Raw genomic sequence first — 72,089 nt, forward strand, 5'->3', positions numbered from 1 at the left:
GGCATCCTCGGGCGCTCTGCGGGCCGTTGGCGTCCATCTTGGAATCCGTCGGGGTGTTATGAAGGCGCCAAAGCTCGGGGTCTTCCAGTGACGTTTGCAGGGGAGTCCCTGCTAGCGGCGCACAGACCGGCTGGCGGGGGCTCCCTGCCCGGCGGTCTGACGCGGCGAGAGGCGCCTCTCACCGCATCAGACCGCCGGGCAGGGAGCCCCCGCCAGCCGGCCTGCGCGCCGCTAGCAGGGACTCCCTCGGGCGGCGGCTTGACGGGCGGCATCTTGAAGGGCAGGGAGCTCCCGGCAGCCGCGCTCCGCGCGACTGCCGGGAGCTCCCTCGTGGGGCGGCCTGACGCAGCAAGAGGCGCTTTGCGCCTCTCGCCGCGTCAGGCCATCGGGCAGGGAGCCCCCGGCAGCCGTGCTCTGCGCACTGCGCGACTGCGCGACTGCCAGGGGTTCCCTCAGGCGGCAGCCTGACGCGGCGAGAGGCGCGAAGCGCCTCTCGCCAAGTCAGGCCGGGAGCAACTGCGAGCCGCGCTGCGCGCGGCTCACAGTTGCTGCACCTGGGAATCGGAGGGACCCATCGGCAGGCGCTTTGCGCCTGCCGATAGGTCCCTCCGATTGTCATGAGGAAGGGTCCAATCCGGACCCTTCCTCATCCCGGACACAGCCCGCCCCAGGAGGGCTTACTGTTTTATTTAGTCCGTGGCGCCCATGGCGCCACGGGCGGTGTACAGATATATATATATATACATACATACATACATACATACATACATACATACATACATACATACATACATACATACATACATACATACATACATACATACATACATACATACATACATACATATATATATATATATATATATATATATATATATATATATTGTTCTCTGTTTTAACTGCTCAGCCTTCTAGGTTCCTGTTTTCAGAATAGGATTTTTCCATTTTGCTGTTTCCCGGTCATTATGTCAGACTGCCTGCTGGTGGCCTGATCCTGGATGACAATCAGATGTGTTGCTAAGATATGTCACCACATACCTCTGCAGCTGACAGAAATTCACAATCAAGCAACCTTTCCTTGGCCAGAGTTCTTTGCATGAATGAGATGGAATGCAAGTGTGAAACTCCCTCTTTCTCTCTGACCTTGAAGCTCCCAGGCCAACAATCTCACTTGTACCTTTGTGTGACTCCATCGCCTCCTTATCTCTCTCACTGAAATAGCAAGGCATCCTTACATTGACTTCTCAGAGAGAGGACTTCACCAACTTAACTAGGCCCCAAATCATGAATTAAAGATTTTGAAAGGCCAAGGAATTACTAGAAAATGCCAGTTTCTTGACTGGGCTCTGTCTCTGAATTTGTCGAAACCTGCTGGCTCTTCCTTTTGATAAGGAAAAATATCCATTCCCAGTAGGGTTGCCAGGGTGACACTCTGGTATTTGGGCAAAAACTCTATGGTAAGACCAGCTGGTCATGTCGATGCATCCATCTCTATCCCAAAATGGCCAATGATGGGCCTGGAGGAGGTGGGAAGTAGAGAGTCCCCAGGTGGGGACAGCTCTGCTTCCCAACCATGTTCTGCACGATCATGCCACTTCTGGGGTTTCTCGAAGCCTGAAGAAAGTTTCGGGGGTTCCTCAATGATAAAAAAGTTGAAAAAGGCTGCCTTAGGGAAACACTGAGTTAGGGACTTTTGAGGGGATTGAGCTCACCCTCTTTTGAACACACTCAGATTCTTGGGTTTAAGGGAAAGTTCTGATTGAAGTAATTCTCTCTCTCTCTCTCTCTCTCTCTCTCTCTCTCTCTCTCTCTCTCTCTCTCTCTCTCTCTCTCTCTCTCTCTCTCTCTCTCTCTGTGTGTGTGTGTGTGTGTGTGTGTAAGAACCAAAACTATGAGGGTGTGAAATGTTAACTGTTTTAAAGCAGAGTTTTACTATCCCTTGCTATAAATGATAAATAACTTGCTAAATTCCTTGCCTTATCCAACAAACCATAAACTGCTGAGTCCTTCTAAAGAGGAGACAATAAACTCTTGTGTGTTTTGGAAAAAGGAGTTGGTGGGAATCACTCCAGGGGAAGGGGAAACTAACAGAATTACCTGAAATTCCAACTTTATCTTCCCAGGCTTCCTCTGTAAGAGCAGCACATAACCCAGCAGTTACATATTAACATTGTATTACTGACCACTCACAACCCACCCCATAAATAAAATCAGCTTGGTCGCTGTTACTGGAAGGTGTGATGGGGTGGGCGGGGAACTGGGAAAGCCCCTGGCACACCAAATGGCACACACATATTCTAAATAATGTATTTGTAGATAATTTCTTGTCAAGCCATTAGCCATACAACAGACTTCTGGAGATTGCTGTCCTGCATGAAGGAGAAATGGGGCTTTCCCACATGCAAGGCCATCACTCTATCCAAAGCCTAGTTTCTTTAGCACTTTCTAGGAATGTTTTCTACTACGGTTTGTGTTCTTTTCCCTTCCCCTTTTCTAATGCCTGCTAATATCCACTGCTACAGCAGAGCAGAAAGGTTAATTTGCAGGACTGTTGGGGTAAGTAGTCAGCCTCACACCCCAATGCAGACACTAATATAGTGCTGGAACACAAAGGGGCAGGGGAGGGATCCTGTCTTCAACAGGCCTTTAAACAGATTTTATCAGTACTCACAGACTTCTTTCTGAGAAATTGCTATAAAATAAGGCCTAAATGAACTATTTGGAAAGTAATCATGATATACCATCATTATTCCGGCTGCATAAATATTGGCACAAAAATTGTGTACTTAATAACCTTTCCATGACAGCTCATATATATGCTTGCTAGAATACCGTTCAAGTACATTAGCCACAGAACTATATTTAGCACACCATGAAATCTGTTCACACTCCATAAAAGGGGAGGGGGAAACAGAATTCTGACACTTTAACATCCGTGCTTTGAAGCTCAGCTATGTGCCCTTCAGAAATATATACTGTCGTTGCTAATCTTTTTATGTGTATCATACTTATATCAAGTAATAAAAAGAAAAGCACTGGGAAATGTAAATGGAAAGGGTTCAAGTACTACTTTTAAATTGGATACAATTGAACAACTCCCAAGAAAGGTTTTTTTTTTTTTTGGGGGGGGGTGATCAAAGCTAAATGTTGCCTGTGTTTCAGTGCCAGTGATAACTTGGACTTTTGAACTGCTGTGCTTTCTTTTCTTTTTTATGAATAAATGGAGCTGTTAATGTAGAATATGTACGTGTCTGTTCTTCTCTTTTGGCTATCTGAGAATGATAGCAGTGGCAAAGTCAAACTAAGTGTCAAACTGGACTGTCATAAGCAGATAGCAATGAATCACTAGGAAACACTTGAGGGTTGTTTGGTATCTGTTCAGACGTGCTCAAAGCTTCTAAATGGCCAATTATTGGGACTGGCAGAACTTCCTGACAACATCAATGGTCTCCAAATTATGGCATAGAATTCTGTAGGCCCCTAGGAACAGTAACACTAGTTGCCCTTACGTGTGTACTTTCTGCAGCAGGCACCCATAGAAACTTTTAAGCAGCAGCTTCGGATTTCTTATATTTTAAAAATGTATTTAAAGCATTTATTAGCTGCATGTCTCCCTTGTGGAACAAGGCCACTTACAGTGTGAATAAATCATTATTAAAATGCATTGGCTCTCAACGTTTCACATCTTACATCCCACTAATCACTCTGTCCAAGAACCTGAGTCCCAACACAATGGAAATAGAAAGTCCTCTTTTCCCAGAAAGGTCACTTATATGTTTTCAGGCATTCTGATATTTACTAGCATGCCAAAAGGACCCGGATGGATTATGTCAGGCAGGAGAGAACATGACACACTTGCAGGTGGACATGGGGATTCAGGGAGAATGAATTGTTGTAAAAAAAAAAACCCTCTCTGCCTTGGGCACCCAATAAACTAGGTATGCCACTGCTGGCTTATGTGTACTAAAGAAATTTCAGTTCATCAGGGCACTAGCAATGAGATATCATATTGAATCAAGCTAGGAAGCTCTCTACACAAAGGAAGGTGGAACAAAGTGTAGGCATGGGCACAGTGACAAGCTTTGCTTGCTATCAGTCAGGGTTTAAGTGGAGTTTATGTCATGATGTCTGACCACAAGCACAGATTCATATGAATGTAAGAGAAGCCATGCTGGATCAAGCCAATTGCCCATCCAGTCCAGCACCTCTGTCACACAGTGGGCCAAACCCAGCTGCCATCAGGAGGTCCACCAGCAGAGCCATAATTCCAAAAGCCCTCCCACTATTGCCCCCCCCCCGAGCACCAAGAATATAGAACATCACTGTCCTAGACATAGTGTTTCCTCTAGAATCACAGAATCATAGAATCATAGAATAATAGAGTTGGAAGGTACCTCATGGGTCATCTAGTCCAACCCCCTGCACCATGCAGGACACTCACATCCCAATTGCTCATCTACTGTAACCTGCCACCCCTTTGCCTTCACAGAATCAGCCTCTCCGTCAGATGGCTATCGAGCCTCTGTTTAAAAATTTCCAAAGATGGAGAACCCACCACCGTCTGAGGAAGCCTATTCCACTGAGAAACCGCTCTGTCAGGAACTTCTTCCGGATGTTTAGATGGAATTTCTATAACAACTGATGGACTTCTGCTCTATGTGTTCATCCAATCTCTCTTGAAATTGTCTGTGCTTGGAGCCACCACCATTTATTGTAGCAAGAGATTCCACATGCAAGGGATTCCACGTGTTGGATGAAGAAGTACTTCCCTTTCACTGGGTGGCTTAGGGAATATCACTAATTTTTTAGCCATGCTTCCCTAACTTTAACATGAGGAAAGGGATAATCTTATGTTTCAGATTATCTGCTGCTAGAAGCTCTTTTTCTTAATATATTTTATTTATTTAGAAAGATTCAGAAAAAAATATTACTTATAATATACAACTATTATTTAGAAGAAAACCAAAATATTCATACAGCTTACATTTAACAATACATATCCTCTTCTCCTACAGATCATATATTGTGTTAACCCCATAGTTAACATCTGCAATCTGAAGGTCACTTTTTTTCTTTTCTGTTTCACTTCTACTGTTCAATATATCCTAATATTCACTTCCATTGTCCCGCATTACATCAATTTATTTAACCCATCTGTAATAAAACCTTTAAGCATACCTTTAATCCAAAAACCACAGAATAGGCACCAAAGAGCAATGAATCTAATTCATTAAGATCTTTCTGCCATTGTTTCTGAAAGGCATCATGGTCCTTTACTGTCTCCTACTAAATACACCTGATGCTTTCTTAAAAGTGCTCGAGTCAACAAAGAAACAGAGAAGATGGAGGAAAGGGAAATCTTAATTAAATCAAAGCTGAGTGCCTAATCAGTTTAGCAGTTTTAATGAAATATGCAAATTTGTCCTTCAACTAATTTACTACAATAGGTTTTAGGAAACGTTTTAACTCCAAAGCATTGCATGACCAGATTAGTCTGCTCTTATGACCTCATCTTGATCTGCTTTCCACTCACTTTCACCAAGGAAAGAATGTTTCAAAGCAGGCCAGCATGGATTTCCCAGTTGTGTTTTGTCATGAAATGCTTTTGAGAGCACATTTGCTCGTATCAGAAATAGAATCTCATTGGCTGGATAAATAGGTTGTGCTTTGCTTGTGCTGTGTGGTAAATTTAGCATTTAAACTCTGATAACTTTATGGAAGTAGAAAGCATCAGAAAATATTTGCTGTACTGAAAATGGTTGTCACACTATGGCAGGTCCATGAGCAAAGGAAATGAATTAATAGAAGAAGCCAAAATTAGTTGTTGCTTTGAAATGTTATCATTTTTCAAGGGTAAGCATCCTCCTGTTGTGCACTGACCCTGAGTCTTGGTGGTCACATTTGTTGCCAAGCTTGGTGTAGTGGTTTGGAGCATGGATTTCTAATCTGGTGAGCTGAGTTTGATTCCTTTCTCCTCCTCCACATGCAGCCAGCTGGGTGACCTTGTGCTCACCACAGCTCTGATAAAGCAGTTCTGATTTAGCAGTAATATGAGGGCTCACCAACCTCCACAACAGACACCTCACAGGGTGTCTGTTGTGGAGAAAGGAAAGCCACAGACTTCTCCTGGTAGAACTCTTCTTCTTGCACTGGCATGCAGGCTGTTGCAAGCACACATTTTTTAAAAAATAGCATGTGCAAAAATAAATATGGCAATATCTAAGTGCAGCACTGCCATCTCCAAAATGGCATCTGGCATCTAACATGTTGCAACTATACATCTATAAAGCTATCACATGACAAACGAATGGTGAGATGGCAAAATGAAGACAGGAGAACAAGAAGCCTGAACATTTGATAAACCTTTGTTTATTGATTCAAACCATGCACAGGCCACCTTTCCTGGCTGCTTGAAGTGTTTCACATGAAACAATCACAGTGGGTATCCAGCAAGCTGGAATGAAAGGAAACAGTTAACAGCAACCCTCAAGACAAGGAAGTGGGTGTACATACGAAAGCTTATAACTTGAATAGAAATGTGTTGGCCTTAAAGGGCCTACCAGACTCTAAATTTGTTCCTCAAGACAAGCATCATTGCAGGCCAAATATTTATGAAAGAGAATGTCTAGAGTAGTGATCCCCAACCTGTGGGCCGCTGGCCACATGTGGTCCTTCGACTAATTGGAGGTGGGCCCCGAAGGACGCCTTCTCCCCCCCCCTGGCCCTTTACTTCATCCCCCCCAGCCCTTTACAACACACTTCATTGTTGTGGCGTGTCTGTATCTTATTTTGAAGGGATGTTTAAACATTACCATAGCGATCAGAGAGCGTTAGGGCAGTGGTTGAGAGTAGAGGAGTAAACTACCCCCCCCACCAGGCCTCAGTAAAAGGCGTTGAGTGGTCCCCGGTGTTGAGTGGTCCCCAGTGATAAAAAGGTTGGGGACCATAGGTCTAGAGTTTTGACATTGGATGCCATCAATATGCAGATGACACACAGCTCGACAACTCATTCTTGAAGCCTCCATCATGGTTCTAAACAGGCATTTGTATGCTGTGTTCAGGTGGCTAAGGCAGGACAAGCTGAACCTAAATCCAAATAAGACAGAGGTCACATTGGCTGAGAAGGCTGATAACCTTGCGGGACTGAATTCTTTTTCCTAGATGGTATGAGGTTGGTTTTTCCTAGAGCTGGTTAAAGAGCTTGGGCGTGATCATGGCCCCTGCATTACTGCTTAAAAAGTGGTAGATTGGCATGGAGGCCAGGAGTGCCTTCTATCAGCTGCGCCTGACTCACCAACTCTGTTGCCTAGACTTATTCAATCTGGCCATGATGATTTATGCTTCGGTATACTAATGATTGAAGAGCCTCTTGTGGTGCAGAGTGATAAGGCAGCAGACATGCAGTCTGGAGCTCTGCCCATGAGGTTGGGAGTTCAATCCCAGCAGTCGGCTCAAGGTTGACTCAGCCTTCCATCCATCTGAGGTCGGTAAAATGAGTACCCAGCTTGCTGGGGGGTAAATGGTAGTGACTGGGGAAGGCACTGGCAAACCACCCCGTATTGAGTCTGCCATGAAAACGCTGGAGGGCGTTACCCCAAGGGTAAGACATGACCCGGTGCTTGCACAGGGGATACCTTTACCTTTACCTTATACTAATGATTGGATAACTGCACCATTCAACATCCTTATGTGGGGCTTCCCCTAAGACAACCTGGATATTACAACTGGTCCAGAAGCAGCACTCAGCTAGATGCTGAGAACATATACTGTCGAATTTGAACCAGCTATACCAGTTGCCAGTAAGTTTCTATTAGTATCTAATAAGACCTTAAAGCTATCTAAATTAAACCTTTCCCACTTATCAAGTGAACGTAATTGAAATATTTACATCTAGATCTCTGGCTGTAGAAGCTAATGGTAAAATACCTGGTGAAAGCTTCTTCTATATTTGTCCCCAGTTTGTAACAGGTTACTAATAATGACAAAAACCTCTAGTTAAGTCTCGCCACTATTAAAAGCTCAGTAGGTGGTCTTAGGTGAATCCCTATTTCTCAGGCCCCGACTGTAACGTGAAGGTAATAACATACTGGTTTGCTTTACAGAGCAGCTGTAAGGTTTACAATAAAATTAAACACTTGGATCACTATGAACACTGAAAAAGCTTTGTAATTACTAAGAATCTTTACTAGGAAAGCATTTGTTTATCGGTCAAGGCATAAAAAATTAACAGACTTACCAGACATACTTTTGTGTATAAAAACATAGCGCCAAAGTACAATAATGATTACAGCAAAGGCAGATGTATTGCAGGATCCAACTGAAGGTAACAGCAAGTGACACTACAATATTCAAGGTAAATGGAAGCAGTAGATCTGCAACAATTTGATTAGCAATTTCCTAACTGCTTGACTAATAAGGCACCCAGTGTTTTGTTCCAGACTAACAACATATTACAGTACAAACACTTTTGTTCAAAAAGCCTCTGAGAATATTCAGTGTTCAGCTAATTTGGCCATCGATGTTTCTTTCCAAGACTGAACGTGTCTATCCTGTTCCTGTCTGTATAGCAACAGAATGAGACCCCTCCCCCTTGATGGCTCAACAAGCGCATTGGCATGTTCATTGCCCTTCAGAAGGCATGGAATGTTGTTTGAGAGTCAAGGGTCTGCATCAGCACTTATAGCCTTGCCAGTGTCAGGCCCAGGCCCATGGGCAGCAGCCCATACAAGCTGGGAATGAGAAACCCAAGCTGAACAACAGTAAGTGTGCTATAGTGAAGAACCATCCTGGGTGAAAGTAAGCCTGTAGGAACCAGTATGTAAAATAGTGGCCAGAGTGGTGTCTTCCATCTCCTGCTTTGAGCCTCCAGAGAGTGACTGTGTTGTTTTGAAATTTAAATTACTTCTATCCCAAAAAACAAGACAGCACAGGACTCAGTTGCACACAAAAGCTCTATCCTACCTTTTTGTTTCTTTTTTGCCATTTTGTGGCGTCTGAAGCGCCACAAGCTAAGTTTACCTATTGTATGACCTTATACTCTGTCAAGAGATTTCTTAATAAGTTGAAGTTAGTCCTTAAATATAAAAACCGTCCCTTGAAAAAGCTGTAGGCAAAACGCGTCGGGACTTGTGGGAAATAAGAATAAAAGAATTACTGAAACTGAAGAGAGATGACTCTATATAAGTCCAATTTGGATATTTTTATTGCCACATTGGTTTCCCAGTGCGTCTGTACTATTCTATATTTGTCTCTTCACTGGGACCCACCCCCTCCCAGTTCATTATTTTTGTTTTTGTTTCCCTGCCAAGCTGTCACTCAAGAAAACTGATCTTCTGCAGGGCCAAGCAAGCACAGCACTGGGCATTCTCATCTCCCTGTCCTGCCACTCATCTCTGGCTATGTGTAAAGAGAGGCAGGAATTATACTTGCAGTAGGTCCATCCAGAAAGCAATGGGGGGGGGGCTGCTCTATGGGGCTTGTGAGCCAACAGGCAGGGCTCCATGACCCACTTGAAGACCCTAACCCCTAAGATGTTTAAAGGATGTAAAGTGTACCTCTGGACAGGAGGTAAAAATTCTTCCTCCTCATAAAGCACTACTCAGATTCTGGGATAGATTAGCATCATCTGGTTTTCTGACATCAAATCTCTGCAGTTTGAGTGTGTGACAGAATTTTAGACTCCTGGAATTCAGGGTCAGATAAACAGTTATTTTCATCCAGCCTTACATTGTGGTATTTAGAGAAGCAGAAATTTGGATCCAGCTACCTTTCCCCCCATCTCATTCTCACACCCAGCTTCCCTCCTTATTACATCTTCTGTCCCACATAGGTTTTGACATGCAGTCTCATCATGATCTTGTTGAGTGGGCAGCCTTCTTCCCCCATTTAACAGCAGAAAAGTTTGATCCAATCAGGTGTTTCTCCAATCTAACCTAATTTTGAGAGTGGAAAACACTTTATAAACACGCATCCTTAGCACAGTTGAAATCTGGCACCTTTCAAACAGCCAAATTTGGGTAACAGAAATTTCATTGTACATTTTCGTTTGCTGTGATGGCCTCTATGTTGGATTTTTTCTTTCTTTCTCTTTATATCATTTTGAAGTTTTGTTATTTTTACATGAAGCATTACCAACTGGCTTAAAAATGCCGCTGAAGCAACAGAGTTCCATCACAGTTTTGCTCATTGCTTATTTTAGCTTCAGTAGTGTGACTTTTGGGACAAATAATACATAATATCACTTGATTAATGAACTCCGAAAGAAAAGAAACAACTTTACAATATATGTTATTGTGGTCTAGGCTCCAAAATCTCACAACTCTGGCTGCTGCTCATTTCATCACTTTAACTAAGTTTGCGTCCATGAAAGCTTATACCTTGAAGAAAACTTTGGTGGTCTTAAAGGGACACCTGGAGTCTGTTCTGCTACTTCAGACCAAGACCACCCACTTGAATCACTTTAATTACTTATGGTTTATCAACAAGGAACTGTGACTATTTAGGCTATTTTTAAATAGTATTCTGCTGCAGGTTTCTATCATCATCACAAGCTAAGGAAACAAGGAAGTGCTTTTTACAAGAAAATATTTACATAAAGAAATGTTGCTAGTTTGGTGTTGCTGGTGTCACTGTTTCAATCAAACATGCAATCTTTTAAATTTAACTTAGGGCCATGACACAGATCTGTGACTGGATCTCCCAAATACTTTTATTTTTATTTAAAACAACCACTATGGGCTCTAAATTTGGTCACTGCAGCTGCTGGGAGGTTTACCCTTTTACCTTGGGTAATTTTCAAAATTACATTATTTTTCCCCCTTGGAAAGTTTGTTGTGGAAGGTTAGATTGGGATGATAACAGTAGACGAGATAAACACCAATACTTCTCTAATCAAATTTAGTGTTCTTGTGACTAGTTGAAACTAAAAATGAAAATATCTGGAAATCTTGACTGATTCTGCACTTAGTTTTTTCCCCCATTGTCAATTCTTCTGAATTCAGTTTGATTTGAATCTGGGTCTTTTCCCTTCCTACTCCCATGAATTGAAACAGAAAGGCTTCTGCACTTGATTGGGGAAGCTCAGAGAAGGGAGGTCATGAAACTGAACTATCTTTCCTGAACTAGTGGGGGGGGGGGTTGGGTGAAGTCCAGACACTATTAGTGTTTTATTGCAGTGGTCCCTAACCTTTTTATCACCGGGGACCACTCAACGCTGGGGACCACTCACCAGGGACCACTCAACGCCTTTTACTGAGGCCCTGTGGGGGGGGGGGTAGTTTACTCTTCTACTCTCAACCACTGCCCTAAAGCTCTCTGATCACTATTGTAATGTTTAAACATCCCTTCAAAATAAGATACAGACATGCCTCAACAATGAACAGAAGGAACATTTTATTTTCATGGAAATTTTAACTCATGACAATGACAAATCAATGGGAACCCTGAGCTTGTTTCTCTGCAACGAGATAGTCCCATCTGGGAGTGATGGGAGACAATGACACCCGAAGTGTGTTGTAAAGGGCCGGGGGGATAAAGTAATGGGCCAGGGGGGGGGGAGATAAGGCGTCCTTCAGGGACCACCTCCAATTAGTTGAAGGACCACATGTGGTCCGTGGCCCACAGGTTGGGGATCGCTACTTTATTGCTTCTCTTTTGACTTCCAAGCCAGCAACAGCCTCTCAGAGAATGAGGCAAATCTTTGCTGAGAGAAATATGGGCTTGTGTAGCAGTCACTTTAAAACAGGGAGGGAAGCCCTGCCACCGGGAACCAGGAAGTCTTCGAACTGATGCCCTGGCCAATCAGGGAAGACTGCTTTGGAGCAGGAAGTTAACTCACAAAAAGCAAAAATCTACACACTTACTGATGGTGGTTTTTCAAATATTGCAGCTTATATCCAGTCCTAGATATCACAGGGGAAAGGTATGGTCACTGCGGATCAATTATGCATGTTGTAGAGGGAAAATTTAAAGTGCCCAAAATTAAAATGGAAATTGAATTCAGTGTAGACAGGAGGGATTTATTTGGGCTGGGAGTGGATAAAAAGCCCTGTGAAGACTTGATCCTTGACTCCAACTTGCAACATATAGTTTGGTCTTTAATTAAGTGAATTTGCAGTTCTACAAATACTTTTCTTGGGATTAAGCCTCACTTCTGAGTAGACCTGCTCTCTTAAAGAGCAACCCTACATGGGTTTACTCAGAATTCTACTTCAGTGTACTTGCGCAAAATGTTCTTAGGACAATGCATATCTAAGCAGAGATACACCCACCTAAATCTATTCATTTCAATGGCTCTGGAAAGGTGTAACTCTACTTAGATTTCTCTCGAAGCACAGAATGAACAATGATTTGATGCTATATTACATATTTTGAATTTCTCAGCTAAATAATTACAAAACTAATCAATAGTATTTCAGCCTACAGGGTTAAGCCTGTTTAGACATAAGTACATCCTGCTGTGTTCAATGGGTTTTACTCCCTAGTAGGTGTACATAAAACTGCAACTTTAATAAGCCATAGGAAAGCAACCTGTTCTTGATGTGATAATTTCATTCTAATTTGCAGCACAGCAAGTCAAAAATGTATGTTTCAAAACCTAACACAAGAGCCAGGAGAAAGTAATCTATCACTTTACAGCAGAATCTTCTGCTGCCATCATCTGGGAATTATTAATATTGCTACCTTGGTTTTTAAAACTGGCCTTGTTACTAAAGGGAAGAGTGCTCATAAAATGGGGAGGAGGACTGCTGCCACCAACTATTCTTGTTTCAAAATTTTGTTTGTAAGTAGAAAATATATTCTGAGCAAAGACTGTTCATATTTCTTGTGATGATCAAATAACTTTGGAAAAAGCAACTCTAGTCAGTTTGGCCAGCAGTTGATAAAAAGTATGTCTTTATATGAAAAGATAGAAGAAAGTCTAGAAATAGCAAAGAATATCCAGTAAGCACGCTGTTTGAAAAGAATAATAAACTAGTAAAGATTGATTGATTATATGTATATACTGCCCTCCCCAGAGGCTCAGATGAATTATTTTGTGGAAATACAATGCATGGTATAGATGTTTTGCCATCCTTTCTATGAAAACAGAAATACTAAAGTAAACACAAGGCACTTGTGGCTTGTTTTGCAGCTCTATTTTTAATAACGAAAATAAAACAATGTTAGTTGACAGCACCATTAAACAGTGTAATTTATATGTTAAACAATAGCACAGTAGCACAGTACTATATCTTCTAACCAAATTATAAATTGGCATGGCTAATGGCTAGTACAATTATCCATCTATCACAATTATACGAAGTTCTAAAACAGCCTTGATACGTTTCTGTATTTTGCCAACTTGCAAAGTGGATGGCACAGCAGTTAATCGTTTTCTGGGTTAAAAATCAACAATGTTATGAGCAGAGAGCAAGGAAGGTGCTTATCCTGTGCTTGAGCTTCTTTGACATGCATTTAGCCAAGGCAGTTGTGAACATCTAGAAATCAAAAAGCTAGGTTTCTTTAAGTAAATTAGGGGAATAGGTTATCTCCTATTGCAAGTGGTTACAGATGATACAATGTTTCCATTTGCTTTTATCTACATAAGAGGCACCCTCCCCTGAGCATCCTTGTGGGGCAGCATGGTTTAAATACCCAAACATAAAGCTTTGAAAGAGTCTGGCTCTTATTACCATAAAGATTAACAGATTTATTGCAACTCAAGCCAATAATAGGATATCCATGTCCCGTGCAAACCTTTGCATACCTACTTAGATCAAGTTCCCTCTGATCTGGGTGTCGCTTTGCTGCTTAGATTAAACTAACCCAAGACCTTTCCCCACTCCTCCTAGTATAGCTAACAGAACACCAACCAAGTTTCATTCAAGGCATGCACTTTACTGCACGTACACACTTCTTCAGACACGAGAGCATGGCATGATAGTAATCAGCTCATACTTAGGGGCAAAATATAAGCCGTAAATTAACATCCAGCATCATGAAAAGGTTTCACAAATCCCAGAACCAAACAGAAACCACCATTTCCAGGGGGTTGAATTCCAGCGGAAGCATAACGGGAATCAACAAAGTCGTCCAAAAAGGGAGAGTGATGAGCTATGCTCAGCTGCGGACAGCAGTTAGCTGAACCCCGGCCCTGACGCTGCAGCGATGGATTTTGCCAGCCATTCTGACTTTGCTGGCTGTTCATTGACCCGGGCTTGGTTCTGCCGCTTCACACCGACACGCTCCCCACCTGACTCTTCCGCGGGCCCTGGCCTGTTTATCGCAGCTAGGCTCCCACCCAATGCAACCACAAGCCTCCCGCGGGCACCCATTGGCTGGCTCTTTCCCCGTTAGGCCGCCCCCCCGCCCGCGGACACGGACAAGCAAGCGGCGGCGAGGGACGAGTCTTATTCCGTCCCCCCTCGGCTCCGCCCCTCTGCCCCCTTGACGCGACAATGAAGTCGCTGCCGGCCGGGAGGCGGGGCTTGGCTCCCCAGCAACACGCCGCCGGTCTATGCTGTCAGGTGTAGCGTGGCCGGGGTTGCTAGGTAACGCGCCCGGCGGAGAAGCCTACCTGGCCGGAGGCCGCGGGCGGCGCTCAATAGACCTGAGGCCGGGGCAGGGCATACAGCAGGGTGGTGTCTGCTCGACGATCTGGGCGCGTTGCCTCTCGCCGGCCCGAGACGAGATCCTTCGAGCGAGGCGAGGTAGGCGGGCAGAGCTCCGGGGTGGGCGAGGCCGAATCAGCTGGGCCTTTGAACCTTGGAGGCAGCCCACCTGAGGCGGGTGGTCCTGGGGGCTAAACAGGTGGCCCAGAAGTCTTGGAAAGCGCCCGTGCACGCCAGTGATTGAAGGCGGAACCAGAGAAAGTTTACCCTTCACACCCGAGGAACGGGGAAGGTCTTAATGGGGCCGCTGGATTTAGTTTGTTATGCACAGAAAAAAGTAGGACAAGATGCATTTGACAGATGGGATTCTAATATGTATATTTTTGATAGTACTTAATATTCACCTCTCCAAACTCGCACTTTTCTCTGCCTGCTCAAATCACTTCTTTCGTTTTGCTATATAGATCATTCTCCTTCCTTTCGCACTTTTTTTACTTATGTGTGTTGGGAGATAAAGGCAGTTTCTTCAGAATCTTCACAGGAATTACACTTGATTGGATTATAACAAAAACACATAACTTTTTCTTAAGAGCCCATAGCTAGCCAGTGAACATTTGGACCAACGTATATGTCTCCTTTTCTCTTTAAAAATGTAGCTCGTATGAAGTTACTTTTCTGTTTATTGTCACATAAGTAATCAGTAAAGTTATTGATTAAAAAACCCTAAGGTAAAACATATACAATTGACCTTTGGCACGTGATGCCATGTGATAATTAAAAAGCAGGTGCTTGGTAATAAGAAACTATTGGCACATAGCAGTGTGGAATATAAAGGTATCTCTGCCATTAATCTTGTAATTCAAGATCCAAGTGTGTTTAGAAACTAGGCTTGGAGGACAAAGAATGTCCTTTCTTCAAGGCAATGTTGGTGCTGTTTTCAGTGTCAAATTCTCTTTTTGTCTCTTACCTACATTCTGCTTGAAGTTTTGCCTTCACTGGATAACGTTGAGCATCTAAGATTTTGTCACGTCAAAACCATGTCTGCTGAAGATATTGTCACCACTTTAGCCTACAGCAAGAGCCCAAAGTTCTCCAAAAGAACCACTTTTCAGGTAAAATACTTTGGCCTACAGATTTTAAACATATGGTTGTTTATTTATAGGGCTGTGTGTTATGACTGTTGGACAAATTAAAGGACTGTAGGTTCTTGTTTGGCCCCAAACAGATCTGATGCATAGGTAATAGCCCTACCGGCCCCATAGCCTTGATCCTGCTGGTTTATTCTCTTTTTAAGAAAATGTAGTTTAATTTAAAACACCGTTCAGTACTGCTTGGCTTCTCTGGAAAAGAATGTGAAAATTAAAACATTCTACTCCCATGCTTAAAGTGTCCTGATGATTCCAACGTATTGTAAGATTTTTTACAATGTATAACAGTCTTGTTAATTTCATTACATTTTACTTTGATACCCAGGACATTTCATTCCCACAACAATGTCCAGTATTCCAAAACATCCCAAATTCATCACACTTAATATACTGCAGAGCCAATCACAGTTGGGGTTGTCTGGAGGGAAGGGGACTTTTGTTGTAACAATCCATTGGATCAGCTGCCTCTCTGGACATACATTTCTTGTTGATACTAAAAGGCATTTTTCTACTTGTGGTTAGAAGTTCCCAATCACAGAATCATAGAGTTGGAATACAGACCATCTAGTCCAACCCCCTGTTCAATGCAGGATCAGCCCAAAGCATCCTAAAGCATCCAAGAAAAGTGTGTATCCAACCTTTGCTTGAAGACTGCCAGTGAGGGGGAGCTCACCACCTCCATAGGCAGCCTATTTCATGGAATGCAAAACAATGGCCTGATGCTGTCTCATAAAAGTAGCGGTTTTGGTGTCAAATTACATAGTTATGGTCTGAAATCCATTGTGTTCAAAGAGAGAGGCGTTAACTTGTCCAGACCAGGACTAAAAATGATGTCATATCAGGGTCACCTATAAGGTTTCTATATTTAAATGTGTATAATGTATTTGATAATATATCACATTATTTTTTTCTACTTGGACTTAACTGAAGTATATCATAACGTAGTCAATGAAAAATCCAGACTGTGAAGATTATATAAAGTCAACCCCACCACTTATGTATACTATTGCTCCAAACCTAAACGACTGTTGATAAGACACATTTAAGTAAATACCAACACTCTTTTACTCCTGTTGTAAGTGATGTTTGAATTGTCTTTTAAATCTTTAACAGAGCCAGCCTGTGCAGATTTACACCCTTCTTTGTTAGCGTGCTTTACAAGTGTAACCTTTTCATAGGATGGCACTGCAAAAAAAAAAAAAGCAAGAATGAAATCTGTTTAATATATTTTATTAAGACCAACCAGGTTGACACAAAACACTGTGCAAGTTAAGCTCACCAAACCTCTTAATCAGAATTTTAAAAGAGAGAAAGGTAGAAAAGCAGATTGTTTTTTCAAGCTATAATGTTAGAATCTGATCTTGCTTTCATCCTTGAGAGCCAGTTTGGTATAGTGGTTACGAGTGCGGACTTCTAATCTGGCATGCCAGGTTCGATTCTGCACTCCCCCACATGCAACCAGCTGGGTGACCTTCGGCTCATCACGGCACTGATAAAACTGTTCTGACCGGGCTGTGATATCAGCGCTCTCTCAGCCTCATCCACCCCACAGGGTGTCTGTTGTGGGGAGAGGAATGGGAAGGCGACTGTAAGCCGCTTTGAGCCTCCTTTGGGTAGGGAAAAGCAGCATATAAGAACCAACTCTTCTTCTTCTTCTTGTGAAATGGAAGCTGGCAATTAGCTTCACTTTACTGCTTAGGACCTTTCTCAACTTTTTACCATTGAGAAACTCCTGAAACATTCTTTGAGACACCCCAGAAGTGGCAGAATATGTTTGGGAAGCATAGTTGTATACATGACTACCCAGGGCCCCTCCCCTTCCCACCCCTTATAGACCCATCATCGGTCATTTGGGAAGGTGGGCCAGGTCAACATGACCATATATGGACATAAAAAAAAATAAAAATGAATCAACTCACATCCACTCAGGAAACCCTTCTAGGGTCATCAAGAAACCCCAGGGTTTTATGAAACCCTGGTTGAGAAAACTTGGCTTAAGTGTTAAGTACAGCAAATTTTCTGGGAAGCCATACTCAGCCAATGTTCTCAATTTTGTTTCACTCAATGTTCTTTCATTGAAATTCAGAAACTGCCAAAATCCATCCAAAATCATCTCAAATTCCAAACAAGAATATGGTTTCCTTGCAGGCCAAGCCCACAAGAAGCTCCTTATAGTCTCTGTACGAACAGTGCTTAAAAAGATAGCTACCGACAAATATTCTCACCCCTAATGTGGAATATCTACACAAGGGGCGATATATCTCTCTCCTCTCCCCCACCCCCTCTCCTTACCTGCTGGCTGGGCTGGGATGTCCTGTCCCTGCCCCTACCTGTCTACTGAGGATGTCTCCACTATCCAGAGGGCGGGGGTGCTCTCAGAGGCACAGCGGAGGCAAGGCCAGCCCAGCAATGCACAGCATTGATGGTCTGGCCCCGCCCCTGCCAGTCTCCCGAAGCTGCATTCGCTCTCCGGAGGGTGGGGGCTGACTCAAAAGACTGGTGGCAGCAACACCAGAGCATTGAGTGTGCCTCAGTGCTCTGGAGCCACTGGGACGGTCCCTGGGGGCAGGCTCTACGGACGTCACGTCCGTATACTTCTTCTGTTTGGGGGACTGCACCGGTAGATGTTCAATAAATGTAAGGTGTTATACAAAGTAATAGAAATTTAAATATTTGAACACTAATACCTACTTTTGTTTTAAATATTTTAGGAAGAGCTACAAGAAGCACTTTTTGCTCGTGCAGCAAGACAGAACAGTACCGAATATCCGGATGACTTTGAGAGTGATGAAGAGGGTATGTTGTACAACAAATCATGTTTGAATGCTATTTATTTGTGTCTTCACTCCCTTTCTGCTCCATAAATAACAGAGCTACTGCTACATGCAGCATGTTCCTAGATATATTTACTAAGATGTAAGCTTCAATGGCACATCTTCTTAGGGTGCATTAATGTTTCCAAAGCACAAACCCTCCCTGACACAGGAAGCTTCTTCCAGCAAAAGACCCTTGTACATCAGCAGAAGGCTCCTTATCCCAAAGGAAAGCACTAGCATTAAGGATCCAGTCAGAGTATTCAGAAAGAGGTGAATGAATCCTCTTGTTTTATCCATGTTTAGAAGCTAATACAATTTTATCCCATTTAGTTTAGTATCAAGACTTAATGGAGTTGCTGACTCATAGGAATTTGACTCTTAAGGAAAATATACCTCTTGTATATCTTATATTTATTCATTCAAAACAACCAAAGTACGCTTTGAATTCCTGTGTACCATGTTTTTAGATTGATTTCACATGTTGGTACATGTGACTCAGGAAATGAGGCCAAGGATTAGAGGGATAGTATACTGTTTCCAGACTGACATAATGAAGCTTCAACTGTCAGGCTTAAAACTATGCTAAAGGATAGAATGACACTTTGCTGTGGTGATTCTTTGCTACGATCTTTTTATTCTTTGTAAAATGCTAATATAATCTGTGGAAAGCACACCAAAGAAATCCTTTGCAATTCCTTTGTCCAGCTACCATCTTGGTAATCTAGGCACTTTGTAGAGTGTAAGTGCAGAGGACTTTGCTTCCTCATACAATAGTGACAGAGCTCAGCAAGTGACCTTGTTGGAGAGTGAGATTTCGAATGAAAAGAGGAAGGCTGTGCTTTCTTCACTAACTGAAAATTCTGAGTCGTATGAAGGGAGTGCTACAAAAATATCCATTTTCTTTGAAATGTCTCCTCCAGATGACTATTCTTGGAAAAGAGAAACTGTTGATGACTTGGCTTTGTCGGAGGATGAAGAGAGAACTCGGGCAACATGCTTGTTGGAAAGTAAAAAACTAAGTGAAGACAGCCAAAGAGATGACTCAGAACTTTCAGTTTCTGAAGAAGAGTTAAATGTTGAGCAGGATCAAGATCAACAGAACAAGGTACCCATCACTGAGCTGCAGATGGAGAGGAATGACATGGTGCCACACAAGTCTGACAACAAGCCTGTACCAAAGCCCAGGGAATTCAAGACTAAACCAGCCTCAGCTTCAGGTAAGCAGCTGTTGTTGGTTTTTAAGTGCAATTTTGATTCTGTACTCTTCACATTTTAAAAATTAAGTAACATCATTACAGAAACATCATTATCTTTAAAAAATCTGTAATGATGTACTGAAAGTATGATACAGGTGATCTCCTCATGGAACTGAATGCGTTATTTTAAGAACTCTTAACTGTTGCAACAAAGAGTTTGTAGCAACTCAAACCCTAGTGATCCAGAAGTTGCAGTGAATCATCATTCTTATTTTTTTTTTTGGTATTTTATAGTGAATTGTACTGGATTTGCCCAACACTTATCTTTACTGATAATCAATAAGGATTTTACTGTAATCAGAGGGAGAAATTGAAATAAATATAAATATAAATAAAAATATATAAAATCTGTGCAGTCTGGTTTTGCCCAAAAGATCTTAAGATTTAATATCTAGTATGTATTTATTAAGAGCCTCTTGTGGCGCAGAGTGGTAAGGCAGCCGCCTGAAAGCTTTGCTCATGAGGTTGGGAGTTCGATCCCAGCAGCCGGCTCAAGGTTGACTCAGCCTTCCATCCTTCCGAGGTCGGTAAAATGAGTACCCAGCTTGCTGCTGGAGGGTAAACGGTCATGACTGGGGAAGGCACTGGCAAACCACCCCGTATTGAGTCTGCCATGAAAACGCTAGAGGGCGTCACCCCAAGGGTCAGACATGACTCGGTGCTTGCACAGGGGATACCTTTACCTTATGTATTTATTATGTGTCTACCATACTTTCATCCAAATAAGATCTAAGGTTTCAAAACAACCTCCTGTTGGACAATGCTGCTTCCAGGAAGTCGCTAACCCCTGACTCTGCCTGTTTCCAGGCGTCTCTTTCACTCCTACTCCAACTGCCACAGCCCATGATGGTTCTGTCATCCTGGCCAGCTGTCCCTGAGTGTGCTGGGGGGGCTTCCTCCCTGCTTCCCATCTCCAGTTGCTCCTGGCAAGTGAGTCTGCCTAGACCCATCCTGCCTTCCTCCCCCAGCTGCTTCCATTGCTTTGCTACTGCTGCAGCACTCCCACACTCTTCTGCTGGGCCATATGCCCAATGTCATTGTTGCTGCAGCCACCTAGCCTGGTCCAGATATTAATGGTGGGGGGCTCCTGACATTCCTGTGGCATCCTGGCTAGCCCCTAAAGCTGCAGCAAGGTGCAGGGAGGGCTTGGCCAGCACCCACTTTGTCCATTCTTAAGCAGAGTTCTTCGAAGAGAAGGATGAAACTCTGCTTATGACTGCACTGTAAATTTCACGTACAGATGGAATGGAAGCATAGTATGTTCATTATGACCCATGTTAGAGTCTCGCTATAGCATTTTAAAACTGCTGAAGTTTCTGGGTGATTTTCTTTTTTAGTCAACCTCACGTACAATGCAGATGTAACCACTATGAATAGCATGAGTAATTATGACAAGGTAATTCCTTTCCAAGAAAGGATGCAGTTGGTGTATTAACCAAATTTATTAAAAGGTACTTCATGACCAAAAGCTACTGCCATTAAGAGAATAGTATCATTTGCATTTTTCTAGTGATATTTTATAAGAATTGATAGTGAGATAATCACTCCACCTTACAAATAGCAAAGATTGGTACAGTGCTTAGCACCCTCTGGTTTGAGGTGCCAATTAAATACCTTTGTCTATCTAGGCTTTCTGATGAGTCTGTTTCCATTGATTATATAATTTTACTAAGTAATGTTGATTTTCGTGGCTGCAAGTTTTCTTGCATGTATCTGGTGGAGAGAGTGGAAATTGTTAAAATAAAGAGGTCATTGTTAAAAAGTGTGACTATGTAAGCACTTCCTGACAATTGAATATGCTTTAAGCTATCAATATTTTTCTTGAGATCACTTTGTGTGTCAAATAGTCGCACACCAAATATTTTCAGATTGAAATGCAGCTAAAGAGTTAGTTTTATTTTTCTCCACTCAGTGGCACTATTGGCTAAGTGTATCTCAAAATACTGATTCAGAGTTTCAGTATATATATCTGAACTTTTGAAAGAAGTGACTGAAGCAGAGCCATTTTTTTACTTTGAGTTTCAAACTCACTTTTGAGTTTTAGCAAGAAAATAAATAAGTTAAATAAAACACTGGCATTTATCTTTACTGCTAAAAGCAACAGCTGAAATTGGCATAGTTATTATTTTCAATTAAATACCTTCTTCAAATGATCCCCTAACAAGTTTGAGCCAATGAGAAACAGCTTGGTTAAGAGTGGTGGAAAACCAGTTTGATTCCCTACTCCTCCATATGCAGCCAACTGTGTGACCTTGGACCAGTCACAGCTCTCTCAGAGCGTTCTCAGTCTCACTCCCTCACAGGGTGTCTTTTGCAGGTAGAGAAAATGAAGGCAATTGTAAGCTGCTTTGAGACTTCTTTGGGTAGTAAAAATGGTTGTTGTCAAATATGATTAAGTCACATAAAAGATGTAGGGTTGATTACGTGTAATTCATAAGAAGTTTTTGAAAAAATAGCTGCAACTTACTTGTCACTATTAGATGGGAATATTCCATTTCATTTTAAATTAGTAGATGGGTTTTAGTACTACCCTTCTGGATGTTTGAACTACCTTGATAGCAGTTGATAAAAGAAAGCAATTCTCTGAGACTATTTAAATATCTGTAAATTAATAAAGTTATTTTTGAAGCCATTTGACAATGAACTTTTTTATATGCAGCTGAGAACATCAGCATTCCTGCCCTAGATGATTATTCAAAGCCATCTCCTCAACCCAGAAGTATGTTAAGAAAAAGTAGCCATCTGGAGGACTACGAAGGATCCAAGACAGAGGACAGAACATCTATTGGCCACAGGTCATTTTCACTGTCTGCACCATCTTCCCTTACACGGTTGAATGATCAAGTGAAGAAATCTGAACAAAGAGCACTTTCTGAAAGTCCTGGTCCTGAGGTTAGGAAAAGATTATTCTATCTGTTCACAAACTAGACATTCCAGCCCAAATAAAATTTGTGTAGGTCCCCTTCATTTCAGTACAAAAGTAAATATGTGCATTACTCTTTCCTGTTGAAATAAATTGGACTTACCTTGGTTGGATTGCATCCAAAGATACTTATATGTAGTTTCTACCTATTTAGATGATTTAGGGCAATATTGTTTAACTGTGGTAATTTTAGCAATTCTAAACGTTTTCCTATGAGCATCTGTACCTTCACAAAAATGAGCAGGGAAACTGCACTTATTAAATGGGCCTCTGTGTCACTTTTTTAAAGGGAAATATGTTCTAATATGCAGAAAAATCTCAGAACGGTAGTTTATGTTTATTCTCCAATACAGATAGTGAATTTTGTTTTTAATTATTAGTCAAGGGGAAAGCAAAGGGCAGTAGTGCTATCACTTCATTGCCCTGAGAAAAGCCTTAGATGTGCATATGAAGGAACAGCATGCTTATGACAAAAACTGGGGGAGGGGCTGAATTTCATTGCAGACTTTAAATGGGCTGAAATATATTCATTCTGGCATGCATGGGGGGGGGGGGTGTTGGTTTCTGACTTTCAACCCAACCTGCCTTTTGGAACACTCAGAAGGCTTATCAGGTAGGAGAGGCTCATTTTCTAAGAGGAAGGGAATTTGTAAAATGGGATAGGTAGATATGCTTGCCACAACAGATGTTAACACACAATTTTAAAGCAAATAAACATAATTTTTGAATGCAAGAAGGATTTTTCATGCCTACTTGTACCCCAGGGTCCTTGGATAGCAAGCTCCTCATCACCATTTCCTATTAATTTTTCATCACTGAATGAGAGAACTGGAGACTCCAACCCAATAATGTCAGAGGAAGAATGTTCAAAAGGTAAAGAATATTAATATTTTAATGAACTGTTGATAATAATTAAGAGAATATGATAATCAATAAACCGTATAAAACCCAAAGTGACAAGCCACCCACTACCTGATTGGTCCTCATCCAGGATTGGCCCTCTAAGATAGTTTAGACCCAATCAGGAGGCAGCCCTCAGCCAGGAAGGCTTCAACTCTCCTCTTCCAATTTCCTTATGGCTTCAGAAGTTTGCTTGATGGAAGAGGAGCCAGCCTCAGAGCATGCCTGCTCCAGTAAGTTGCCCTGGCCTCGGAGGACATAGGGTGGGGATCTGGGGGTACCCATTGCAAACCTGGAGGTGGGGGGGGGGGCTGCAGAAGGCCCAGAAATGGCCCCCTGCCGGCCCTCTGGGATCCAGGGTGCCAAGGAAATACCTCTGCCCTAGGAATATCTACTCATGAGAAAGTGATGGCCCACATCCAGAAATGGCCCACCCTGGTAGTTTAGCCCAAATCAGGAGTCAGTCCTCAGTCAGAAAGGGCTTAACAAGGGATCAACTCTCTACCTCCAACTTCCTGCCAGTTTGCTGAGTGGAAGAGAAGCTGGCCTCAGAGCATGCCCTGCTGCCAGTAACTTGCCCTGGCCTCTTTCAATTTGGAGGACATTGCCGGGGGGGGGGGGAGCGAGCCGCCTTCTGATGCAGCCTTTGTGCGCCATCTGGGTGGGGGGCTGTAGGAGGCACAGAAATGCCCCCTTGACAGCCCTTTTGGGCCCAGGACAGCCAGGAAAAGCCTCTGTCCTGGGAATGTGCACAAATGAGTAAGTCATCTGAGATTTGCAATTTGCAGTCTGAAATGGGAGGAATTGGTATTGCTGCAGAAAAAGACCATCACACCATCACAACAAAGCAAATTCATGACATGGAAGATGGGGAGACGCTCAGGTATTTCCTACATGCAGTGTTGATTAAGTGGTTAATAAGCAGCTCTTTCCTCCAGGGGAACTGATCTCTGCAGTCTGGAAAGGAGCTTTCATTCTGTGGGTTCTCCAGGTCCCATCTGGAGGCTGGCACCCCTGATCAGTAGCGGTGATGCTAGCCTCCAGCTGGGATCTGGAGATCCTACTTCTGGGGTTTCTCAAAGCCTGAGGAATATTTCAGGGGTTTCTCAATGGTAAAAAGTTGAGAAAACCTGACATACGGGTAGTAATTGAAAACCCTCTGTATGTTTTCTGCCAACCAATGTTTTCATGTTTGATTGTAACATACAACTGTTTTTGATTTACTCTGATATTGAACCGAACTGAAGAATGTATAGACTGAAAGGTTTTCAGTACTTTAAGCAAATTTTGCTATCAATTAAATATTTTCATTGGAAGAAACTGTGACACGTTTATGAATTAAGTAAAGGTAAAGGTTTCCCCTGTGCAAGCACCGAGTCATGTCTGACCCTTGGGGTGACGCCCTCTAGCGTTTTCATGGCAGACTCAATACGGGGTGGTTTGCCAGTGCCTTCCCCAGTCATTACCATTTACCCCCCAGCAAGCTGGGTACTCATTTTACCGACCTCGGAAGGATGGAAGGCTGAGTCAACCTTGAGCCGGCTGCTGGGATTGAACTCCCAGCCTCATGGGCAAAGCTTTCAAATGGCTGCCTTACCACTCTGCGCCACAAGAGGCTCTTGTAAATTCTTTATGAATTCTTTATGAATTATTTGATGTTTATTGTTATTAGCAATTACTGCCACCCAGCATTTCTGTTTCCCAGCTGGAGTCTGGCATCCCTGAACCTCCATGGGATCCAAAGCTAGAGCTTTTCTCCAGGGGGACTGATCTCTGTAGCCTGGAAATGACCTGCAATTCCAGCAAATCCCAAAGGCCCAATCTCTCCCATTCTGCAACCTCTCTGCTACAGAGTGCCCCCCTCCCAAGCAGTCTTTTAATTTCCAGGAGCCTGGAGATGAGTTGTCATTGTAGAGCCCCCCCCCCTCCAAAACGGCCATTTTCCCCTGGTGAATTGATCTCTGTAGCCCAATTCCAGGAGATTTCCAGACCACAGCTGGAGTTCGGTGACCCCTGGGTCAGGAATGTTCCTGGGGATTTGGAGGTGGGGGCTCTAGAGTCCAAGGAAGGTCGTAGTGCAGTTGTGCATCCTAGTTCCTGTTGTATTCCTGAGTACAACAGGCTTTGCCTCTAGTAATCTCATAATACTTGAGAGGCATCCTGCCTTCAAGAAATTTCTGACCATTAGTGGGAGAAAGTTTATGCTCCAACTTTTAAAAAAGACTGAAGTTTTATCATTAACTTTGATTCTGTCTTAATCTTCCATGATCATGAGAGTGATTTGAAGAAGGTATGATAACAAACTGAAATTATGTATTGGTAACATTTTATATGTGAATTTGCTTAGTTGTGGAGGCTAGTTTGCTAAAAAAATTCCTGAGCCTATTTGTTTAACTGTGATTCTATGCAATTTCTCCTGAAGTCTTTAGTGATCTGTTCCAAGAGAATCTTTGACTATATTATATATTATGAAAGCAAACATTTATGATAACATGGACTAACTAGGGAATGTGACTATATGCAAATTGTCCAGATACTTTTATTTCTGTCATTCCTAAGTCATCACTAAAACATATTTGTCTTGTGTAATGTTTTTTTGTGAGAAAAACCTACAGAAGTCCATGAAAATTCTCCATCACCCCTTTGTTTCCTTATGTGTATCTTTTTTACCTTTTCATAACTTATATTTTCTGACTCTCCCCAACATTAGACCAGGACCAAAAAGAAACTGACAACTGCAGTGACCTGAAATTGCAGGAAAGTGGCCGAGAATCCCCTTCTGTAATAGAACTAATGATGACAACAGTTTATGAGAAAACTAAAAAACTGAACAAATCAGCTGAAGGTTACCTGGAAGGCAAGCTGCAGAGATCAGAATATGATGCTGCTGACGAGGGCTCAGATGAAACAACTAAGGAGGATAAGTCTGAACAGAAGATAGCACTAAGTACTTCCAAGGTTGCATTGAATATGTCAAAGGATTCAGTAAAGGTACATTTCTATAATTATCTTGTAATAGCAGCAGTATTCTTTGGCTTATTTTATATATATGCACGCATATATCCATGTGCATACACAATTATAGTCAAAGATTCTCTTGCAGAACTGGTATGTTCTTCTGCTGATGTAGGGGGAAGGCACCAGTTGTAGACCAGTCTGCAGGGGCCTCAACCTCCCAAAAAGCTACTTTGCACAGCTCCTAATTTTCTGGAACCAGTTTGGAAGGAGGCATGTAAACAGCAGATATAGTTAAAAGTTGGCATGTGCATATCCCAAGGTCCACTTCCTCAGCAGCATCTTTGAATCTCTGTCTGCTGTGAAATTTCCAGTAGGTCCCTGCCTTTTAGTGTTGATTTTGTTGTATCACATTTTTAGTGGCGTGCAAATGGTTGTAGACACCAATGTAATGTAGGCTCCAGAGGTGTATTGGGGATGGAGGACCTGGCTAAAGGGAATATTTTGTAGAATCTAGAGCTGACTTGACCTGTCACAATTGATTTCTGTCTTACTTAGGGGTACCTACATACTTCCAGAATAAATGAATGCTGTATTGTAATAAACTATTGGAAACATAGTCTGACGTTCGTTTTGTGGTCTCTTGTTTGTCAATATGTAGTTGAGCTCTGTTGACCCATCAGATGTTAACTAATTGTTTCAGTTTCATATACTGCAGTCTTAGGAGCACTTCACTGAGAATGTCCCATTGAATAGACTCAAGTAGCCCTGCTTAGAATTCCTCTCTTAGTACATTCAGCTTGTTGCTGGCTTGTTTCTACTGACTTGGTTTTAATACTGAATTTTTATAATTATTTTGATTTATTACCCACCACTCTTGGCTATGGTGTTGTTTTTATTCGTGAACTGCTTCAGATATGTTTCTGGAGACATGGCATGAGAACTCTCTCAATACTACTACTACTTCCTTCTACTAACAATACTGCAGTTCTCAAATGAATGCATTTAGATCTAGCCACATTTGCCATATTGCTAGCTGAAACTAAGAATAATCACTAAATATTTCAAAACATTTGTGCCGGAAGATAATAGTATGAATATTTTGTGTTAGACCACATAGTGGTTTCATAGGTTTTCATTTGTATGTATTAAGACTTTATTCACAACTGTTAAGATTACCGTTTGAGTTGTTTAAATCTTTCAGTTTACTGTGACAAAATGGATTAATTGGTAATTTGATTACCCAGTTAAACAGTCCTTTTCATTCTTGTTTTTGCTAGGAAGAAATTGAAGAAAAAGCAACACCACCACAAAGAACAAAGCCGCCAACAGGCAGGTAGGAAGGGCAGCACTGAAATTGTGACTTATGCTGTTCAGAAACATATGAGCTACATGGTTTTGGATCCCTTGAGCCACAGAACTCCATTATAAAATCTTATTTTCTCTGTATGAATGCATTATGAATTGCTTGTGACATGTATGAGCAAAGGTTCCTCTTCACTTCAAGTGCCTTGCCAAAACTAAATTCATTGAAATTCTGAAACTGGAGTACTTTCAGATGTTGCATTTCCACCCCCTCTGTGTAGTGACCCTGGTGTTATTTGGTGGTCTCCAATCCAAGTATTGACCAGGGCCAACACTGCTAAGCTTCCAAGGTCTGATGAAATTGGGCTAGTTTACCTATCCAGGTCTGGGAATAAACAGTTGCCCTCTATGTTAATCCAGAAGTAAGTCTGTCTGTCCCTCTCTCCCTTTATCCATCCATCCATCCTTCTATCTGTAAATGATGCCTTCCTGTTTCTGGTGGTGGATGACAATATCAGTCTAACATTCCAACAAGAAACATTAAAACAGTATCACATTTTTAATTACAGTTATAGTTAATATTAAAGCAGATATTAGCAGCAGTGAAGGGCAGTCGTAGACATCAATATCACAAGATAAGGACATAAGAGTTGGCGGGGGGGGGGGTGGAACAGGGAGGGAAGGAGGGAGGCCTGGTTGGATTTTACCATGTGAAGTCTGATTTGCCTCAATCTCCTAGCACAAAGGAGTTCCTTAAATTTTCTGTTTTGTAAAGCTATGATTCATCATTTTTGATGGTTTTATAATTGCTGGGTTTGTTGTGAAGAATATATTAGAAGATTTTGTTGTTATTGATTGCTATAAAATTGGATTTTTTTCTTCCATTGTTAGCCATCTCTATTCTTCCATGGAATTTCATGAAAAAATTCTTCCATACAAAGCATAATGCACTCCGCATCTCACCCTTTTGATGTTTGAGCCTAGGACTGAAGCCTAACCAAATGGAAGTGTCTTTAGAGAATGTAATGAATCTGATAATGTTTGTATTTACTTACTCCAAAGGGGTCCTTCTTGTATCTAATTTATGCTTGAAAAGCATGGTATGTTGTATTTTATTTTACAGATCTTTGAGCTCTACATATTTGAAGAAAACAGGGAAGCCTTCTTGTATCCCAATAAGTACATCTTCTCAATATTTAGGAACATTAAAGGTCTTGGACAACAAGCATCTAAAAAAATATAGTGCTGAACTTGATAAGGCAGATAGTTTACGGGCAGCTGTTTATCAGGTAAATATTCACTATGTTCTAAATCTGAATGTAGCTATCCTGCCATTAAAAACTGTGGGCCCTGTTTGCCTCAGAACAGCATTCATTTCTTCAAATTGATGGAACTGATCATAGAATTGATAGGAAAATATATGACTATGCTTACTTCATGTTTTATCATGTTGCAAAGTATTTAAAAGTAGTTGGGTGCTGCTGTGTTTTGACGGGTGTCTATTTAAAGTTTGAAGAGTTCTTTTGTACTGCATTTCTTAGAATCCACTTCAGAAGGCTTAATTTACATAAGAAGGTTTAAAGGTGACTTCAACAGCTGATTCAGGTGTTACTTTTCCTTAAGGATCTTAGGGGGACATAATTAGGACAGAGTTTTGAACCTGCTTTCTCTCTCCTCTTCCCTCTGCTCCTCCTCCTCCTCCTCCTCTCTCACCATGGAAACAAGATAACAAGTAAACCAGAGATTTCACATTTGGGTTCTCTGACTTGTGAGACCCACTTCACTTTCTGCTTAACTAGCCATTCCTGAAAGTTACAGGAGTGGCATTTGGCACTGCATGAGGAGCTGTGGCTTGTCATTTTTTGATTGCTGATGAAAAAAAATTATATACCAAATAATGAAACATCACAAAATTATACATCATGAGTTTGGAAAATGATGTTGACACTGATTGTGATAACTTGGATATTATATATACTTTCATGTTTGGGTCTAGATCACCCTTTCTCGACCTTTTAATCATTTAGAAACCCACAAAACGTTCTTCAGGTTTCAAGATACCCCAGAAATGATGTCAGCAGGCCACATCCCCTGCCATGCCCCCAGAAGTCACATGTAACCAGAAGTGACATCACCCAGACAATCCCATCAAATGTGACATCACACTCCATTGCCCCCGCCCCCAAATGCCAGAAATTGCACACATCTGCCGCTCTGTCTGCCCCTACCAACCCCACTTGAATGCAGAAGCTAAAATGAGAGTACTTACCTCTGTGGACTCCAGTCACTATCACATGTGATAAGCGTCAGCCATCAAGGATTTTTGTGACCAAGGCCTCTCCCCTTTCCACCCCCTCCAGGTTCCACCCCCTCCAGGGGGCAGGTTGACATAACCATATATAGTCATATCACCAAATAATTTTTTTAATTAAAAAATATTTTAAATGTCTTAAATCCCACCCAATTGGTGAAACCTTTCTGGGGCCCTTGAGAAACCCCACGGTTTCATGAAAACCCTGTTGAGAAAGCCTGGTCTAGATTTTGCTTCTGCATCTGATGCTCCAGTTTTGTTTGTTTTCTTTTATAGGACTGGTTGGAAAAGAAAAGAATCTTCCTGTTGGAACTACAAAGAATAAAAAGAAATAAAGCAGAGAAACTGCAGGATAAAAATGAAAAGGTATATTTTCAGTTTGGTGTAGTGGTTAGGAGTGTGGACTTCTAATCTGGTATGCCGATTCTGCACTCCCCCACATGCAGCCAGCTGGGTGACCTTGGGTTCACCATGGCACTGCTAAAACTGATCTGACCGAGCAGTGATATCAGGGCTCTCTCAGACTCACCCACCTCACAGGGTGTCTGTTGTGGGGAGAGGAATGAGAAGGCGACTGTAAGCCGCTTTGAACCCCTTCGGGTAGAGAAAAGCGGCATTTAAGAACAACTCTTCTTCTTCTTCTTCTTCTTCTTCTTCTTCTTCTTCTTCTTCTTCTTCTTCTTCTTCTTCTTCTTCTTCTTCTTCTTCTTCTTCTTCTTCTTCTTCTTCTTCTTCTTCTTCTACTTCTACTTCTACTTCTACTACTACTTCTACTACTACTACTACTACTACTACTACTACTACTACTACTACTACTACTACTACTACTACTATTTTGAACAGGTTCAATCTAGCACATAAAAATACTGCCATCAGTATTTTAGCATATCTTCAATATAGAGCTGGAGGAGGAATTTGGGCTTGCATTTCTGCTCCTGCCTGGAAAAACTGGTCTGGTTTGATGGCTGGAATGTTGGATTAGAAGCTGGGAGATATGGGCCTATTCTGCACACAATAGATAGTGCACTTTCAATGCACTTTAGAAGTAGATTTTCCTGTTCTGCACAGGATCCAGCTGCAAAAGCACATTGAAAGTGCATTATCCTATGTGTGTGGAATGGGCCCTGAATGCGAATTCCTTTTCAGGGCTCAACAACATAAGACATGTGGAGTTCTTCACACAGGCTTGTCCTACTCTCCAGAGTTTGAAGGCAGAAACTGTTTCCATGTGTGATTGGGGCTGAATTGGCCTACAGCATCAACTTCTTAAGTTTCTGGTCAGCCTCTCTTTAGCTGGCCAGTGACAGCACTGTAAGGCACAGGGCCATCCCTGCTTGGCCCTGCTGGGTTGGGAATGCTGCCTGCCTCTTGGTCAGGCCCAGCTCAAACAGAGCCCACCCCTTAGAGTTCTAACAGTCCTGCTGCACCAGCAAGCAGGTATAGGGCTGAATCCCAGTGTCAACAGGCCACTCTAGCTGGGCTCCTGCCCATCATCTCCTGCCCCTTGACTATTAGCTACAATATCTTCCTTTTCCCTGAAGTAACAATCTGAATCATGCAGAGTGGTGAATTTTATATTTTTGAGGCAAATCATGGAAACTAACAATTCCCTTATTTGTTTGACTTCCTATCAAGGCTTTTCCCCCTCCCTGACATCAACTTTAAGGATAATGAAATACTTGGACTTTTCTCACAGCATGTGTGTTTCTCTTGCAGAAACAAGCTGCTAAGAAAGAAGAAGCAGCTGCATCCTTTGAAGCTTGGAAGGCAATGAAAGAAAAGGAAGCAAAGAAATTGGCTGAAAAAAAGAGGCTAGAAGAAGAAAAGAAAAAGAAAGAAGCAAAACAAAATGAGAAGAAAAAAGAAGAAGCACAAAAGGCAGTGAGACATTTTTATCTTTCAAATCTGAAACCTGTGAAAGGACCTTTCACAAAGTGGACATTACAACAAATGATCACTGTATTTATGTACACTTATTATCCAGTCTGATGAGTGAAGGATTATGTAAAGAAATCTATTTGTAGACCAGTCACTGCATTCCCTACTGCAATGATCACTGATGATAATTTAGCAATAATACTCTCAAAAATTGTAATGCCTGTGATGGAAAAAGTATAAAAAATAGAAATATTTTATCTTTAATAAGTAGATTGATTACTAAAGCTGTTGCTAATTATTGAGTAGGACCAATTTTAATCTGTGAGGCTGAGAATTGTGGGTACATTCTGGGGTGGGAAGGTTAGACTAGTCAGATACATGGCATTTTTAATATGGTGACTTTTCCTTCTAACCCTTGCCCTTGTTTGTCAAATTCTTCATTATCTCATGCCAATATTTCAATTACATGGAAATGTATTTGATTTCAATCAGTCAATTGATTGATAAATCAGTTTAAAATTCTGATTGATGGGTTTAAAACCCTTTAATTGATTTATAATCCTAACACAATGGCACTCCTGATTGGCTTTCTGGTTTTCTAGGCTTTTGAGAAATGGAAAGAAAAGAAAGCTGAATACATAAAAGAGCAAACAAGAAGGGAGAAAAGGGTTGAAATATTAAAAAAGAAGAAAGAAGAGGAGATTGTTGCAGAGAAAAAGAAAGATAGCAGGTCTGCTGTTGAAAAATGGTAAGTTGTATAGCGGGGGTCGTCAACCCCTGGTCTGCGGCCCGGGCCGCAAAGGCCATGGTACCTGGCCACCGCCAGCCGCGCTTGCCTCCCCTTCCCTCGCCCCCGCAGCAAGAAGCTCGCCAAGCCGCGAGCTAAGTGGCCGCTTCACTTGCGGCCTGGCTAGCTTCTCGCTGCGAGGGTGGGGAAGAGGCAGGTGCGGCTGCCATCACGCCGGCAATGCAAACATGCATGCGCGGAGCTGCTGCACGTGCGCGTTTGTGCCCCCTGCTGGTGAAAACGCGCATTTTCACACAGCTGCCTCACGTGTGTGGCGCCCGGGCCACCAGCTCTCCCCCACCCCTGGAGACAATCTTCAACCACAAAAAGGTTGGAGACTGCTGTTGTATAGAATTGAATTTTATAGAGGAACCATGGTGGATGTATCTGGGCAGCATCATTTTGCAAGTTCACCTCATAATGTTGTGTGCAAAGTAAATTTGTGGTGTCATTGTTTTGCTTTCTCCAAAATCGTATCAAGGCTACCCTGAGGGCAATCCAAGCTCTGCGTACACCAAAGCTGCAGGAATTCCCCTAGGTAGAGCTAGAATTCTCTTTTAAAATGTTTTTTGTTCGATTCCAATTTTGAGATCAGGCACCTCAACCTTCTATTGGAGTTGAGGGACAGCTTTGCTTTGATATAGTTTTAAAGCTCCTTTTGTGTAATAAAATTTCAGAAGAGCACCTATTGATCTTAAAACTGTAGATCTGGTTATTGCCAAGTGGGCTTCCTAAGATAGAGTTTCACTGAAGGTTACACCTAGATAACTGAAGGGATTGCATTGATCTACTGGATTACATTTATAGTTCACTTCAATGTATGAGGCTTTTTCCTAAAGACTATCACTTTGGTCCTAGCATAATTGATATTTAAGGCCTCTTCTTTATTAAAATCACCTAATTTGTATAGTAACCTGAGGCCTCTGCATGTAAGAGAAACCAGCACCATGTCATCAGTGTATAAAAGGACACATTTTTGAGAGCCTAGAGGAGAGACAAACTCAAAGCTAGTTAACCTCATGATGATGTCATTTAGTTATAAATTTAAAAGCAGGTGGGCCAAAACACACCTCTGATTTACCACTCTGGAAACTGGAATTTTCTCTGTTAAGGAGCCTGAGGTAGCACCCTAATTTTAGGTACAACGAGATAGGGGTGACAAAAATATATTCCAATCTGAATTCCTTTATGAATAAATCCCTGATGGGATTCCCAACACAAAATCCAATCATATTTATTTGCCAGCTCATTAATAAACCAATGGGGTCCCTAATGCTAGGGCAGAACACTCTAGAGCAGGATTTCTCAACCAGGGTTTCATGAAACACTGGGATTTCTTGGCAGCCCAGAAAGAGTTTCTCAAATGAGTGGGAATTCATTAATTTTTATATACTTTTAAATTTGTTAAACATTTATTGGGTGATATGACTCTATATGGTCATGTCATCCCCCCGCTGCAATGGCCAATGGACCTGGAGGGGGGCTGGAAAGGGGTTGGACATGCACACAACTATACTTTCCAACCATATTCTATATGATCACAGCACTTCTGGGGTTTCTTAAAACCTGAAGAATGTTTCAGGGGTTTCTCAATGGCAGAAAAGTTGAGAAAGGCTGCTCTAGACAACCAATCAAAAGTTTTATGTTGGAATGCTGATTTCATTGAGGCTTAACTAGTATGAGGCCTCTCTTCTCATAACATTAATTGCTTATATTTGCATCTTGTTTCTTAGCTGCTAGAGCTCCTCGAATCCTGGCATCCAAGTCCACAGGTGTAATAATTTAGAAAACCCAAGTCAGTGATAAAGTCAGTGATAAACATACTTGCAGGCTGTTCGGGGGGAGGCTTGAACCAACAGAACAGAACATAAGCAAGAAGTTCTGTTTCACTACAGGGATGGCTTATTAATTTAAAAATTAAATAAACAGAGTCAAAAACAGCTGTCAGATCTACAAAGGCCATGTACAAATATGTAGTAGAGCCCTTAACACTTTGAGGAGATAGTGGGTAAAGAGTTTGACAGTGACTGATAGTATATTGTGCTATTCTGAAGCCTGCTTGCTCAAGACGGATAACATAGTTAGAAGCATTCTAATCCTCCAATTTATTAAAAAGTATTACCATCTGAGGATTTTCAAGCTGTGGCTAGTTAAGTTCCCGCCCCCAGGAGAAAATGTGAAAAAGGAAGATCTATTTACCCGTTGCTGAATGGGAGGGGGGAGGAGGATGTAAATTATTATTGATTGCCATCTGTTGTTTTATTTAAGGGGTTTTATGGGTTTTAATGTATTATTGTATTGATTGTAAACCGCCGCGAGACACTGAGAGCAGCGGTACATAAATATAATTATAAATAAATAAATTTTCTTTACAATTTGTCAGCTTTGTCCAGCCTTATTAGATGATAGTTCTATGGGTCTGCTTTATCCCCCCCCCCTTTTAAACACTGGGACTGCAGTACTAAGTTTTCACCCTGAGGGGAAAACCCCTGTTAAATTTACCTAGATAAATAACTTAGCTAAAATGGATGCCCACCAATCAGGAAAGAGCTTGAACAGCTCTGGGGGAATCAAGCTCTCACCAGGAAACCTACCAGAAGCAAGTGATCACAGAATCGTAGAATGGTAAGGGGCCATATTGGCAATCTAGTCCAAGGCCCTGCTCAATGCAAGATCAGCCTAAAGCATCCATGAAATGAGACCTCTGATCTCAGACTCGGTGACAGGAGGCCATTGTGGCAGATTGGATAAATCATGGATAACTATCTACCTCAATATCCCATTCTCCAATGTAGAAGAGGCCCAGAAATATAGCTAAAATGGACAAGCCAGTCTGTCACTGAAATTTGGGATTCCAACAAAGGAGATCTACCTAATTCAAAAGAAACAAAGTATATGCATATATGTATGCAGGCAGCCACTCAAACAAAGCAGTTTTGAGGGCAGAAGTGAATAAATTTATTTTTATTCATAGCTCAAAGTGTATAAATTCTTTATTATAATATTGCCACTGCTTTTGATTAAAGTTTTATTCATTTGCTTCATCTTTTAAAAGAATTTCTGTTCTACTTTTAGGAATGAGAAAAAACAAGACTTCATGAAGCAAAAGAAAAAAGAAAAAATCCAAGAAAGAAAAAAGGAAGTAGAGGAACAATTTGATAAAGAAGAAAAGGATAAAAAAGCTGTAGAAGAATATGAAAAATGGCTGGTAAGCTTTGTTGTGATAATTATCTGTTCCAATTAATATTTCTGGTAAGTGCTTGGTGGAGGATCGTGTCTCGTGGCTTAAGTGTCACTCAGCACTTAACACCCACTCAGGGCGGCTGTTCTGCCCCTGAATGCCTCCTCCTCCAACCAGCTTGCCTATCAGTCCAGCAGCCAGCCAATTGCCTTCCATCCCCCAGCCCCTCCTCCTTGCACTTCCCTCCAAGTCTCAGAGGTTGCAGATCCCTGCCGTGTGAGTGCTGCCCCTGCTGGTGAGTTTCATAATAGCTACCTGCAAGCTTTCCAGGTCCAGGGGGGAGGGAGAGGCCATTCAAAGACTTCTTCCACTCTTCCACCCCCTAATCTAGCACCCGTTGTATTCCTGAATGCAATGGGCTTGGCCACTAGTATAGATAATGTTCTGAAAAATTTCCTGTAATAGCAGAAAACACAGGTCACAAGAATGTGCCCTCTATGTTATTCCTCGAAAGTTTAGTGGCATGGTGTTGCCTAACAGAGAAGGGACTGCTTTAAAGCTATATTTTTCCCACATGTGACTCTTCATTTTTCAGTTTGTCTGAAAATGGGACATATTTCTGGCAGATAAAAGAAATATATTGATAATTTAGATAATATTAATCACCTAAAAAGTCAGTGAAAACTGTTCATACATACCATATTATCAGGTATTTTTAGTCATAGCTTTGTATATTTTTAATACTTGGAAAATCACCTGCTTGTATAGATCAGATAGGTAAAATGCTCAGATAGGTAAAAAAAAGGCAAGTGCCATCTTGGGCTGTATCAGCAGAGACATAAAATTAAAATTGCAAGATGTCACAGTCCTGTTGTATACTGCATTGGTCAAACCGCACCTGGAGTACTGTGTGCAGTTCTGGAGGCCTCACTTCAAAAAGGATGTGGATACAATTGAGAGGGTGCAGAGGACAGCATTATTTTCCCTGCTGCAGTTGCCTGTGCTGGCTACCAAGGAGGAGACCAGAGATAGCCTGAAAGGACTGCAGAAGAGGAGGACCCGATCTCACTAGGTGGGGCCGGCCTCAGCCATAAGCCTGGTGGAAGAGCTCTGTTTTGAAGGCCCTATGGAAAGCTGGTAAATCCCGCAGGGCCCGCAGCTCTTCCGGGAGCTCATTCCACCAGGTAGGGGCCAGGACCGAAAAAGCCTTGGCCCTGTTTGAGACCAGACGTGCCTCCTGGGGGCCAGGAACCACCAACAAGTTAGTCCCCGCAGAGCATAAGACCCTGCGGGGGGCATAGGTAGAAACTTTTCCTGGCTGTCTGCATGCAATTTGACCTGATTGGCCCTCATTGGCAGAGTGTGATTTGAACTGATTGGCCTTCATTTGCAGAGTGCAATTTTAACTGATTATCTCTTACTCCAGAGTAAACATTCCCAGGGCATAGGCTTTTCCTGTCTGCCCTGTGTTCCAGAGAGCCAGCAAGGGGCTATTTCTGGGCCTTCCTGAAGAAGTCACACAGAGGCTGCACCAGGAGGTGGCTCATCCCCCCCCCATGTCCTCCAAATTGAAAGAGGCCAGGAAGCTAGGGCAACTTACTAGCAGCAGGGCATGTTCTGAGGTTGGCTTCTCTTCCACCCAGCAAACTGCTGAAACTGGCAGAAAGTTGGAGGTAGAGAGCTGATCCCTTGTTAAGCCCTTTCTGGCTGAGGACTGACTCCTGATTTGGGCTAAACTACCAGGGTGGGCCATTTCTGGATGTGGGCCATCACTTTCTCATGAGTAAATATTCCTAGGGCAGAGGCATTTCCTTGGCACCCTGGATCCTAGAGGGCCAGCAGGAGAGCCATTTCTGGGCCTTCTGCAACACCCTACCTGCAGAAGGTTTGCAGTGGCTGCCCCAGCTCCCCATTCTCCATGTCCTCTGAGTTGAAAGAGGTCAGGAGGCCAGGGCAACTTACTGGAGCAGGCATGCTCTGAGGCTGGCTCCTCTTCCACCCAGCAAACTTCTGAAGCTGGCAGGAAATTGGAAGAGGAGAGCTGAATCCTTATTAAGCCCTTCCTGGCTGAGAGCTGCCTCCAGATTGGGTTTAAACTACCTGGGCAGGCCATTCCTAGATGAGGGCCAATCATGTAGTGGGTGACTTGTCATTTTGGGTTTTATAAGGTTTACTGATGATATTTAGTGTCAGTGGAGTCTTTTCCTGCTAACTGTCAGGCACAGCTGCTTCTGAAGGTCAGCACTTGGGATGTATATTCAGCTATGTCTGACCTGAAATTTTTTTTGAAAAACACCTTATTGGTATTTTCCAGCTATTATCAGACAGATATAGATTTTGGTATTTTTCAGCTATTCAAAATGGCCAGGCCAGATCGTCAGAGTCCCTTTAACCCCATTAAAGATGAACTTGCTACTTGGAGAAGATACTTAAAGGGACTGTGATCTGTCTATTTATCTATTTATTTATAGAATTTTATACCGTCCCTCATGACAAATCGTCTCAAGGTGGTTCACAATTTAAAATCAATAAAATACAATATAAAAACCCTGTAAAACCCCCTAATTATACAAATATCATCTTATGATATCATAGCTCTGCAAGAGACTTGGACTGGGGCTGACCTAGAACTCGATGGTTATAATTCTTTTAAACTAGAGGCAACCCCAGGTCTTGGTTCTGGGAGGCTAAAGGGAGGTCTGGGCATTTTGGTTTCCTCCCAATTGTGAGCTGTATGTAATGCACTAGATCCTCTTTTACATTTAACTATGGCTATTCTGATTTGTTGGGATTCAGGGAAAATACTGATTTTCAATTTATACCTTCCACTGCAGTGTAAGATAGCCGACTCAATAGCTTTTTACCAGGCACTGGAGCTGTATATTCAGATGATTAGCCAGGAACATTCCGATGCCAAAGTTATAGTAATGGGGGACTTCAATTCCCAGATAGAACCAGATAATGATGTGCTCTGCACTAAGTATAATTTAGCAGCCTACGATCATGCTGAGGTGGATGCTTATAGTTACTTCCCCACCTATCCAAAGATCCATGCTTTAACTTTGCAGGTGCTTGCTTGGCATCCATGGCCTATAAATTAAGTTTATCTATACTAAATGTTGATTATCCGGGCGAATTTACATTTATGGCTGGTACTAGAGCTAGTACAATTGACTACATGTTGCTCGAGGGAGACTCAATAAAGTCAGGGGGTTTCAGGTTCTCCCTTTCTTGGAAGGTGACCATTTCCCACTTCTTTTGCAACTATGTTCCCCCGGTGATCGTTGTTTCCTTGAAGTATTCTTCCAACAAATCATATCAGGTGTCAGATTAAGTGGTCAGACCAACTTAATCTAAAACTGAAGGAAGTCAGCTGCAGAAGATCTGTCCAGCATCTGTAAGGCCTTTTCAAATATGGATGTCTCACAGACTCCAATATCTCCTTATGACCTGTTTGTGGACAGGCTAAAACCTGTCCTATTTAAAGAGTCTTACCCAGATGGCAAGAAAATAAACACAGCAAGAAAGCCATGGTTTGACAAGGAATTGGTCAAAGCAAAAGGGGATTTGTCTAGAGCCTTAAGTCTATATTCTAAGGCAGGTCTAGACCGTAGGAGGGAAACATTTGACACAGTTCTAGAATTTAAGAAAAAGTACAAAAAACTTCTATATCGAAAAAAGATCCAATACAGTAAAGAATTGTGGGAAACCCTCATACAATGTGAGTGTCCTGCATAGTGCAGGGGGTTGGACTAGATGGCCCATGATGTCCCTTCCAACTCTATTATTCTGTGATTCTATGATTCTATGATTCTAATCTATAAAAGATAAAAATAACTCGCTCTTTTGGAAACTGCCCTCTGGCATTGATTCCAGAGATAGATCTCTGATTTATTTCCATATTTCTCCACATACGTGGATAGCATATTTTCAAAATCTCTATAAAGATCCAAATTGCCATTATAGTCCATGTTTATTAATTGGTATAGCAGAGTGGCCTCCAGTCCCATGCAGCGAAGTAAAGTCACTCATCCAGCAGCTGAGGTGCAAAAAGGCCCCAGAACTAGATGGTATTCCTCCTGAACTAAGTAAAAATAATGAAGATTGGTGGGCTTCACTTTTGGCAGCCTTGTTTTCCTACATCAACACAACAGGATGAATCCCCAAGAGTTGGGAAACAGCAATTATAGGACCCTTCTTAAAAAAAGGAAATCGGAAGGACCCAACAAATTATCAACCAATCAGTCTACTTAGTGTTCTTAGTAAAATCTATGCTAAACACCTTTTAGACAAACTATCCATCTGGCTAGATCAGGAAAAGCTGATTGGGAGGGAGCAAGCTGGATTTAGGGAAGGGGCATCCACCTTGGATCATTGTTTAACTATCCAGCATTTAATAGAGAAATATACCTCTACTAATCCCGCCTCACTATATGCTGACTTCGTAGACTTCAAAGCAGCATTTGACTCTGTTTCCAGAGCTCGTCTCTGGAAAAAGCTAGTCCACTTCAATTGATCGAAGGCTTCTGATTCTTATTACATTATACCAGAACACAGCTCTTAGGGTAAGATGTAGCAAACAAGAACATTTAACTGACTCATTTATTACCTTCAAAGGGGTAAAGCAAGGCTGTGTCTTAGCCCCTGCACTTTTTAACTTCTATATAAATGATTTGATCCAAGTGTTTCAAGATTCAGACTTACATCCCCCAATATTAGTTGGTTGCCCAATCCCTATACTACTTTATGTCGATGATGTAGTTTTTCTTTCAAGAACCCCCATAGGGATTAGGCGAATGCTTTAAAAACTTGCCTTACATTGCGAAAAAGAAATTAACTACCAGAAGACCATGGCATTTGGCAAACATCCAAAATCTAGAACATGAATGCTAAATGGACACAAAATTGATCAAGTAACAAAATGTAAATACTTAGGTGTATATATTCAAGCCTCTGGAGCAAAGAGCATCCATTATTCATATACATCAGAACTAGGGCAAAGACCAGCAAATAACATACTGAAATTCTATCAAACAAAGGGCAGATTCTTTATACCAGCAGCCCTGAAACTATACTCTGCTAAATCTCTAGCCCAACTCACTTATGGTGCATTTTTGGTTGTTCCAATATCAGATACTATCAAGCTTGAACGGGTCCAGTCTAAATTCCTTCGGGCACTCCTCCAACTTCCATGCTATGTAACCAACTCCATGGTGCATCTGGAAACAGGAATGTTAATGGTCCAAGACAAAATCTGCCTGTCAGCAATAGGAATGTGGCTGAAATTAATACATAACCCACAGGGTATAGCTTCTTTAACCCTGAATGACAACTTCCAATCATCTTGGACTAAGGCTGTCCACAGAGGAATCCAAAGTCTGGGGTTCTCCATACACTCATTAACTAAATTAGCTCATGATCAAGCTGCATCATTAATTAAGAGCAGATATGGAACAAACGACGTCAACTTGACCTGAGTAAAGCTCCAACTTTTTTGGCCCCAGTTAAAACAAGATATGTTCTGGCCCCTACCACTTATCTGTCTCAGCTGGTAATAAGTAAACAAAGAAGGGCATTTACCCTTGCAAGATGCTCTGTCTTGCCTTCAGCTCTTGTAGAGGGTCGCTATAAGAAAATTCCCCTTACACTGTGGGAGTGGTGAAATTGATACAAGAGAGCATATAGTTCCACTGCCCTGCTTATATAGACATTCATAGCAACTTGATTGAACTACTCCTTAAAAAGTTGCCAGAACATCATGATGTAGATTGAACAAAGAGGCTGCTAAGTGATGAGTCCCCCCCCAGGTGACAACTCAGCTGGCTAAGTTTTGTGCCGCCGCCATAAAAATCCGACATTCTAAAGTAACATAATTTTAAGTTCTATTTTATGATGTTTTAAACTGCATTATAACAAATGACCATATTCTTTTGGTCTTTTATGTATTAACTTTCATACAACTTGGTCTGAACGACTGTAATAAAGTTTGAACTGAACTGAAAATGTAAGGAACACACACACACACGTGTGTGTGTGTGTGTGTGTGTGTGTGTGTGTGTAATCACTACTTTAAAATCAAGTTATGTTGATCATCAAATAATCTCCCTGAGACTTCCTGGGAGGAGAAACCATATTTTATTACGAGTAAATGTATATTGTTGGTGAAATACTGCATTCTTACTTTACAAAGGTGAGACCTTGAAGGAACTAACTTCCTGCCATAGGTGAAATATTGCAGTAGCCTTAGGATGCTTCAAAGGCCATCAGTTATCATACAGTCTTCCCTCATCCAAAGAAGTTGCTACTGATATTACCTTTGTTGGTAACAGGATGAGACTGTTGATTCCAGTTGTGACCAGAGTTTGACTGAGTTTGAGTTCCAAATTATTTCTTCTCTCAGCTTGATGACCTTGGAGAGTTGAAGGCCTATATGCCATTCCTGACTTTTATGCCTTTTGAACAGTCAGAGTTAGATAGGCTAAGAAATTACAATAGCCTTCAGGGTGATATATTTTGTAATAGACGCCAAAGGTACATTGAAGAAATCCTTGCTGTAGGGTTTTTGTTTGGAAGGATTTGAAATATTGTGGATGGTAACAAATATGTTTTTGTAAGGGCAGCAGTCTTTATAGAGAAATGTAAGTAAAAGTATCTTTTGATATTTATTAAATGTAGTATCTAGTGACCATTTTAAAATCGTCACATTTCAGTACCCAAAATGAATGTTTAAATATTTATTATAAGCGCAAACTATATACTAATATTGACTAGTAATTTAATGAGAGAACACAAGAAAAATGTTAATTAAACATAAATTAAAAGTAGTTACTGCAAGTATTCTGTTTAGCTCTTATTTTAATTGCCTGGTGCTGTTAATTAAAGATATAAAATATCATTAGGACCTTATGGCATTGTAAGCATAATGTAAAGTAAACAGTCAAAAATATTGTTGAAATCCAGTTTTACAACAGTATAACCTACAGTAATTGAACACGGAAAATTGCCATAGATAGATGAACAATGAGATAAAACGGCAGAAAGAGATCTTGCATGCCTGTGATGTTGTAAATGTAGCTGAGGGTGTCTTATAGAACACAGATTAACATTTATGGAAAGGATGATTTTCATACAATCTTATCTGAGAACTGAGAACATGCTAAAATCAGAGTTGGTGTTACCAGATCCCTTTTAGGTAATTCCAGTACAAAGGGGAGTTGTGTACTAGTTCCCATGTTTTTTCAGCCTTTAGTTAAATGACATCTCCCAAGGTTATGTGACCCAATATTCATCCCCCCAGCACTAGAGTCACAGAAAATTTCCATTATGTTATAAGCATATATTATGACCCTGATTTACTCGAATGCAATAAGAATTGGGAAATCATTTAAAAGAGGAATCTATAAACACAAATAATAAATCACTTTTACTTTGATTCACACATGAGGATACAGATACAGGATTGAATTTTGGCCTTGGTTTTTTACTATTTTGGTTTTTTATTGTGAACTCTGCATCTGAAATCATTATTATATATTTCTGGAAGCTTCACACTTTGTGATTCTTACGCCACCCACCAGATCTCTGTAATACTAGGGAGCAAAGGCCACTTTAAAAGTGGGCTGGAAGAGCCCCTCCCCCACCACCCATCGATCCCCAGTTTTAATTTATGAGTGCATATTTAAGATCAGTGCCTCCTATGATAGGCAATTAATATTACAGTCTAAGCTCTCCCCCTTTTTAAATTAATTAAGACCAATCATGAAATAGCTCCATATTTATTTCACTTCAAAAAAAGTCTCAGACTGCTGTTTTGTGATTCCTGACCATACAAGAAGGTTTGCCCAGATTCCTAAAGAATTACACCTCTGTTTATGTTGTTTCCCAGTTCCAGGGGATATACAGTGTTATGTACTATTCTGCATCAAAGAACTCATAACCAAATTTCTAGATAAGATCCTAGCGACTTTTCCCACTTCCTCAGATTTCGATTTCATTAAACCATGGTTTTTTGGTGGTATCTTTTATGCTGTTTTATTACAAGAATGTATAAGAATTTCTTTGGTATCTTTGTTTTAATCTGCATTTTGTATTTCATATTATATATTTTGATCTTATTATATACTGCTAATGTTTTATATCAGTGGTCCCCAACCTGCGGTCCGCGGCCCGGTGCCGGGCCACAAAGGCCAGGGCGCCGTGCCACAGTTCCCTCTCCCCGCCCCCCCCCCGCAATAAAAAACTTGCCAGGCCGCAAGCTTGGCCCTGGAAGCTTCTTACTATGGGAGGGGGGGAGAGGGAATCAGGGCCGCGCCGCAAAAGTGCCGTGCATGCGCGATTTTGGCCGCGCAGCGTGCATGTCCACATGCGCGGCCCAGCCATGCATGCGCACTGTGTGGGCGTGGCCATCACCCTGCCGGTCCCCAGCCGAAAAAAGGTTGGGGACCACTGCTTTATATTGTAATGGCCTATGGTCATACAAAATAAATTCAACTATTACCTCAATCTGCTTTATTATCAAAAGGAAAAGAAAGAGCTGAAGGAAAGGATCCAGAAAAAGCAAAAGAAGCTCCAAGTTATTCTTGAGGATGAAATGCCTCCTCCATGGAGTCCACCTGGCAAAGTTGTGTCTTCAAGAAGCTACTGAGATGCCCATTGTCATGAGGAAAGTTCCAGAATTCTTCCATCATCATTACTGCATAACATCTGATTTTAATGTGAATTGAAAATGGCTTTTGCATCCTTTCTTTAAAGTGATGATTTGGCTTTCTGATATAACAACATCATTGGGTAGCTCCCAGTATGTGAGAATAGAGTTTGCACAGTGAATTCCACTGTCTTGTGTAGATAAGTAAATTTTTCCAGTAAATTTGACCATGGCTACCAGCCACTTCAAAATATCTAGTACAGCATTTCACATGCATCATAAGAACTGACATGTGAGAGATTAGGGGTGCTGAAAAGACAGAATTTTAAGTATATAGTTTCATGAAAAAGCAAGCAGCATAATCATCTGCACTTTACACCAGGAGAGCATGAGCCTGTGCTGCCAGTTGCAGTGACATCCAGTCAGTGGCTTAGGAACCACATATGATTCTTTGACATGCCACCTGTAGCACTTCCAAGCACTGTTCCCCCGTGTGTTACATGAAAATGGTCAATGCCTTTCTCTGTGATTTCCTCATTGAACTTGCCACTAGGAATGTGCACAAACTGTCTCAGAAATTTAAGTTCATGATGAATTTTAGTTGGTTTGTGGTTTGAGAGCTCAAGTTCATGGCATGCCAGCCAGTACGAACATTTAAGCAATTTGTGGTGGTTTGTGAATAGATACATTTCCAGAAAGACTGTCTCCACTCAATCTAAATGTTGATGTAATTTCAAATCAACAAGGGCTGCAGAATGTGGAAGGCATGTAGAGGAGCGTCCAGAGTAGGGCCCTGCAATTTTGTCATCTCTAGTTTGCACAGGATTCATTCTGTACACTTGCACCTGTCATTTTCCCAGAAAACTCTTTCCTCGGGTCACCTTTTTGAGGGGCCATAACTTGGACCTCATAAATTCACTCCTCACCAGATTTGGAAGGCAGACAGAGAAGAGTCATCTGGAGATCCCTTGTTGGTTTAGTGTGTCTAGCATACTGGTGGTGGGGGGGGGGGGAGAGATTCTCCTGCATCACAAACCAATTCATTTGGCAGCTAAAAGTTCATGGTTCACAAACTGGGCACAACATGAACCAAACTATATTTTCCCAGTTCATTCTCATCTCTGCTAGCCACCACCAGAGGAATGGAGAAGCTGCAAAGCCTCCCTGAGAAGTGAACTCCGTGCCAGGGATAAAAGTGTGGCTGTTTTGGTTGCTCGTAACTGCAAATGTGGCTCACCATGAGCCACAGAGTGAATACCACTGGCCTGCACATGTTCATTGTGACTAAAATAAGATGAATGTGGGAAAGTATGGCTGATTTATTCATCCAAGTGGCAATTTTTCTGTTTTATTGTGGACATAGGTACACACCAGCTGGGATCATAGACATTATAGTGAAATATATGCTACTTTCCCACCCAGCTCTAATCCCCAGCCTACTATGTCTCTAGTGGGTTTCCCTGTTAATAGCTGGATAGTAATTTTTAAAAGCCGCTTGCATGTGTGCACTGATAGCAGAATCTCATTTGCTGAAAATAACTGCCAGGTTTTGTCCATCTTAAGTAGCTAGAGAAATCAGACACGTATAACTGTAACACACTTTAAAAGATCCATTTATTTCTATGTGAGCTCACACATGGATAGTTTGTTACATATTTTCCAGCATTAATGAAGTCTTTTCTTGGCTCAGAATGGCTGCAGTCTTATGAATATTTTCCTAGGAATAAATTCTGTTGAGTAAAATGGATCTTACTTCCAAATAGACTTGCTTAGGATTGTTCCCATAATGGGGTACCTAATGGGGTTTAGATTCCTAAACCCACTAAAATATTAGACGTTTCATTGCAAACAAGGACTAACTTGCTTGCAGATTCTATAATTAGAATCTGCTGAATCATGAATATGGCAATCAATGTGCGGATCAATGTTCTTCCTGTTTTGATCATAGACCATATTTAATTTGGGCACAGTTGTGGTAACTGCACAGATTACTCGCACCATTTGCAAAATCAATTAAAATGCTTTTAATTTAGATTCTGCAAGCTTTGAGTACATGCAGAGACACAAACACAAAAAGAAGCCACTGCAAGAACTGCATTCACTGTGTCGCTGAGGGCAAATCTATCGTCGCTTTAGGATGATAGATTCAGGTAGACCAGGTTTGAGTCCAGTGGCACCTTTAAGACTACAAAAGTTGTATTCAAGGTATAAGCTTGTGTATGCGCACACACTTCCTCAGGTAACAATGACACTGAAATTATCAATCCATCCATATAGAGGAGAAAATTAGCATACTGCATAATGAAGGCATTTGACAGATTCAAGAGCCAAACAGGAGTAACAAGCTTCATTTATAAGGTTACCATTTGCCTAGATTTAATTCCAGGGGGAAACATAGTGAAGGATGAGCACAAGGCAGCCAGTTCCAGCTGCTGCAGCAAGGCTGATAGTCCAGCTGCCAGGGTTGCAAGTACACCGATTCCCCTGAACAGTGTTGAAGACTTTTTGCAAATGGATTCTGCTATAAGAAAAAAACAAAAATGACAAATGCATGTATCGCAATCTATTTTCAAAGCATTCAAAACTACCCTGGGAAGAGGAGAGAGATGGCTAGAATTGCACCGTTGTACTTCTACACCATGCAGAACTTGCAGAACCAGCGATGGCAGAAGGAAACAGGCTTTTCTCACCTGTCAAAAAGACTTCAGTGACTGCCATTAACAACACAGGAACACATGTTTTAAAAATGAAACTGTGAAATTCGTTGGAACTGCTGTTTGCCCACCTGCAATAATCTAAATTAACTTTTTGGGTATCCATTGTGGAAATTGTCACCTGTACAGAGAAAACATTGCTCAGTATAGCACCAGTAATGTAACTGTTGCAGTGGAAATTGAGATATTGGATGTCATAGGTTTCTTGCTGTCCATGTCCAAAAATTCAGCATTGCCTTTAGATCCATCGGATGACTTTGGTTGGGCTAGGAAATAGTGACTTAGGTCACCTGCTGCTGTTCAGTTCTAGCCAGCTCCTTTGACTCTTGCCCTCTCCTTATAGTGAGGATACACAGAAAACAGCCATAACTACAGTTCTAACCCACCCTGGGCAGTTTGGAATGGCAGAAGTGGAAACTTATTTTCAATCCTTTTGCTTGCCAGATCTATGGAGGGAAGAAGGAAGCACATGGGAATAGGAAAGGAAAGGAAGGACAGTATATTTCACCCCTCACCCTTCTATGGACTGCAAGTCGCCACACGTTCTTTTTAATGTGTGTGTGTGTTTCAGAGGCTAGTAATGGTTATTATTTTGCTGGTGCTGGCAGAATGGGCAATGAATTAAAACTACTGGAATGGGTCCCAGTTTTTAGCAAAAGCAAACACTTTAGAAGCTTTCTTTGTTACATCAGCCTTAGTAATATATATATCTTTGTTAGAGATCTTGGCAGACACTGGTATGTTGTTTTTTCTAATACTGTAAAGAATTAAATTCTCTTTTGACTAAGGAAACTATTTTAAGGGCAATGTACAAAATTATTTTTGAGGTTGTCTTGGCAAAATCCAAATAGAAACTAATATACTTTCCATCACAACACTTCTGGCAATTACAAGAGCTTCTTCTTTTGACTTTGGCGGTGGTGAGCTTTTAACACAATTGAAAGATAAACCAAGCAGTATTTTGTTTCCTTTCTTTCTAGACATTGGCTGGACTAATGCAAGCTTTATCACTCTGAAACATTCCTTGCAGAGAGACTACATCTTAAGCACCCTACTTACAATTAGATGTACCATTTTTATTTATGTTTTAAACTTTTCTAGCACAGTAAAGTTGAAATAATTTGTATGCATTCAGTTAAACTACAACTGAACTGCCAAACATAAAAAGATAAACTATACAAAAAGTTATTTAACTGAAATGAAAAGCCTATCTGAATGAAAGAAATTTACTACACAGAAAGCACTTTGGGGCAGAAAAATGTGTGCGGGGTGATGGGTTCATTGTCCTACACTATTAATCAATTTTTAGAAGAAGAGTTGGTTTTTATATGCTGCTTTTCTCTACCCGAAGGAGTCTCAAAGCAGCTTACATTTGCCTTCCCTTTCCTCTCCCCACAACAGATACCCTGACCTATTATGCATGGCGGCAGCTATGCTGGGCTGCTGCCGTTCTGTTGTAGTGGGGCAAAAAGCCCCACAATTTCCTGCATATGCATGGGGGAGGGGCTCCCCTGGCACACACTGGTTGCCCCAATACATTCGCCCCACACATATAACGTGGGGCTGGAAGCTCCGGGAGTGCTCCACAGCTATAGCAGTGGCAGGAGACCCCCACTGCATAATGGTGCGGAGCAGCATGCTGCTCTCCTACCATGGTGGGAGTAGGGGGACGCCCCTGTCAGCTCCGCAGAGCCATGAAGCTAGCAAGGGCAAGAGATGCTGTAGGTCGGGGGATTATGCACAGAGCTAGCCCAACCTAGCCCTCGCCTGCGCCTGCGGCAGATCCCGGCCAACAGAAGAATCCATGTTTTCTTAATTTGGGTCTTCCAAGGGCCAGGGCTTGGATGGCGGTAACCTCATGCATAATGGGGGGTTTTCTCCGAAGCCCATGCATAATCGGTCTATGTGAGGCAGGTGAGGCTGAGAGAACCCTGAAATTACTGCCCCATCAGAACAGTGTTATCAGTGTTGTGATGAGCCCAGAGTCACCCAGCAGGCTGCAGGAGGGGGAGTGGGGAATCAAACCTGGCTTGCCATATTAGAAGCCATCACTCTTAACCGCTTCACCAAGCTGGCTCTTGGTGTAGTACTTAAGCACTTAATTAAATGTGTTCTGCCAACAGAAGCATGCAACCTGTCTGATTTTTCCTACATCAAAGTAGACAACAGTTTTTATTACCATTTTGAGCTAATAGTTCTATCTAAATATATGCTACAGTTTGTGTACAGTTGCTTGTATGCAATCATGATGATTGCCATACAATTATTCTTGCCTTAATATAGAATGGAAAACTGACAGTGACCCTGGCCAGCGGGTTTGCTGTCTAATGAAATAAAATTGAGTATTGTGGAGAGAGAAGAACAAAGAATTTAGAAGTTAAGTTTTTATAAAGCCTGTTTATGTGCCAAGAATAGGGTACACGTTGATTAATTGGTACAAGAAAGATGTAGGAAAGATAAGGCCTACATTGGCAAAGGAAAGTTGGTTTCTGTGGCTCCCCCCCCCCCATCCTTGTTAAACATTTTTAGTGTAATAAGGTAAAGGTAAAGATACCCCCTGTGCAAGCACCGAGTCATGTCTGACCCTTGGGGTGATGCCCTCTAGCATTTTCATGGCAGACTCAATACAGGGTGGTTTGCCAGTGCCTTCCCCAGTCATTACCGTTTACCCCCAAGCTGGGTACTCATTTTACCAACCTCTGAAGGGTGGAAGGCTGAGTGAACTCTGGCTGCTGGGATCGAACTCCCAGCCTCATGGGCAGAGCTTTCAGACTGCATGTCTGCTGCCTTACCGCTCTGCGCTACAAGAGGCTCTTTTTTTTTTTTAGTGTAGGTTGAACTAAATGAGACATTTAAGAGAAGACTAGGATAAATAGTGGAAAAGTGCTTTCCAGTTTCCAGTTGTGTATATTGTTCAGATGTAATTTAAACTGTAGACTTCTATGTGTGAGTTATCCTTGTGCTACCATGTACCCTCCTTCCCCCATGTCCTGCAGGTCTATTGGTATCCTCAGCTTTGGTGTATAAATCCCAGTTTGCGGTTACATCTCAACTAACATTATTTGTGCTTCCTCTGATTTGCAGTTGTAGCTTGGAGAAGCAGCATTTACTTTTGTGCTTTAACATGTAAGGCATTTTTAGGAGCTACTTTTATTCAGAAATTCCTACATATGATTTAAAAAACAATAGATAATAGTCTGAGAAATATCAAGAAGAAATAGCTCTATATCTCTGTGGCTTATATTCTTATCACTGTACACAAGCATAAAACTGCTGGTAGTATGTAAAACTATTAATCATTCAGCGTAAGTTGCACTAACAGGCAGAACAAAATGTTACAACAAACCTGTATGGGGCATTATATTTACTTGAATGAAATGTTTCTCTTTAAATGGATGCTGTGTGAATATATTTATCACAGAGGGGAGATTTTGTATTATTAAATTCTATTTTCGTATAAGGAAGTACTGGTTTCCATTAATCCTACCTATTGAACTCTAATTGAGACTGGCTGTCAGCCCTGCTGGTCTACACAGGCAGCTCAACAAAGTAGAATTCTGATCTGCCAGTGGGCTGAACCACTCGAGACTACAGGAGTATGGGGCAGCTTTTTAACGCTCCCCAGTGTAGAAACACTGTAGAAACACTGCTGTACACAGAGAGTCTTCCTCTTAGGGTTGCCAGCTTCCCTGTGAGGCTCGCTACCCCACCTCCCTCATGTGGAGTCTGCTATGGGAAGAGAAAGGGAAGACAATTGGAAAATGCTTTGAGACACCTGAGGCCTGCTGGGTCACTGCGGCCCATTCCCAGTTCTCTCAGATCTCTCACAACCCCACATACCTCGGAGGTTGACTATTGTGGAGAGACGAATGGAAAAGGTGTTTGTAAACTGCTTTGAGACTCCTTTGAGTAGTAAGCAATAGGGTACAAAAATCCATTCTTCTAAGGAGCAACCATGAAAGAAGCATGTGGGCACATAACATTTTACCAACAGTGAAAACATGGGAGACAGAAGGAACAGGTTGGACACCTGTGTACTGTGACTACCCCATGGGTATTAGGGCAGAGGGGCATTTCAGTGAATGTGGCCTAATTCACACAAGAAGGGAAATGGGAGGAATTGGTTGCCATATAATCTTCCCCTAAGAAGAGTCTCCAGTCTGATTTTCCCTTCACATATGTGAGGACATGGCTCTGGAAAGCTCATCTGTAACCACTATGCCAAAATTCCCAAAGGCCAGTCCTCTCCCACACTCAATGAACATTCCACACCACAGGTTCTTGACACCCATATCTCCATACCCTCATTTGTCACCATGCCACCACAACCTCCCACACAACACACACATTCAACCCCATGCCCTTACAGACTGAACAACTCCTCCCCTTCCTCTTCCCACTGCCAAGCTCTAGCACCCGTTGTATTCTTGGAGACAACGAGCTTTGCCCCTAGTATTGGATAATGCACTTTCAACATGCCTTTGCAGCTGGATTTTTCAGCGCAAAAAAGGAAAATCTACTTCTAAAGTGCATTGAAAGTTCATTACCCAGTGTGGGGTTTTTAAATGGGATATTATGTAATCCTCCTTGAGTCCCAGGAGGATGGTGGACTATACATTTAATAAATAACAATAATAAACCAAAACTCCATTTTTGGTCATGCTGACAATACAGAACATTAAAGTGTTTCAAAGTATCTTCAGTGTTGTATTAAAAACGTGTGATCAGAATGTAATGAAGGATCCAATCAGAACACACTTTGTTAACCACAAAAGGATAGCTAGATCTTTTTTATGTGGAAAACCAGAACATGCATAGCAATCTCTGCTCCTTCCTCCCCTGCCGTACCTTACTGTTCTTGGCCATTTGGTTTTGTTTTCTCCCAACCTCCCATGTATTCCTTGTAGAAAAAGGCAGCTTTCTCCTATCTTCCTGAAAATTGGAAGATAGGGGTACAATTCCTGTAAATTTTATCCCAGTGGACAAGACAAGTTACCAAAGGGCATAGCACCCCTATACAATAACCATCTCCAAATAAGTGCATTCGTTATATTAAACAATTTCTATGCATAGGTCAGTATGGTAAACATTTATTCTTAGACTATCTTTGCTTGTTTGTTTGGTAGCATGTTTCCTTGTTGCCCACAAGTCTGTATGTACACAGGGACTGTGTTACCATAGAAATTGAAAGAGAACATTATTTGAGGCAGCCCTTGTTTTTCATCTTATGAAAATGATACAAAATGACTTCTGACAGAAGGACTGCTTGCAAAATAGTGTTCTTTTTTGTTCAGGTCATCTTCTGGTTTAAGGCTTGAAGTCTATAAGTGCAGATTAGTAGTGCCATTCTGCTCATGAGCTTCTTTTCACAGAGGAAAGTCACATTGTTTTCCAATTTAACTTAAACAGAAGGTGGATGAACAGGCTAATCTCTGCATATCTGCTCAAGAATAAATCCAATGTAATTCAGTGAGGTTTATTCCCATGCAACTGTGCATACAAACACAGTCTCTGGGCTGTTTAAAATGTTGGCTCCACTGGGACAAAAGCCTTAGATTTACACACACACACACACACGCACACTAAAATACTGGAACGGAGACTGTTATGCAAAGAAAGGCACTTTTCAAATGACTGGGTACTTGTAGCCCACTTTAGTGTAACAGCACCAGACAATAGCATCTCATTTCATAGACACAATCTGAAACCTCTAGCAGAGCCTGTAGCATTTCAAAGGATAAAGCTGTGAGCAAATAGCATCAAGCAAGCTGCAGGTAGAAACATCATGATTAACAATGTTGTGCTAAACATGGGTGAGGCAATGTCTGGTACTTTGGAAAAGACCAGAATAGACTTAAAAGTTAAATCCATTATGAAGATACTAAATGGATTTTAAAAGACACTTGAAACTCTTGTTCAGATGCCATTTTCAGTTGCTGCATGTCCACATTAGAATGGCCCTTTGGGGAAAATTTAATATTTTAAAATAGGATTTTGATAGCAAGAGCAATATCTTTAGAGGTAGCTTGCCATTGCCTGCCATGGCACAGCATCCCTGGCACTCCTTGGTAGTCCCCTATCCAAATACATAGCAGGGCAAGATCTGACGTGATTGGGCTAGCCTGGCTGTCTAGACCAGGGCGAAGATGGTTAAGCCCTATCTAAAAGCTAGCAGGAATAATACGGGTCTGGTGCTTAAAATCTTAGCTTCTCTATGATGCTTGACATATACTGACACAATCCTCACTGTGTCCTTTCCTTAAAAAAAAATCATGCAAATCAGAGGGGGGGGGAATCTTTTTTACCTGTATGGTTTTCCTAAACATTTTATTTTTCAAAATCATAACAGTCATGTCAAACACTTTCTTGAAGTGGAATGATGGATTTTTCAGGTGAATTTTAAAAATGTGTTTCCAAAATCTGGACCTAAATTACATCCAGTATTAGCAAGATAATATTTTGGGTTTCAGACTCTTCTTAAAAATGAATACATACATGGATTGAACTGGAATGCTACTGGTTTGTATTGTTTGCGGAAGGTCATCAATGGTGGCTTTCTTTATGATGTATTTCTTTCATGGTCCAAAAATCATATACACCCAGCAAGATGCTGTGTTTCTGTCCCGTAATTATCAGTTCTCACCACCCCCCCCCCCCAGCAAATACACATACCAAACCACTGGTAACTCATGAGAACTTCATATACATTTTGTGGAATTATGCCTGGTGGTCTAAGTAACAAAAGGTCATATGGGTCGGCATTCACTATGCACACTAACTGCCCTCTACATGGTAGTCATTCCAGTCATCAGGTAAATAATAACAAAGTAAAAATGGGAAAGTAGGCTTTCTCCTATTTACTTCAAGGAGAAATCCTTCTCTGGCAACCAGCCAGAAGGGAGATAAATTGGTTCTGCCAGTGGGAAACCTTGAAAGTTGGCAACCTTGAAAGAAAGGAACCAATCATGTTGATGATGGTTTAACTAGGCCGGCACAGCTTGTGGCTGAGCAGGCTCAATACATTCATAAATGCTCTGGATTTTTCAGCCCTGCTGGGACTCTGGAAACCTGGCTAGTGTGCTTCATGTGGTTTGGTGAATCACAGGTTGTATTTTCAGCTTCAGTTATTCCTAAGCATGCTTTCCGACTGCATCAATTTTCAAATTTGTAATTCACTTTTCAATCCAAGTCAGTCACAAACAACCAAAATTAAATGTACTATCAAATAAACACATTAAAAGAACTAAAAGACGGAAGCTAAAACAAAAATATCATTCACCATGTGAAGCAAACTGATTTTTCAGCAATCAGAGGGCTAGAGAAATACTCAAATTAGTTACTCTCGTTAACGGTCACTGCCATTGGGTCTCTTGAGGAAGAATGTTCCATGATTACAAAGCTAGTAACACTGTCCTCCATATATTTTCAATTGTTCATAGACATCATGTCTTACATAGAAGATAATCTAAGAAGGATTCGTTCTCTCAAATGGCCCAGGATTAGACTTCCTACTTGGACATGTGCTGAAATACTAGCCTTTATGATTGCTTATTCTGAGTAGAGAAACTGATCACTTAATTTTGCCCAGCTATGCAATTTAGAATGTAATATTAATTCTGCTTAGTACACAATAGATGGTACCAATGGAAATAAAAAATCTGCACAGTTGGGGGACAGGATAGAAGTCCCCCTGAACTCGATTCTTCCTCCCCCCCCCCCATTGAAACAGGAAAGTCTTCTGCACGTGGTTAGGGAGGCTCAGAAGGAGGAAGAAGCCAAGCCTCTTTCTTTCTTTTCTTTAAGGGGGTGAAGGAGAAGAGCCAAGCAGAGAGCCTCTTTCTTTTCTTGGAGGGGAGGGGGAGAGGATCGAAAAAGGCAGAGGAGGGAGGAAAAATCCAGGACGACAGAAGTTGAGAGAAATTAGGGGCTTCTCCTTTTATGCAAGCGTGTCACATGACCAGGTGTAGCCTATAGAGGTTCTCTACCATGGAGCTTTCTTTTCCAAATGGATATTGAGGGTTTTCAGCACTCTGAAATATGGCACAATAAAGGTAGGGTCACTCCGAATAAATCCTTCTTGCTGCAGAAGGAAAATTAAAATCGCCCCAAATCCAAACGGAAATCGCATTCTGTGTAGAGGGCAGGGACTGAATCGATCTGGGGCTGGAATAAAAGCTCCGTGCAGTTTACACCCAGTTCTCCTTCCAACAGGGACAATTAGCAAAGCAAAATAGATGTTCGAGTTGGGACTGGACTGTATCAGTCACCTCCCCCAAGAAGTCTGAGGGGCTATTCCCAGGTTACTGTTGTGTATGTGAGAAATGTATATGAAAGAATGACAATGTACTCCACTAACATCCTCAATGTTTTACAGAGTGACAACAAAATTACAATTCTTACCCTCAACATTATGATCTTTGCAGTTTTTAGTTTATACTTTGCTGCTGTTTTCTGGATGAGGGTATTTTAAAAACTGATTTTGTAATCCTCCCAAATACAATTTAATGCAGGAGAGACAATAGGGAGAAGGAAAAGCAAAAAAAGGTGAGGATTAAGAGGTCATGACTATGTATACAATTTTTTGGATCTTAAACATGAACAGGAAATTATATTGCAGCATCAATGACACTGTTTTCTCCCCCAATGCTAAGGTGACCAGATTTGAATAGTGTTAAAGTGGGACACCATTGACCGGGGGGGGGGGCTGGGGGAGTCATGCTCATATTGGGAGCCTCCAGGCTGTTGAGGGGGGAGAGAGGCTACTGCTTCAAGGGTGTGGGGAGCGCCGTGGTACTTGAAGTGGTGCTGGTCACCAAGGTGAAGGAGAAAGGTATCCTCTGGTATCTGGACAAAAACTCTATGCTAGAAGCTTTTTTATCATGTTTTCCCCAAAGTGTTACCTGGAAGTCATTGGCATGATGAAGTCAATTCATGTATGATGCTAACAATGTGGACTGGGCCTTTCTCTTTCTTCTAGTAATCCCCCCCCCCCCGCTCCAGTTGCTAGAAGAAATGTGGCGATCCAACTTGGGCCACAATTTATATTAGTAGAAAACTTCACATAATTTGTCCTCTAAACAAAGTTTGTTAGCTGCTGCCTTAGCTCCTGGCTTTGCATTCTAATTCTCTCTTTTTGTGCAAGATGGATTCCAGAAGCAAGTTGTGAAACACTTTAGATATGCTGTGCTAGATGTGATGTGATGTGTTCTGTAAGCCCATCAGTGCCTGCATAATTGATCAGAAGTGGTTTGTTTACATGCTGCAGTTTCTTAGGAATTATTTCTGAGCAGTTATCCGATGGCCCTAGTGGAACATTTTCATTACGTTTTCCATTTTTAAAAAAGGCAAAAGAAGTCATGACTACTAGTTGATTTGTCTCACGATTTCTTTTCATTGCTGGTTGTTTTGTTTTTTAGAATAAAAGTGCTCATCCATGTTTCATTGATTTTCTTCTATGCCTGTGTGCAGCCTTTTTTAAGAACTAAGAAGCACTGTCAAGTGAAATCACATTTATCAAAGAGCCATTAAATTTGTATAACCATAATGCTACATGCTTTCTGCTTGTGGGGAAAAGGCCACATGCTAAAAATACACCCAATCCCCTCCTGCCTCCAATAACACTATTCCGCCCATATCCTCATTCAACGGCCACATAGTATGTTATATTCTTGAAACAAACAATATACAGAAAGCATCCAGTAGAGTTTGAGGAAGTAGGAGGACTACAAAATATCTTTTGATGCTTGAAAGGTCTTAGAATAGTTTCTTAATGTACCCTGCATTTCATGCTAGAGAAGAGTCGCTCTTTCCAGTCAGACTGTCAAGGTTCTCAAAAATATTTTCTCAGCCCAGGACTGAATGTGGAGTGTCTTTATGGACATGACCCTGTGGATATCATCTTGGGCTCTCGAAAGAAGAACAGAGTGCTAGTCACAAAACGGATGATGGGGGGATGTATTTACAATCAGATCAGAGACTGAGCAAGTGCCAAGCTTCCCTCACCCTCTCTGTATCTCTCTCTTTCACAGAGATAGATTCAAATAGGTTGGTCTGAAGTAGCACAATAAAAAAAAAGATTTATCTTTGTTGGTCTTAAAGGTGCTACTGGACTCTGATTTTATTCTCTCAGAGAGAGAGAGAGAGAGAGAGAGAGAGAGAGAGAGAGACCGGTGTAGAGAAGGGGAAATCAGAATTATAGAAACTTCTTCACATTTCATCAGCCACAGTTCAGAATTTTCACTAGGAGGTACGGAAAAGTACATACCATCTGCCTCCATTCAACGGAGCAATCCATTGTTCGACATAATTACAGGGGGGGGGGGGAAGCAAGGTATGAGATTTAGCCCTAGCTGCGCTTATTCACCTGATTTCAAGGCCAGCACAATTGTTTGGGTCTTGTAGATGTTTGGAAAAGCTTTAACTGCAAGAGAGGTGCATTGCAGGGCCCGTTATACAAGAATACCTAATCAATACATTAAAATGAAAGAAGAAAATATAACAAGCATATTTATATGGCATGTGCTGCCTCTTTCCCCTTCTTGTCACCTTCATTCTTTAAACACTATTTCCTATCTTGATGCCAATCTAGATTTATTCATTCAGCAATCAACGAATTCTTGGATTGCTCTATATGAAAAGATTTGCAGAGGCTGCCTGGGTGAGTCAGCTGAGTTTCATGAAGATCCACCACTGCCAATACAAAACAGCAACAGTCTACCACCAAGGGAATTGCTTTCAAGAAGCTGCGCTGCTTTCCTAGTACCCACCATTACTTACATCCTGTCAAGAATAGTCCGTTTCCTGCATCCACCTACAAATGAAGAATTAAGACAACACTGAGACTGTTTCTGCCAATGTAATATTCCAGCATATTTTCACTGCATTGGATTCCGGATGCAGACCCAGATTTACACTTGACATTCTTCATTTGTGGTTTTCTCTGGCACCAGCCAGAAGTCTACCCATGGCTTGCATGTTGCACTTTCCTTGGGAGAGTGGGCATTCCCCCTACCCACCCTGCCTCTCCTCCCTTTTTAAAAAAACAGGGCAAGTGTAATGATGCAATCGCTTCGTAATGCAATAAAAATAGAAAAATGTCCCTCCTTTTTTCACCCCCTGGCTTGTTCTCACATCTCCTAGCCATTGCCAACAACAACAACAACAACAACAACAACAACAACAACAACAACAACAATAATAATAATAATAATTTTCTGCTTCTGATTCCTCTTTTCCAAATATAGCCAGTTCCTCAGATTAGAAATTTGAAAATAAAAAGCTTCTCTGTCCTAGTGAGATGAAAACTGGTCTTTTAAAAGCTGTCAAGCACCATTGAAGATACACCATCACCATCATCATCATTTAAATTTATATACCGCCCTCCCAGATGGCTCAGGGTGATATACATCATAGTTAAATAGACAATACAAAAATATAATTTCAACTAAAAATTAATCACATTAAAATTTCAATATTATACTAATCATTAAAACATTTAAACCATAATTAGCAGTTGTCTGATCCTTAACACTAGCTCCAGATGTTCCCATTGGGCATTTCTGATGGGGATTCTGGAGGGCCCAATAGACTGGAATCATAGATATAAATATGGGAATCCTAGTTTTCAGTGACTTCAGGTTCTATGTATTGACTCAGGAAGCACTGGAAACTACACTTCCCTTCTCAGTGGTCATTAATTAATGTGAATGGCCATGGATGTGTTTAGGATTGTCCATGTATTAGAAGAAGAACAAGAAGAAGAAGAGTTGGTTCTTATATGCTGCTTTTCCCTACCTGAAGGAGGCTCAAAGCGGCTTACAGTCGCCTTCCCCTTCCTCTCCCCACAACAGACACCCTGTGAGGTAGGTGAGGCTGAGCGAGCCCTGATAATACTGTTCTGTCACAACAGCTTTCTCAGTGCTGTGGCCCAAGGTCACCCAGCTGGCTGCATGTGGGGGAGTGCAGAATCGAACCCGGCATGCCAGATTAGAAGCCCACACTCCTAACCACTACACCAAACTGGCTCTGACCTAGATAGCCCAGGCTGACCTGGGCCACCCTGACCTAGATAGCTCAGGCTGAAGCCACCCTGACCTAGATAGCCCAGGTTGACCGGATCTTGTCAGAACTCAGAATCTAAACAGGGCCAGCACTGGCTATTATTGGGATGGGAAACCACCAAAGAGTTTGTGACATATAGGCCAGCAATGGAAAATTACCTCTGAATGTGTTAAAATCCCTGTTGGGTCACCATAAATCAGCTATGATTGATGGTAGTTTCCACCACAAAGATGAAGCCTACAAGACCTCTGGTTTCTATCCTTCAAAAGAACAAGTTTTTTTGGGGGGGGGAGAAGGCAGCAGAGATGTCTGGCAGAGAAGATTCTCAGATGTACCAACATTCTCTGCATTATGGGACAGCTTTTGTGCTTCTTTAATCCAAAAGTTCTGCACGAAAATTCAGAAAAAATAAGCTAACTAAACAGCTCAGTAGAAGTGAGGCTGCTCATCTTGAATATTAAAGGAAATCTCAAAACTAGAATGCACTTCCATGTGTTATTTAAAATCAACCTATTTATCAATTCTGGAAATACCACCACAAATTATTTCCTTCTATTTGCCCAGCAAGCTACATATTTTAATGTTGTTCTTCCTAGCCTTTATTTCCTAGGGTTTATTTAATTGCATTGAGAGATAGTCTTTCCGTATGTTGTAATGAGATTCAGATAGCTCTTCATGTCATATAATAGTTTTTTTTAAATTCAGTCTAATTTTGAGCTCATTTTATATTAATTAACACAATTTTGCATTCAATGTTCTCCCCTCAAATGTCTGTTACAGTTTCTTATAAAAATAAACTTGGAAAAAAATAAATTCTCACACAATAATTTTTTAATGCTGCCTACCTTAACACATTCCTGATCCTCTTTGGAATTTGCATAATTTGTGACTGTAATTGCCATTGTTCTTCCAGGGAAATAGTTCTTAATAGGTTCATTCTGCTTTCTAGTACAATTAAAATTAGCTCTAACACAAGTTGCATCCAAGATGTACACCATACAAATACACATTGAAATCTGATTATACATTTAGCTAATGAAAATCAGCTTGACTGGTTGCCCAGCATACATAATTTTCTGTGGTTTCACCTTAGTGGCACATACTAGTAAAGAACTGAGCAATGCACTGGATTCACTAGAATGCCACCATAAACATAGTGGGTTCTATCTTTCCATGCCAAGTCTAATAGTATTCATTATGGGATGCTACAACTTTCTGTTTTGAGTATCCCTATATCTGATAAAAGTTATCCATTACATGTATTTGGCAAAGGGCATCTCATGTTGAGGAAGACACTCTATCCTTAGACATTATGATAAGAATGGGGTGGTGAACTCTCTGAGGACATAATTTTAGTCGCATCCCCAGGTTTTCTGTAACACATAGTGTATTGCTTGTAGTCCTATTAATTTACATACTTTGTTTAACGTACATTGAGTATAAATACTGGGAATGGCACAGAGTATATGACACAAAGTAGAATAGAATCTACTAGAGTATATTTCTCATATTCACAAATCATTCATTTCTCTATTAGACTTTTCAACCTTAAATCCCTCAAAGTGGCTTCCCACATTTTAAAGATGCAATGTTGTATTATCTCTTCTTTCCCATGTCCCAATATATTAGCCTATATTGCTGAATTTGGATTGGCTCTTGCTTATATGGTGCAATATATGTCTTAGTTTATTTTGCTTGTCAGAGAATTAGTGACAGTCTGATAAAGTTTGACAATTTTATTGTCTCTTCAAGAACTTTCTATGAAGAGTTGGTAGCTTGAATAGTAAGGATTTATGTCTCTCCCTCTATAGTTCAGAAATCATTAGCAAAGATGAAACTGAAATGCTTCCTCTTTTAAAGCATGGAGATTCATTTTAATGATATGAAACCAGCCTGCTTCATCTACAGCTGGCCAAGTAATGAAGCCAGTTCTAGCGAAACAAGCTTGTATTGCCATTGATAAATGAAGCTACCGCTCAAAATCCAAGGGAGTTGTCATGCTTCACTTAAGAAGTTTGATTGGTTCTATATGTGATCTGCTTTGGTATTAGAAATATGACTAAGGGAATTGTATGATGCTGAAGATAACATCACAGGGGGAAATAGTATTTTGATAGAAAGCTTGGGACTTTATCTTATACCTTTTCTCTTTCAAAAACATAATTTGAGGCTCCAGAGAGTATGACATTCAGTATTTCCTGAGTAAAATGGGAGATGCCAGTGCACATTTAATATTATAACCAAAGTCCTTTTTGTTTGCAGTATGCTTTGCAGATTCTGACACAATTCACCCTTGTAACGTGCCTGGGAAATAGACAAATAACAAAATCCTATCATCAAATTGTACTACTTAAAGTAAAATTTAAAATGAAAGTCTACACTTCTAAGCCAAATGACAATTGTGGGCTTTGATATGTATAACTCTGCTTAGAATTCCACAGTTGGCTGGGATAAGCTCATTCCTAAATGTCCTTGCACCACTGGAGCTTGAAAATACATAAATATACTAAATGTATAATGGCATAAAAACAGCCACTGTTATGGCTGTTGTATATGAGGATGGTACCTCAATGAAATAACACATTGCTGAGGCAAAAGGAAACGTAGGTGAAGAGGGGCTGTAGAGTGAGAGAATCTGGGCTTAGGGGAGAAATCCAAGACTCATTCTAACCACCGTGAAGACAAGCATTATGCCATCTAAAGACATGGGACTTCCCATTACTCCAATGGGAGTAGTTTAATGTGCCCCCTCTCACATATACAGCAAGGGGTATTCCCTACCAGTAGTGCCATGAAGACAGCAACCAAGGGCTACAGCAGTGAGAGGATGGTTGACAGGGGTGCCATCTGTAATCAGATTGCAAGGAAGGAGAAAAGCTGTACTTCCTCTTCCTCTATCATAGCCTCCCCCACCTCTATCATAGCACAGAGGTGGGGGAGGAAATGACTGACAGTGACATATTTGGGGGACGGTGGGCTAGAAATATAAAAAAAAATAAAAATAAAAATTCTTCAACTCTGACAGAACTCATTCCATTCCGGTTGCTTTTCTGTAAGTAATGTGTCTATTTCAGCTGTAACTGTTGTCACAAGAGTTAGCAGATGCTACCCCATGTATGTTCATGACCTCTGGCTTTGTCATGAAGGGTTGTACAGTGGGAATAAGTGAAGGGTTCTCCGCCTTTATTTTATTTTATGCTGCTTTCCCTCAAAAGCATTTCCAGATATAACATTTTATAGACAATAAATCATTAAAATTTCCTCTAATATTAAAAAAAATAAACTCTTAAAACCAACATTCAGCCAAAGACTCTTCTGTAAAGGTCTGTATTTTCCCTTTTGCTAAACCACAAAGGGGAAGAAACAACCCTTTGTTTCTCTAGCACCATTTCTGCACTGTGAACTTTGTTGCCCCAACTCACATGCAGTGCAAAAATCTGGGGCAGATGAGGTGCAGTTGGCCAAATGCTTCCTTTGTGAGAGCAGGAAGAGGCAAGACAACCTGCCCCAGCTCAAATTCCAACCTGCAGTACAGTGCAAAGCCTCCAGTGTGTGATCAGGTCTTCTGCCCTCATAGTTTTGATCCTAGGACCTTGTTTCAGTTTTGCGCTTGATTCTTGATTCCCATCTCCAGTTTTGATAGAATTTCTTGAAATTCCTTGAGTTTAAGACAGGCAGTAGCCAAATGTTCAAATAAATTATTGAATAAAATATCAAATAACATAGACTAAGCTCCTCTTGGAATACCTTTTTTGTGGATATGTGGTAAGGCCATAGCTTTCAGGAACAAGAGCCTGGTGTTCAGGCTTCAACACACCTTATGATTTTATCTAGATTGATTTGTCAGCATGATACTTTGCCTTGTGCTACTTTTCCATTCTCATGCACAACTGAAAAGATGAGTGAGAGGACATCAGATTTGATATAAAGGAATCAGAGTACATGTTATTTACTTAATTTTGAAAAAAATATTAAGACGTTATTTGAGCATTATGCAAAACAAGAACCATTTGGCTTGTGAAAATAATTTACATGACCAATTTAGCTTTTCAACTATCAGCATGAAATTTGGATCCTCTAGTGCAGTTGTGATTGTTCTATCATCATTCAGCGGCTGTTACTTTAGAAGTTCTGCAAGTCTTTAATAAGAAAGCTGAAATACAGCCAGTTGAAACATGCTGGATAAAAAGAACCACGTGAATAAAAACATTGCTGCTGCAGAGATTTTGAGATATTTGCAGAATGGAAACAGTGACAATTGTTTGTTGAAATCTAAATGTGTGTTCTCTGTTTGGTTCTTCTGCCTGCAGGAATGTTGATTGGACTTGACAAATGCAAAGAACTGTGAACATAGTTGGCCAAAACCCCATTGGACTGGATCTTATTTGCTACTGTTAACACATTCTTTGCCCTGAAGAGCTGCAGGGTTTCTGAGTATTCAGGGACTCTTGATTGTAGCAAGATCAGTAAAATTCGAACAAGGTTGGCAGCAAATTTTGAGAAATAGTTTTTATTAAGATCTGGGCCAAATACAAAGAAAGAATAACCCCCAGTACATTGCCTTTGAAAATAATTATTCAAAGAAGGTTAAAAGATGGGACCACAGAACTCCTTCATGTGCAAGATTTAGTTGATGAACAAAGGCAAATGAAAAGTTGGCAAAAACTGCAACAAGAGGAAAAAACAACTAAGTGGTTTGTATATATGCAATGGGCACCAATGCCACAAGAAGCATTTAAAGATTCTAATGCAAAACTAAGAGAACAAACTGACTTCAAAAAGTTGATCATGCAAGCTAAGCCGCATCTTCTGGGTAGAATCTACATACTCTTACTAACATGTGAAATTGAGAAAGAACAAGTGAAAAAAATGTATGGTAAAATGGATGCAGAATTTCAGAGTTGATGATGGAAGACTGGGAAAATGTATGGTGCAAAACAGTGAAACCGACAAAATGTCAGACCTTACAAGAAAATTGGTATAAGATGCTTTTAAGGTGGTATTTGACTCCTAAAGTAAGTTGCCAAATATCTAACCAAACTGATGGCAAATGCTGGAAATGTTATGAAACAGTAGGGTCTTTCTTCCATATGTGGTGGAATTATAAATTGGTTTAAATTTTTTGGATAAATGTGTATGCCAAGTTGCAAACCATGTTGAAATGTAAATTTGCTTGTGAGCCACAATATATGTTATTGAGTGTCTTTCCTACAGAGACACCAAAGGATAGTGTAGAATTTTCTTCTATTTGACAACTGTGGCAAGTCTTATTATTGCTTCCGGATGGAAACAGCAACAAGAACCACAAATGCTTATGGTGTGAGAAAATTAGAGAACTGGCAGTGATGGCCAAGTTAACAGCTATGATAAATCAAAAACTGGCTGAAGAATTCCAAAAACACTGGGACGTATTTCTGAAATGTAATAGTTAACTTCTTACTTTTTTCTATCCCTATTTTGTAATTTATAGAAAATAATTTTAATGGGAAAAAAGATTCCAAACAAGAAGAATCAATTTTATACCCTGCTTTTCTGCACCCAAAGAAGTCTCAAACTGGCTTAGACTTGCCTTCCTGTACTTTCTCCACAACAGGCATTCTGTGAAGTAGGTAGGGTTGGGAGAGTTCTGAAAGAGCTGTGAGTGGCCCAAGGTTCCCTCAGCTGGCCTCAGATGAAGGAGTGGGGAATCAAACCTGGTTCTCCAGATTAGGGTCCACCACTCTTAATTGCTGTGCTACTCCGGAAGTCAAAGTCATTTTCATCCAGTTCCCCTAACGTTGCTGACACTGACTAGTATTTCAAAAGTGAGTTGCTGGTAGTGATGAACCACTTGCTGCTTTCGTTCCTGTCCATATTTTTAATGGGAACACCAAACACCATTTTGATTTGGAAATGCTGTGGAAATGCTGTGGAAATGGCCTCATTGACAGTTTAAGGGCCTGGCCAAAATGCACAAGCTAGGAAAATGTACAATAAATTGTGAAAGGAAAGCAGAGAAGTTCTCAGTTGTTAGTTGTAATAGTCTAGTCTCCTTCTAGCTCAGCTCCATGTCAGAATAGGTTCATGGATTATTGGAAAATAACAATTAGTTATTCATAGAAGTAATCAAGTAAAATACTAACAGTGTGGTCTTTAACTGGGGTTATACCTGCCTATATCTCCACAAATAAAGCCTGGCCCCCGGTGTACATGAGCCAAGATTTAAGCGTGGGTTTTGTCAGGTATTAAATCTGTGGGTTCAGTAAGACATGGACATTCAGCTTTCCCCAGCATTAGGTAAGTCTGCAATCTTATACCATGAATTGAAAGTAAACTAAGAAACCCTTTGCAGATCATGGCCACCATGGTGATTAAGAAAAGCCCCAAATAGTTATTTACAATTACAGCACAGCTGGATTCAAATATTCCTTTTACATGATAAAAAGTAAAGTGAAATCTTCCTAAGTGCCTTGAGAGATTTCATACTCCATAATGGTATATTAAAATATTGAATATGACAAGTGACACTAGATCATTAATTCCAGGCCCAAGTGGACAGATTGACAGAGGTTGATATGATATCTGAAATACATCTTTAAAAGATACACACTGACACATTTCAAAGCCCACACAGAACCATCTCAAGTAGGCTCACTTTTCATGACTGACACCAAAACAGGAATATGGCAGAATTCAATGCATGATGGTTCCAATTCTTATCAATAAGTAAACTGAAGAAAATGGGAACATCTGTGGTCACAGAAGAGGATAAGAGGATATCAGGCTTGAAGACCAAGAATGTCATATGTTAAAATGTATGTTATTATTTCTTGTTCATATCTACTATGAAAAAACGTACTAGATATTGTTTTTGAAAACATTTTTCATGATGAATATATTAGAATAATTTATTCAACCATCTAAGGAGATCCTTGTTTTGTTTCTTGACATAGACTAGTGTGGCATTTGAAAAGGTTGAAGACAAAAAGTGCTTCTGTTAAAGCAATTTTCATCTGCTTGACTTGCAATTTGGATCTCATCCATTATCATCTACTTAGAAAAAGTGACACATACCTTAGCACTGTTATTAGAGAGCATTATAACAGTGCTTTGTCAACATGATTCTGACAAAAAAAAACCACACCATTTTCCTTGTAAGTTAACTTTTAAAAGGAAAAAAAGCAGACACTTTGCTTAGTGTATTCTGGACAATTTGACCAACAATCAACTAGATTAAAATCTGCCTTTGCTTTACAAGAACTTTTGGTGGCTGTTTTTGTCACCTGAAAGATAGATACAACACTTCCTTACTGGGTTATGAGTGACACTCTATTATTCATCCCCAAACTCCATGGTTTAACCACTGAGTGATGGGCAAATGCCGGAGCGTTGCACAGTGTGATGATGTCACTTCCAGGTTGTCCCTATTCAGATGACAATGATCGGCCCATATGACACCAATCACCATCCACATCCCCTTCTCATTCCAGCTGAATGGAGTCATGAAGGGCTAGTGGTAGGTTAAGGGTCTCTCACTGAATCTGGAAACCTGGTGAGTCTGACAATTTAGAATCATAGAATCATAGAGCTGGAAGGGACCTCCAGGGTTATCTAGTCCAACAAGACAGTCACAACTACTTATGACTCATCAAGCCAGTCTTCCACAACCATGAACCTACTAGGGCTTGATCAAACTCACTTACTCTGCATTTGGTGGAGGAATGTATCTACATATAGATATATTTATACCCCATTTTTATTCCCAAGGGGGCTCCAAAGCAACATACATCATTCTCTTGCTGCCCATTTTGTCCTCACAACTACTACCCTGTGAAACAGGCCAGGCAGAGAGACAGAGGAATGGACCCAGCCAGTTTTTCTGCTGGTGAAAAATGAAGGAGCAGGTCTCCTTTGACTGCCAAAAAAGGCCAGACTAAGAATCATGAGAAATGCATGTACAAAAGCCATGTGGAGTACAGTCTGTAGAAACAGATTTGCCAGGTCCTCTCTGGCCACTGCCAGGGGATGAAGGGAATAGGGCTGCCAGAATCAGGTTGGGAAACTCCTGGAGATTGGGGGATGGAGCCTGGGGAGTCCAGTGGGGTACAATGCCACAGAGTCCACCTTGTAAAACATCCAATTCCAGGGGAATCCCAAGTCCCACTGGAGGCTGGCATCCCTATGCAGTAAGGCGGTATGATTGGGTAAGATTCCATTTTTAAAAATCTTGGCTGGATCCAACCCACTGGATTAAACTCACCCAGTAAACTTCCATGGTAGTGTAGGACAGTGGTCCCCAACCTGCGGGCCGCGGCCCGGTGTCGGGCCGCGAAGGCCATGGCGCCGGGCCGCGGCTCCCTCTCCCCGCCCCCCCCCCCGCAGTAAAAAACTTCCCAGGCTGCAAGCTTGTGGCCCGGGAACCTTCTTACTGCGGGAGGGCGGGGTGAGGGAATCGGGGCCGGGGCGCGGCCCAATGTGCGGGCGCGGCTTGCAGGGCGTGGCCCGATGCGGGGGCGTGGCCCGATGTGCGGGCGCGGCCCAATGCGGGGGTGTGGCCCGCGCGGGCCACGGGCCGCGCCCCAATGCCCTGCCGGTCCCCAACCTCAGAAAGGTTGGGGACCACTGGTGTAGGAGATTCAGATCTGGTCCCCCCCCGATCTTAGTCTGACACTCTAATCACTACACCATATAACATGTTATAACAGAATAATAGCACATAAGATTCAATCATAACATCCAGAACTGCTGGAATGAACTACAAATTTCAAACCCATATTCATTGAGAAGGATCATGTTCTACTGTGCAAAATTGTCAATGTACTCTGTTCACTGTTAAGATTTAATACTCTTTCCTTGTTAAAATCATAAATCGTGCATTGGTGTTATTGTGGGTATATCCTTTTGAGTATTTACTTGAATTGTGTTCATCTGCATGCATTTGACTTTTTATGCCATTAAAGGTTATCTGTATGTGTACTTAAATCTAATAATTTAGAGGTCAGATCCAATTTTTTCAAATGAGACTCAATCCCAGGTAGATAAGTGAAAACAGCCTCTGGGGCTCACGTTTGGGACCTCTGTGTCAAATTAAACCTTGCTTAGGTGCTTAATCTCTTGTTCAGTTCCTCTTGCGATTTCTGTCAATGATCCATTTCCACAAACTTGTCCTTTGCACCTCTTCTGCTTGTCATATGGGAGCATATGAAACTGCCTTGTATGGAATTAGACCACTGATCCTGCAGTGATATTAGTTTGACTGACAGCTGCATTAAAAGATTGTGCACAGATTTTTCTCAATGCTATTTACACTAGTCCTTTAGCTGCATACAAAGTATGGGCTAAACTATTGAGCCACAGTATTTCAGAGGTGCCCTGGTGTTATTTTCGACAATTGTACCCAATATCAAATCAATACTCTTCAGCAGAAGGCTTTCAGCCTGAGGTTGGTTTGTTATTTTGTTGTGAAAGAACAGCAAGGGCCATTCCGCACAAGGACCAATGTTGCCAATTGCTTTCACAAAGCAGAAACGCTATTTTAAATAGCGGAATCTCGGCGTTCCGCATACTTTCATTTGTAGAGGAATCCAGTAGCGTTTCATTCGTTCCCCACAGGTTTCCGGTCTCGCAGGAATTGCTAGAAAGGAAGCAATTTTTTTCTGTGCTTGTTTCCGCCCCTGGCCGTCAATCAAGTGGAACAGCCAATGGGCGGTTGTTATCATGCTCCCGAAAAGCCCCTTTCCCTTTAAGCACAGGTTTTTTTTAAACACACACGTTGCAACAAATATGCCTTGATTCTTCGCAATGTAGAGACCCATCTAGCTGGTGTGTGAGCTGGTAATTCATCATTACCATGCTCCCCCGAGTGGAAAAAAAAAATCCCCCCCCCCCCCGCATGGGCGCGATTTTTGGCTGAAATTAAAGGGAACTGGCGAACAGGGGGCTTTGTTGTGCTTGGGGACTTAGGGGAGCTTTAGAGCACTTCTATGAAGGGACTGTAGCCGGAGAAGCCTCGCTGGGTGAATGAAGCCCCGCTGGTTTGTTGCTTTCCCCGCTCCGAGGGGGGAAAATTGGCGATCGCTTTGCCGGAAGTTCGGAGGAAAGAGTCATGGGGAGGGTCTTTGTTGCAACTGCTACATTTAGAACGCATATGTCTTTTTCATAAATGTTGCAGGTTGTTGGCAAGAGTGTAGCGATTTTCTGAGGGTGAATGCACTTTTCCCGATTCCCCGGAAATCGCTACAACAAAGCGATTTTGGCGCTAGTGTTGCAGGAGTGCTGCAGATTGCTCACAACATCATGCGAAACGTAGTTTTGATGGCGAAAACAAAATGCAAGACTAGTGCTATATTAAACTCATGCGGAATGGCCCCAAGATACTCTGCATCCTCCACCCCCAAAATTATTTATTACCTTACAATGTTTTTATGAATGATACTAGAATCATACAGTTGCAATGGCTCTACATACCATCTAGTTCAATGCCCTGCTCAGTGCAGGCTCAGCCTCAAGTATCCCTGACAGGTGAACATTTATCCAACCGCAGCCTGGAGACTGCCAATGAGGGAAAGCCCACCACCCCACTAGGTAGCCAATTGTGCCGCTGAATTATCCTGAGCACCCCCTCCCCTTACATGCTGTACCTTTCTGCCTATAATTTAAATCCATTTTATTCTGTTCAAGGAAGCACAACTTTCCCTTACCAAGGCTGTTAATGGAGGGGGGGGGGGGGAGACGCATGAGGGGTGAATTGTAGTGCTGACACAGGAAAGGGACCCCCCCCCCTTTATGTGCAGGTCTGTTGCACAGGATCTAATTCTCCATGTAAAATCAGAGTCCAGCAGCAACTTTAAGACCAACAAAGATTTATTCAGGGTGTGAGCTTTTGAGTGCAAGCACCCTTCCACAGCTACTCATTTGAATCTAATTCTCCATGTGTTCAGGTAAATGTTGTTAAAGTGGCATAGAATACCAAGTTAACAGCTCTAAACTCAGGGGCATGTTTTAACTGCCTTTTGAGTGCATTGAAGTTAAGGATGAGAATCTTTTGTTTTGAAATACCAGCTTAAGTATTGCTTGTAGAAACTGCCTCAGTGATAGTCCAAGCTTCCTTGCAGTTTACGGCTTCAGCAAGCTCCCGCCCTCTTTTTTGTGCCCTGCCTTTACAGGCGGCTTCCCAGCATGAATGCCTGTGATTAACAAAAGCAGATGAACTTGGCACAACATCTCAAGAGGAACACCTGGGCTGAGTATTCATTGTGCCAAGTTAACTCATGCTCCTTGCTGGATTGTACGATAGAGGAATGAATCACATATTAATGTCTTGATGCAGATGCTGCCAATTACTGTTTATTCTCAACACCTAAATCCAAGGTTAAGTGCATAAAAAGGGAGAGAAGCACTTCCAATCATCCAACCTGAAAGGGAGGTGAGAGGGAGCACAATACAGTCACAAACAGTCAATTAGGAACAAAGTCAAAGGAGCAGCCCCCACAAGCTGCTTAAAAGATCAACCACTTCAAAAAGACTTTCCTCAGCAAACCATATACACAAGCTAGCCTTTCATTTCTCATTTGTCATTCAGAACATCTTTCCCACTGAAAGGCTAGTTGGTTCTCATTTTAAATTCCACTGAGGGCCTAAGAAACCCTTTAGAAATCCAGGCCTTAAAAAAAAATAGCAGACATAGTTCCTTGCAGAACAGCTGTTGCTCCATCACTGACCCTGTGTGCAATGGCTACACAAGATAGTTGATAGCAGCCAGCCTTAATGGCACAGCCCAGAATCTTACATTATAGTCAGGCAATGCCTGGTAGACAGGTCCCTGCTGGCACCTGGTGAGGCGTGGGGGGGTAGGATTGCTGGTTCCAGGATGGGAAACATCTGGAGAGTCAGAGGTAGAACCTAGGGAGGCCAGAAACCTCGGCAGAGGACAGTACCATAGAGTACACCTTGGAAAGCATCCATTTTATCAAGGGGAACTCATCTCTGTAGTTTTGAGATAAGCTGTAATTCTGAGATCCCCAGGTCTCACCGGGATGTGTTTGACGTATCTGCTATTAGCACAACAGAAAACCAGGACCAAAAATATTAGGATCTTTGTCCACAGGGGTTTGGACAAAAGCGACTTGTCAAGGAATCTCTACCACAGTGCTCCTTCCCATGGGCTTGGACAAAGTCATCCAGTTTCTTCCGTTGAGGCTTACTGGGATGTTATTTGCCAAATGTTGTTATTTACCTCCAGGTCATGCAAAAAACCTGATCATTTCCACATAAGAAGACTCTATTTTAGGCACAGGGACATTTTTACTCCTCTCCTGATAAAGGTAAGAAAGGTCCATTCCAAGATCAGGAAAAATGTCCAGTTTATTACTGAAATAATTTTGGAATCCAAATAGTATCTGGTTTAAACCTGTAAGAAATTATCCCTAATTCTTTACTTAATCTTTGTTTAAATTAGCAATGTATAGCAGTATATAATATATTAACAATGGGAATCAGTCTAACCTCAGACTTCTAAACACTAAGGCTTGGTTATTATGTTCCTTTCATTAAACGTGCACTAAAAAGTGAAATGGAAACTGTAACTGCTTCTGACCCATGCTAACATCCAACCCAAAAACATAAGTTTAAAACTTGAGAAA

The 72,089-nt window shown here is 41.5% G+C and overlaps 1 protein-coding gene across 2 annotated transcripts; it reads left to right on the forward strand.

Moving 5' to 3' along the window:
• The first annotated feature begins 14,520 nt into the window (after positions 1 to 14,520).
• On the forward strand, positions 14,521 to 44,777 carry MAP9 (microtubule associated protein 9). 2 transcript variants are annotated; one of them, XM_077300038.1, is made up of 14 exons: positions 14,521 to 14,690; positions 15,576 to 15,703; positions 18,451 to 18,535; positions 19,476 to 19,772; positions 22,471 to 22,703; positions 23,499 to 23,607; positions 26,345 to 26,625; positions 27,870 to 27,925; positions 29,018 to 29,183; positions 30,482 to 30,571; positions 31,922 to 32,086; positions 32,686 to 32,831; positions 35,946 to 36,078; positions 44,573 to 44,777. In XM_077300038.1, the coding sequence occupies exons 2-14, from the start codon at positions 15,629 to 15,631 to the stop codon at positions 44,693 to 44,695; spliced, it is 1,959 nt and encodes a 652-aa protein (XP_077156153.1). In that variant the 5' UTR covers positions 14,521 to 14,690; positions 15,576 to 15,628; the 3' UTR covers positions 44,696 to 44,777. The 2 variants fall into 2 exon arrangements, with proteins under 2 accessions (XP_077156153.1, XP_077156154.1); XM_077300039.1 differs by having other exon boundaries at positions 31,922 to 32,083.
• Positions 44,778 to 72,089: the final 27,312 nt, after the last annotated feature.

This window comes from Paroedura picta, chromosome 10, assembly GCF_049243985.1.
Source record: "Paroedura picta isolate Pp20150507F chromosome 10, Ppicta_v3.0, whole genome shotgun sequence".
NCBI lineage: Eukaryota > Metazoa > Chordata > Lepidosauria > Squamata > Gekkonidae > Paroedura > Paroedura picta.

Bases quoted from the DNA above. Each gene is read 5' to 3' on its own strand.
- MAP9 (XM_077300038.1), top strand. From the start codon at position 15,629: ATGTCTGCTGAAGATATTGTCACCACTTTAGCCTACAGCAAGAGCCCA. The intron at 29,184-30,481 runs GTAAATATTCAC...TTTCTTTTATAG, and splicing joins TACGGGCAGCTGTTTATCAG to GACTGGTTGGAAAAGAAAAG. The intron at 32,832-35,945 runs GTAAGTTGTATA...TTCTACTTTTAG, and splicing joins AGGTCTGCTGTTGAAAAATG to GAATGAGAAAAAACAAGACT.